Below are 72,089 nucleotides of genomic sequence, written 5' to 3'. Positions count from 1 at the left end.
AATGCGCCTATGGTTTTTGTGTAGTGAAGCAGTCTGTTAGAGAAGATGTGCAGTCTACGTGAAGCGCAGATATTGATAACTTGTCTTTCTGCAAATCTTGTTTTAGTACAACATGTATTTTATTGCAGGAAGAAGAGGCTTTATCACAACAAAACGGGCAAAGAAACAAAAAGATTTGGAAGAAACAGCACTTCTCTAATTCCTTCCAAAAGTTCAGAGACCCACCAAAACCTGGTGGATTACCTCCACCAGTCTTCCTAACTTGAGGTAGGTGAATTTTCTCTTTGCCAGTCTTTCTCTTCCTGTCACATATATATGGCTAGTCAACACAGTGATTTCAAATTTTAAAATTGTTTCTTCTGTTTTCTTTGATATGTCACAAAATAATGCTGGGCTTCCAGTAGGTTGGTGTTATAGGCAGTGTTGTTTAACGTGGTGGTAATGTAGTGTCACCACTAGAAATTAATGATGTCGTGTTCATTTTTAGTATTATGGAAGACAATGCACTTACTAAATACCATTTTGTGTGACTTTTCCACTTAACAAAATAAAAATAGCAACTATTGAAAATAAAATCAGACAAAATCAGACCAGATGCTTGTAAACAGGTCTCTCAACTTTTGCCATTTTTTTCTAGCATGGAGCCCATGGCTCTCATTTGGAATATACTCTTTTGGAGGAGTGTTTTTCAGTTATGCTACAGGGTAAATGGGAAGAGTAACCTGAGAAACAGCCAATAATCAAGTTGATTGGTTTAGAAGAAATAAATTTAAAACCTACCTGAAGAAAAAAGAGAACTGGCTGACTGCCATTCTCTTTCACTACTCATTTGTGACAGCACACAATTGAAAAGTTATTGAGTTTGTTTCTGTTACTGGAAGATAATTTTTTGGCATTTTTCATTTTTTCTTATGAAAACTGGAGTATCTTTAATTTTAGATGCATCAAATACCATAGTTGTAAGAATATTGTATGTATCTTAAGAGATTAGATGGGGACAGCATTTTTTTAATCTGTTAGCACAGACTTGTTATGTAAATAGAAAGCTCACAAAGCGAATGAGACAGCACATGCACTGAAAAAACAGATGTCTCTTCCCCAGAAATACATTCACCATTAGATTCCTGCAACTTGGTGAGAACTCATTGGGAAGTTTATTGTTATGGATATGTATGCAGTCGGAAAATAAACATATTGTAGTCACTGTGTAAGTCCTGTACTTATCTCTGAATGATAAAAATAAACTGGTCTTTTCACGCATGGTGCAGTGCTGTTCAATAACAGCTAGGACAGTCTGTGACAATCACCTTCTTACATTAAATAGCAGACTTCAGAAGTATATGTGCTTTTTTCAATGTCAAGTGTCCATTTTTTAATTGAAAAAAAATCCTTTGCCCTTTTTTTACAAACGCTTAGTTTTAATCCTTTATCACAAAAACTGGTAGTCCCTAATAGGGAAAGAAAGATAGGAAGGCTGGTTAAAAGGAGAATGAAAACAAGACTTTCAGGAGGGGAAAAGCAATGCAGAGCCTATTGAATTAGCCACAAAAATTCTCTTGGCTCGCCATATAGGAGCCTTTTGATTATCACCGGTAGTCTGTGCTCAGTATTTATAAAACTGTATTCTGTAGCTGGTCATTTGTCTCTGTGGTGCTAGTATTTTGATGCTAGTAAGTTTGTAAATGGCATATGCATAATTAAGGTAATGTCTGTTTTTTCAGCAGAAACTGTAATTACGTCTTTGCTTACATGTTTCCATTTCCGTATGTTCAGTATGGACAATTTGTATCATTAATTTATTGTTACTGTTTTATTTAGATATTATAAGTTAAAAATCAGGTTATTTATTTGAATTCATTTTAATAAAGCTTTTCTGTAGATTTCTTGAGGCTTTTATTAGAAGCTGCTTTTACTGATGCTACTTCAATCTTTAGTACTATCCACATGACCTAGTTATTTTAAGCCCTCATATGACTTTAGGTTTCATTCTTGGGCTATTTCATCCATCTATTGAAATTGTTTCCAGTAAATTAGTTTTACAGTGTTTGCTGTGATTAGCATTATATGCTCAAGGGAAGTTCTTCATAAAAAATGTCTCTTATCAATACCTTTCAATGTGTTTAAACATTAATAAATAATTTTATCTGAAGAATGTAATATCCATAGTGAACTTACGATCTAAAATACATTTGTATGCAAATTCTTTAATGGTAGGTTATATCATCTTTCTATTTGTTTTGTTACTGTAAAGATAAGCTATGTTGTGAAGCCATGGATTCTTATTTATCTATAATTTTATGAATAACTTACGTAAAAATGTTCATTCTTTGAAATATTTCATGCAGCTTCTATACAGCAGAAACAAGTTAAAATTTTCTGTCATTTCTACAATTGAAGAAGAAATTCTTATGTTTAAATGATGCCATTTATATGTTAGATTTTAAGATTTAGAATTTCTGGAGTAATTTAGAAAACATTGGCATTCAGTTTCTTGATAAGCTGAAGCTAGTAACTAAGGCCCATTGGTAAGAGCCCAACCTTGTGAGTCCTGTGGATGCTTCGCAGGAGAAAACTCAGTGTGTCTCGAACTCCATGAGATTTGTATCATTCTCCTTTCATAGAATGTCTGACTTTCTTGTTAGTAACCTTTACTGCAGCTCTGTCCATTGAATATCCTGATTCTTCACCTGCTAAAATGCAGGGCTTTTTTCAGTCATATATATTCAGTATTTAGAGCCCTGTGACTCCTTGCGTTTATAAACTCACAGCTTTGTTTGTTCAACGAAGTTGTTTAACCCTTTCAGCTAAGGGCAAGAGGCTTTATTTTACTAATAATATAGTAATATTAATTTTGTTGTTTTGCATGTTTTATTATTTTTTTATTTTAATCATTTTAATAATATCTATGGACTGGATGTATCTTGTTAGTATTCTAGATACATAAAATCATTCAGTATTAAGAACAGATAAGCCCTGTAATGTTCAAAAGCATTAAACGTATAGTGCTTAATCATGGAAACTGTCTAGTGCCTCAGTCTTTAAGAAAATCTAAACATACATTCATAATTTTATAGGGGCGTAATTTTCAAAGTGATATTGGCTGGGGAAGAACTTTAGCAAGTTAATCATTTTTCTTCTGAGTAGTTTGCATATGAAAAAAGTGTTCGCTGAAAGGCTCTACTGGGTTGGTAAATGCAGTCTGAAACAACCAAGACTCTTTGGTACCCATTTTTACAAAATGCTATGCCCCAATTTTGCCCTTAAATTGGGAAGATGCTGATCGACTGATAACTCAGTTAAATTAGTGGTACTAATAAAGTCAATAAAAGCCAAATAGTAGGTCATCACCAAGAAAGCAAAAAGGGTTTGCTTATAAGCTTCACAAAGATATTTTAATAATCATATTAAATACTGTATTTGGTAGTTGCAGCCAACGTACTTTATGTGACTTATGTGCTTATACCCTGTTTGTTTGGCTTATCTGAAATTTTTCCTTCACATTTTGTATCAATGGGTTTTCTGTTGGGGGAGAAGGCTTTAACAGCAACCAAGACCTTTACTGCGATGACAAATGGCTTTAAAAGAGATTCCAAGTACGTGATCTGTAAATCAGAACAGATTCATTAGACTTTGTGTAGGATTCAAAAAGCATTGATTGGCTGTGTTGCATCTACTTTAATCGCAGATTTATTTAAAAAAAAAAAAAAAAAGTAAAATCCCCAATAATTCTGAATTTGTTAAATGTGTGTTTCTAATCCCCAACTGTGCCCTTACTGAGTCCTCAGGCTTTCAGGTATAACATTTTAAAGGCCTACATTAACTCTTTTGGATCTGCCTTTAACCTAATGAGGTCCAATCCGTTTCACCTCTACAAGAACTAAGTCCTGCAAAGACTGTTAACTCCTTTCAGTGACAGAGAAATTGAAACTGGCACAATCAAAGCCTAACTAACTCTGAGCCCGTGGAGGACTGCAGGTACATTTGGGTGGTGATTCTGAAGGAAATGGCTCAATAACAGGCAGATGTTATGGAATAACTCAGGTCCTGTTTCAGTTGGGGGTTCACCAGTATCCGTGTACCTGTGGAAAGACGAATTTAATAGCTCATCAACAATACTGGTGGAACCTTTTACGTAACCAAGGCCATTTGCAGTATCGTAACTCTTTAAAGCCTAGACTTACTGCCTTTGTAGTTGAAGGTTTTTAGCAACTCACGTTGTCTGAAGAAGTGACCTTTTTTGTATGCATACTAGTTCCATCATAAAAATCTATATGCTCATTTTTATAGAAATCTACTCACTCTTCTGGAGAGTGAACCACCGTAATGTAGTAAAAGGTATCTTTTTTTTAATCAGTTCCAGTCAGAGCCATCCTACCCTTCTTTAAAAGCAAATATTATTACAGTTTATACTACAAAGTAATTGGATAAGGGCTTACAGAGCAATCAAGAAAAGTGAAATAAAAACATTTGCCTCATTCTTTAATTTAAATAATGCAACTGTCTCAACAGATGTAACGTGGGGTGCAAGAGTTCCTCAGATGAGGGGTGTAGTAAGACAAGGAGCCAGCCTCAATGGACATAGGCCATTATCGAGATCTAAACAGGAGACTATCTAAAACAAAGCTGAAAGTGCATCAAGAATTTTAGAAGCCTAAAGATCCCCAAGGTAACTAGAAGCAAGACCATGAGGAGTAATGTAGGTAAGTATTCAAAATCGAATCAATGCATTTATTAAGCTGAGAAACTTTGGATTTTATTTTGATAGTTTTATGCTGTGGTAGAGAAGTTTGTTACAAAATGAATTCCAAGTATATTTGAGCCAATGTTAAAAAAAAAAATTAAACAGAAGAACAGCAGACACCTTCAGCCATTTAATGGTGCTGAAGTAGAAAAGTAAACAATTTAGCAATTCGTATCTTTGTACAAGATAGACAGTGCACCCATACGTGGACCTTTTTGATAACAGAACAAAGAAGAAACAAGCATTTTGACCTAGTTATAACAGATTGTATTGAAACAGCATATGAAGCACAGTATTTTAATGGTAAGAAAATTACCGTTTTGTGACAACGTGATTCATATGGAGTACTAGTCATAATTGGGAGTAATATATTTTGACATAATTAAACAATAGAACTCCAGTTATCTGTATCAGAAAATATGCAGCACCATTCTTGCCCTAAAGTATATTATAGTAGCAAAGTTTAGCTGCCTTGCCCTGAGATGAAGCCAGAACTTTACAGTAAAATGTAAAACGAAATGCTCTTATTCTTATACATTTTCATAATCAAAATATAAGGTTATACCATGTCAACAACCAGCAGATGGAGAAAAAGAACGTCCTAGGAAGCTCAAAGAACACGCTAGGAAACTGAGCTATAAATACCAGGCTAATTCCATAGCTTTAAGATTTCTCCAAAGCTTTTTTAAATCCCTCCAGAAAAGACTGAAGAGATCCCTAATCTGAAGTGCCCCAGTTGAAGAAATGTGTACGTTTTTATTTTTAACTAAAATTATGTTAATCTACAATAGATTGTTTGGACATCTTCATGAGTCAATGTAGTGTCTGTACTATATTTGCTGCATCAAAATAAGGTTTTTAAACACGTTGGTACGTTTTTATTCTTATCAGTACTTTCTTCTTCAGAGAAAATACAGATTTCTGTCTGATCATCTCTGAACCGATATGAATAGTATTCCTACAGAATACTTGATGTTCACAACTCATTTTGAATTTCTGTTTTTGAGAGACCTGTCCCTTTCAGTAGAGAGAGCTAACAGAAGAACAGTCTTCTTAGGTAGGATTTTATGAAAATTTGGAAGATCTTTTGATTTTTTTTTTTTCCCCCGTTGTATTTGTAAATTGTACCTATGGAACCTAACATTGTGGCTATATTTAGAAATATTTGGTTTTCTGGCTTCCATACTTAATATTCTAAATTCTTGGAGGCAGGCTTTCAGATTTCATGGCATTCCAAGGAGGATGTTATTCTTGTGTTGTAATTGAATTTGGTGAATCTGCAATGTGTACAGGTTCTAAGACAAGTGTCTGCAGGAAAACCTGGATTGTGAGATAAGTGAATTGTTGAGTGTATAAGTGAAGGGATTCTTTTCTCCATAATGTTGGATGAAAAGATGTATACAGTTGTATTACTGAAGCACTGTGTAATGTCTCCTGTTGCAGTTCGTAAAAGCAGTAGCTGGGGATGTCATGAGACAGAATTATCATGTAACCATAGAGTGGTATCGATTGGAAGGGATATCTGGAGGTCACACAGAACAGCTGAGGTTGGAAGGGGCCATCTGGAGGTCATCTTGTCCAATCCCGCTGGTCAAACAAGGTCACCTAGAGCAGGTTGCCCAGGATCATGTCCAGACAGTTTTTGAATATGTTCTCGGATGGAGACTCCACTGCCTCTCCAGGCAACCTGTGCCAGTGCTCCGTCACCCTCACAGTAAAAAAAGTGCTTCCTGATGTTCGGATGGAACCTCCTGTGTTTCTGTCTGTGCTCATTACCTCTTGTCCCGTTACTGGACACCACTGAAAAGAGCCTGGCCCCATCTTCTTTGCACCCTTCTTTCAGGTGTTCATACGCACTGAGAAGATCCCCCCAGAGCCTTAGTTTTCCTAATATGTATTCAAAACTTCCCATGTTGCACATGTCTGCTGCTTGTCCTTTAACTGTGGACGTCAGAGGAGATTCTGGCTCTATCTTCTCCTTAACCACATGTTACTTGGCAGAGGAGACCAACACCCACCTCGCTACAACCTCCTTTCAGGTAGTTGTAGAGAGTGATATGGTCTCCCCTCAGCCTCCTCTTCTCCAGACTAAGCAACCCTAGTTCCCTCAGCCGCTCCTCATAAGACTTGTTCTCCAGACCCTTCACCAGCTTCGTTGCTCTTCTCTGGACACGCTCCAGCACCTCAATGTCTTTCTTGTAGCGAGGGGCCCAAAACTGAGCACAGTATTTGAGGTGCGGCCTCACCAGTGCCGAAAATGCATTAAAAATAATACCTTTTAATGGCAACTTCTGAGTTTCCATTGCATGTTCCTTCTATAAGAGGAAGAGGGAGAGCTTGGGAAAAAAAAAAATCACAAATCTTCATTCCTAGAGCACTGGAAATTTTTACAGTGTATAGTACCAGTGTCTGACACAAGACTCGGTATGTGTTCATTGTCAGCGAGACCTTAGGTGGAATGTATTTTGCAGTAATGGACACTGCCCTTTAAAGAAAATTTGTATTAGCCAGAAGAAGGCAAAGCAGAGCAACAAGCTATGACAGATTTAGACAGCAGGACTGTTAAAGAACAGCTGAAAGGATTGGATTTGTTTATTCTAGGAAAAAAGAGAACACTGTAGGATGGGCATAAAGCTTTAAAAAGATAAGAGGTTTTCATAAAAGCAATGGTGGCAGTTGCTTTCTAGATTTTTGGGGAAAAAAAAAAAAGGCAAGTTCAATTTGCACAAAGGGTAATTTAGGATAGATGTAAAGAGAAAACAGTCCAAGCTTTTTTGTTTTACCTCATACCTGACTGCAAATATGGATGAAAAACTGGGATATTTTACCTGTAACTGTCATAATGCATAAAGAAACAGCTTTCAGGGACAATCTTGGTAATTTTGACCTTCCGCCACTGGCAGTGGGGCTGAGCAGATTGCTCACCTGAGATGCCTCTTCAGATCCTCAGTTTCTGTAATTCTGTCAACTTTACTGTGGCATTAGCTTTGTTTTGTTTCCCTGCAAACTTTTTCTGTTACTGATAATATACTTCAATTTAAGGTAAGTGGTATTTAAAGTCTTTGTGTGTGGCAGTTTTCATTACAAAAAAATGAACCAAAGGACCTTTTTCTTAAATTAAATGCTTTGAAATGCTTTGAAAAGCTCTTATTTAAAATGGAGTGAAATTCAGGTTCAACAACCTTTGGAAGTTTGCCACTGATTTCCTTGAATTCAGATTTCCATTGAGATGGTAGGCTGAAGAGTAACGTAAGAAATAAATACATGCAAAAGAAATGTGGGAAGCTATTGTACCTGTCTGTAGCTTGAATTCATGTTTCTTAGATTTTTCTGCCAAGAGTTTATGGCATTTGTTCATGACACTAATGGCTTTGTTTATGGAGGCTTTTTTGTGACATAATATATTTGTGTTACTAAATGACTTTCTTTTGATCAAGCTTTAAATATGTTGTGATGAAGAGCTGACTAAATGATTCTTTGCCTACGTTTTTTCCAATAGCTCACTTTTTGGAGCATGGTGCCAGAACATGCTAAATATCTGTGTTATGTCCCTACCGTCTGCATTTCCAGAGACATTTTTCAAGCCTATTCAGAGAATAAAAGACTGTTTGAGTTTTAAGTTAGTATCTGGCACAACACATTGTCCTTTGATTGGGATGAAGTACTGCATTTTCTTGGTTCTCGTCTTTTTTGGAGCTTTGTTCTTAAACTCTTGGATGTACTGCATCCTTAAAGGGATACATGGTTTTAATTTCTGGGTGCCTGTGGTCCTTACTCTCATTTTTCTTCTCTCTGCTCTGACGAGCTGGTGGAATTCTCTTATGCTTGTCAAGCTTGACTGTGATTCACCCTTTTGTTTAGTTCCTTCTGAAGAGAATCAAACCTTTTTTGTCTAGCTTAGTGTATGTACAGTCTGTTGCACATGCAGTAAAATCGGGTTTTATAGTGCATCAAGTGAGCAAAGCCATGGATACCTGGCAGAACACAGTTGAGCATCATTACCAGGTACCATCTTGCTCTACGTTAAACCTAACAATGTCATGTTTGGATGACAAAACACCTCCAAGAAGAGTTTCACAACCCATGTACTGAAGTAGAAAATAGAATGCTTTTTATTATCATAAAAACAAATGTTTCATTTTCTAGGAGCTAGTCTGCAGTCTTCACAGTTTATTGGACAATGAAATTTATCGTTTTTAAGGTGTCAGTGTGAATACGTCTGATAATTGTCATATAAAAATTCAACCCAAAAATACACAGACACTAACATTTAGGTACTCATTTTGCTCATTTTAGTAGGCTAAAAATACCTTGGCTTGCTTAAAAGTAAATCTCTGAGTGAAGGGAATGGGACAGCCACACAGGAAAAAGGTTTTTCACTCATGAAGCACGAGATCTTGTTTGAAACGAGTGACGTGCGTACAGTCGAGAACTTTATCATCTTTGTTCCTGGAATACAGATTAAACTTTAGTAGAGTAGATTTTTTAAAAATAAGTTGTACATTAGCATTTTCTTAAATATTAGATTATTTTTTCTGTGCTCATGATGTTTTATGGAAATGAAGTGTGTACAAAATAAGAACTGGAAACAGGTATTTATTTCAGAGTTTCAAAGGCGAAATAATATTCTAAGAAACCTCTCTGATTAAGTGTTTATAAATATGAAGAAATAATTAAGAATCGATTAATATTGAAAACTTAACATCGTAAGTGGACTGTAATACTTACTATTGCTTATCTTCTGTTTCAACTGATTCTTTGTTTTTCAGCTTGGAATGAACAAGATGAACATATCCACCTTCAATCTAATGCTTAATGAGGAAAAAGGTCAGGCTTTTTTTTAATCCTGTGCCCTACTGTTAATTATATATTAAAAAGTACTTTACATTTGCATTACTTATTTCATATATCTTAAATAACAAACTAAATGTGAATTTTTAATATGAGGGTGTGGAAGATTATTTTTAAATTGAATGGTATATTCATAAAACAGCTGACTCAGACCAGTGTAAGTAGAAAAAGAAGCTATAGAAGGAAAGGTCATGTATACAAATCTTGATAGAGATTTATTTTAAAATTATTAAACTTACAGTTAATGGACCTCTTCTATATCAAGAAAGAAATATTTGTCATAATTTTCATGGAGTGAAAGCATTTAAAAGGATTAAAATCCCCCACTTTTTTTTTTAAATATCCTTGAAGTTCTGAGTGCTGTTTTAGAAAACAGGGTGAACTGTCTGTTTCTTAAATAAAACAGCAGGGCCAAATTCTCCAAATACTTATACATTCAATTAGTATATCACTGAAAGACAGTGAGTAATAATCTACTAATGCTAGAGATTCATCTATCATATTGTACAGATTTGTAGCATACCAGATTTCAAGAGGCAGCCGAAGCTCTCAAGCACTATTACATTTATGCCAGATAAGGCTGTAGAGTTTGCATTAAGGTATCTGAATAGCTGATTTTTATGTTATCATATTTTTTTAATATCTTAAGACTATTTTCATGAGAGAAATTGCTGAGTAGAGGTACATAATTCAGTAAACAATTTAAAAAATAGCACTTGGAGAAAAAATTCCCTGTGTCTAAAAATACTATAGTCATGTGACTTACTACTTTGGCATAAAAGCATAATTTACAGGTTTAATTTGCAAGCCTACTATGTTTCTGACATTCTCTTGCACAGAAACTGAATCTGAATTATTCAAATGATTTAAATATTGCTGTGTCCTGAAATCCAGGTGTCTAATACAAAGGAGGTTTATATACTTTATTGAGGCCTCTGCATTTAAGATGTGGGAGTGTGATTTTCATTTTTTACCATTTATTGCTTAATTTTTGATATCGCAGTGCACAGTTAATGAAAATCTGGGGCTAATCTGGTAATTGTTATGCCAGCAGCTTGGAGCCTTTCACCATATTTCCAGCAATCTGATTTTTTCCTTTTTTTAACTGCATATCTAAAATCTAATTGAGTTTTCATGTTCAGGTTTTGAAATAGTTACATTTAAATACTCTTTTCTTTTAAAATTAACTTTTTTGTTTTCACAAATTTATATTTCCCTAGTAACCAATAAGTCACTAATGTTGACAGCAAAGCTGTCAGCTAGAACTAAACACTTACAAATAGTTATTACCTATTTATTTTCTGCATCTATTTATTAGATACCTTAAGAACATTCTGTATCAGATATTCCTGAAATTCATATAATCTTCATTATAAAACTGTTACAAAAATATATTTAATAATTTCAGATTTTTGGAAGCCTGAAACATGAGAATTGAAAGTAGTAGTTTGTTATTTGTTTATTCACGTGCTTGGATCTCCTTTTGAAGTAATTTTAACTTTGGTCTGAAACTTTAAAATATTTATAGCTAAATCATTTCATAATAATCAGTGCGTTGCTATTAGAGTTTTAAGTTTATGTTAATTTTGACTTCCTTATCACTTTTTCTGACAAATGTGAATGTCTGCAGTGGTCATTTTCTAATAAATCTGTGTATTATGTTAGAGAGAGCGATACCACTGTGACAAAGCAGATTTTTCTATTTTAATATCCTCTTCTGTTGTGGCAGTTGGTCTTGGAAGGTCTGAATTCTCTCTTGTAGGCACAGATTGCTTTTTTTCTTCCACATTTTGCAGTCATATTTTTTTCTTGATGTGAAGTCATGGTAACTTTCCCTGATAGACTCTTTTAGAGCTTGAGAGTTTCTTATAGAGCTAACAGAATCTCAACTGGGTGTATAAAAGTTTCAGTGTTACAACCATGAAAGATACCTGAAACCACAAAGAATTAAGATCTGCTCGTGCTTATTCCAAAATACTAAATTCTGGAAAAGCATTACATCAACAAAATCAAAATACTTTAAGAATTGTGGCTTTCTTATAGCAAGATAGGTTTTGGAGGAGACAGAAATTCATATTCAAAGAAAGCCCCCAAAAAGTGGCCTTCCCAGTTGCAGAACTGATGATGTATCATCACTGCATGATGAAGAAACAAGAAAAAGAACTGTGGAAAAGCTGTTCAGAAAAAGAGTTCAAGTATAATTTCTTTGTATATTATAGGAAGCTTAGTCCTTTAAAATCCTCACCTAGGAACCTCACTATGCAACTCTGCTATGTAATACTTTTACTTGCTTTCTTGTTTCAGAAAAGAAAAAAATAACCAGTTTGTATAAGATTGTTTTAGCTTTATGTCTGCAGGTTGAAACAAGACCATTGAAAAGTAAATGTATGAATGGCTTTTGGCCATTAAAAAAAAAAAGGGGGAAAGTATCCAAGTCCAAGTCCAGGTTTGCTTTTCCTAGATTTGTAGGTTGCTGAAGATGGTCATCATGTATTATACAAGTTCTTCATTTCCTTATACGAGTTCCCCTAAAGTGACAAAGTGGATGTAATAACGTTTCTTCACCACTTATTAACATGTAGGTTAGTAATATTCTATTTCATAATACTCCCTAAGAAAAGTTTTGATAATGGTGACATGATTCTTATCTACAGAATAACTTGGTTGATTTAAATTGCATACCAAATATTAGTCTTAATTTTTAAAAAATCTGAGCGCTTACATTATTTTGACAGTAAAGTAGGCCTATCTCACATGCACACAGTTTTGACATCTTTCCCTGGTAAAGAAAAAAATTAATGTGGTGGAAGGCCTGAAATAGCATTATGACTCTCTTGTATTCTTGTAGGGACTCTATCGGGTGACCACTGTATTTATTAAATTCTTATTGAGTAGACAGAGCTGAGGTTTAAAAGGAAAATCCTTTTGTTTCCTGCCATCTTTTTTGATTGTCATGTAGCTCAGTTTTGCTTTTTTGTCAAAACCTTTTCAGAGATGCTATGTGTGTGCATAGGTGCACATGTGTACACAAAGGATATACTTTCTCCATTCTTTCATTGGAAATGAAAACCTCAATTGCTCCCAACTCTGGGAGGTACACAGATGTGTTACAAGGCAGTCATACTCTGAGAAAGGTTCAGGTTTGGGTACTATATGTACACTAAATAAAGGATGCTAAAAGAATCACACTCCTTCCCAGTTCAGCCATTGCCTTGGACAACTGTAATGAGACAGCTAAAGCTCCTAAACTGAGGATACATTGCAGCTCAAATCTCTACTTTTTACCTGCACTGTGAGCATTGGTAGGAAGGATATCGAATGTAAGGTTACAACTTCTGATTAGTTAACGGCATGCAGGTCCAAAATGCTCCAAGAGGAGACATTCGTATTATGTGCTTTTAATGATCAGCTAGAATCCGTGAGGATAAATCAGTCTTTCTCCGTGAGAATCTTTTCCTTATTGTTTTATTATTGTGTAGATTCCTAAACAGTGGGTCTGAAGTGACTGCTTTGATCTGGCAGCACAGGAAACCAAATAATATAGGGTTCTGTCCATTCACATGCAGGTAAGCAAGGCTGGCTGAGCTGGGGCACGGCCAGTGGGCGACTGGTAAAGATCTCTGGCTGTGGTTGTAGAGATAGGTACCGCAGCCTGGACTTTTGGAATTTTTGCTATTTATGAGTGAATTAATCCAAATAGTATCATTTTATAGAGTGGTTAAATTAGGGTCTTCGGATCCTAAAAAGTTCTACAGCATCAAAAGTTTAGAAACTAGGAATACGTAAGCCTTGTTATGGTACATAGTAAAACTGTCCTTTATACAGTTCAAAATAATTTAATACCAAAGGCACTTGGACTAGTACAAACTGATTCAACAACTAGGGCAATTTAAAATGTATTATTTTAATTAAGTCATTCAGTGCAGGTCAATTTTCTGGTTGTTGCAATGTATTCTTAATACTCTGTATTTACGAGTAAGATGAAGATGTCTTTCTCAAACGAAAGGCCAGAGTATATCATGTATACAGCTTTAGTATAGTCCTGGATACCAATACAATGAGATAATATTGAAAGAAGAAAGGTTTCCTTTATACTTCAGTACTTGTTTGTTGAATCACTTGCCTAAAAATAGGGTTTCGTAAAGTATTCAATACCAATCTAATTAGTCGAGAATGCTTCTTTTCAAAATGGAAAAGCATTCCCAAAAAGTGATGCAACATTTGTATCTAATTAGATGATACAGGAGAATCTTAACTAATTGCTTTGATAGACTTAAACAAATTAATAATGTGCAAGCGATAACTAAATGAAAACTCATTTTAACTCTGCGTGGTTTGAAAATAATGCTTTTTTAAGAAGCTAAAACTTCCTGTTAATTTTAAAACCCCAGACCGTGATTTGAGGGCATTTTTATTTCTGAACATATTTTGTAGGTTTTTCTGTGATAGAAAGGAAAGCCTGGGAGGTGAGATTGCAGTTTGTATCTATAAGCAGTGTTTTGTGTACGTTCTAAGTGTTTGCAAAACTTTATACCCAAAATCTGGTCATTCAATAATTAAGCACTGGGTTTTGTGCATCAGAGAGGCAGTCATTGATCATAGACCTCTGAGCAGCCTTTCTCTGTGATAGATGGAATTGTTAGGCACACTTAAAAGTTCATGTAAGAAAAAAGTAATGGAGCATCTTTGCAATATTAGACTACCAAAATTTGTCTTAACTGGCTTTATGATCGCTTATTAATAAAAGAAATGTTATATTGGTATTCGTATCATGTGATAGATCTGAATCCAGACTACTAGTATCTAATTTAAGTTTCTTTTTACTTTGTACCAAGTTTTCTATTTCACCACTTGACTAAAAATTTGTTAAAGTAAACATTAACAGCTGAGTGTGCAAAGAGGCTTCTTAAAATGCAACATTTCAAAAAGTGAGACAGTTGCATTAAAAATTGAAAACATACTTTCAGCATATGAAAATTAAGAAGAAATTTTCCGGGGGGGAGGGGTTGGGGGGGGCTAAAGGGGGGAAACAATTCAGTGTAGTTTTGCATAGTTCTCCAATGAAATATTTTTAAGCATATTGTAATGAAACTGGACTGCAAAACAAATCTAAACGGCATGTCTTGGCGCATAGAAAAAAGAAGTAATTGATTTAGATGTGGAAAGTTGTGTTACTCGTGGTGAGATAACATGAGTTGTCTGGAGTTGTTATGAGATTACAGAGAAGAGGTATTTATTACATGGGTTGATGGAAATCAGGCCTTTGGATAGAATCCAGTGTCCAAAATACTTTGGATTTGGCCCAAAATCCAAATACTTTCTAACCCAATCCAAAGTACTTCAGTTAGAATACTTTGATGGAGAAGGGGAAAATGGTACATCAAAAGGGACGGCATTTTTCTGCCATCGAGTTGGAAGATTCTGGACTGGTAAGAAATGTAAAGCTTCGAGTAGTCAAATGGATGCTCTGTATGTCAGAGCATTCACAGTCAGGCTGGTCCCTATTGGGATTCAAATGTCTTTTTTCGATCACAGAAGAGTTTGCCAGAACTAATAGTGCGGTGCCACTGTCCCCTCTGTTGCCCCTTTAAACTTGCAGTTTCTCGTCCAGGCTGCCTTTTTGTATAAAATGTATTATAAAACCAGCCTATGCCAGCGGTAGGGTGAAAAAGAGCCAGACCCAGCTTGGTTTAAGTGACTCTCGTCCTCTTTTTCTCTGCTGTCTTCCTTAGCAGAGAAAGGAATGGAATTCCTTCCATTTTCTTTGTTTGGCTGATATCCAGTTATTGGGAAAATGCAAAGGGTGTCCTTTGTGGAACCAGATTTGAGAAGTTTAACTCTTCTGGGAGAGACGTGTACTACGCTTAACTCTTCTATGGTGTTATGCAGTTAAATAAAATAACACGTCAACTCTGCACGTGCCGTTTAGTGAAGGATTTCTGTACCAAAGCATTGACGGCAACCTCTTACTTTTGCCATTCATGCCCAATAGAAATGTGCACTGGTTACAGTATGTACTGGGTATTTTATTACCTGCAGTTTGTGGAAATCTGCACAGAACTGTGCTGGGGTTTAGTGAAAAAATCTCACTTCTGTGAGCGTTTCCTATAAACACATAAAACGTGGCTAGTTACACACTGATTAGCTGTGCACTTCTACATGGCTAGTTACACACTGATTAGCTGTGTACTAAGAAGCTTCCAGGGAGCCTTAGCCCTCTTTTCTGTAATTCATTGCACACAGGCATGTCGGTGTGTCCTCACAGATCCCAACTTGCATATGAGCACAGTAAATTACAAGATAAAAGGTCAAACTTTGATGATGTGAATAGCATTGTTCACTGTTTTCTGCTTAGGGTGAGTGTGGTGGTTGAAGTATTTTTGTACCTGGGGAAGAATGGAAAATGGATCATCATTTTTATTTTTTACGACACTCAAATCCTTGTGTTAGTTTACAGTTCTTTAGCCTCTAGTACTTCTCAAGAAAAAGTCATACAAACAATAAACTTTGACTGAAGGTATATGATTGAAGCAGCCATTTTATTCCAATTCACTGTACTGAGTAAAAATATTTAAATATTTTCCACAGACGAAGTAGTTAAGTGAATTCTTTTGCCTCTTTTAGCACTATTTCAAGCTATGTGCGGTACAGAAAAATGATTTATCTGATTAGATGATGGTAAGTATTACGGTGGTGATGAAATGGGATGTTAGCTGAGGCAGAGCATTGCAGAACCAGTAGAAATATAAGGTTACTTCAAAGTGTCTCTTGCTGCTTATGCAAAAAAGAAATTGATGGCTATTATTTTCTCATAATGGATCCAGTGCAATTGCCCTAAATAGCAACATGAGCCACAGTAAGACTGGGCTAAGAGATGAGCAACCTTCTCTGCCCTATGTGTTTCCAGTATTTTAAATATGTATTTTCTGATTCTGATGTTACTGTATTACAGAAAGTTAATTCTCATTAAAAATAATAGGAGAATTATTTACCTATTTTAGCCTTACATGGGACCTGTAATAAAAACGCCAGTGCAGCATTCAGCAAGAATGCTGAAACTTGAAGGTAAATTCTGCCTTGGTTTTGATGAAACATCGTCTGCTACCTTCTTAATCAGAATAAAACCAGTCAAACACCAAAACTTCTAAACTGAAAACGTGAAAGAGTCTTGAACTGTTGCCAGGTGCTCTCCAAATCCTAATTCTATGTACCAGATTTAGAGATTAAAGGATAGATTGTTTTCATATGAGAGATGGCAAGGTGTTTGATGTGACATTGACTCTGATCTTCGCTAGCTGGTACTCGGTCACCTCTCCACTGTCAGTGAGCAGAACCTCATCACAGTCTCCTCATCCCTTCCCCAATTTTGGCCAGCCAAGGATTACATCCTATTGGAGTGCTCCAGAGTATAGGAAAGTTGAAACAGATCCCTGCAAAATAGTGCCAGGCTATTCTAGAAGGCTACGTCCTGCAGAAAAATCGCACCCTTTGTTCTTTAGACTTCTTAGTCAAGAAGGTATGTCCAGCTGGCTCCTTTCTAGTCCACATCCTTCTTGTAAATACCATGGCTATTTTTTTTCTTTATGTAGCATTTTGAACTTTACGTTTATAAGTAGCATGTCTAAAGAGAATGTACTGCATAAGTGTACTTAAGGGAATATTTTTGCCTCTGTAGTCTTCCTTTAGTGGTCTTGAAGGAAGGAGCTGTTATTAGTGTTAAATATAGATGTGACATGTTGGTACCGTTGTTGCAGAAATGTTGTAGGATCCTTATCTTTATGTTCCATTTCTATCTCAATAAACCTTTTCTTATTAAAATCAGTCAGGTCTATAGTAACATTTACTATGTTTTAAAATGTTAGCATAACATTAGTATTAGGAATAAGGCAGAATTGACATGCAATTCCAAATAAAACCTGTTAGTGTCATTACTACAATAGTCATCAGTGCCATCTTACATTTGAGTTCTAGGATTGTTGTTTTTTCTGACATACTTACTATTTTAATTGCATATATGGAATATATGTCTCACCTTAATAAAACGTCCAATCTCAAGAGTTAAGTCACCTGGTCAACTTAAAAAACTATTTTGGGGGAATAACACAGTTATTCTGAACTTCTTTCATGAAGATTTGCTCATACGGTATAATCATATGGGGGGAAATTATTCCTTATGATATTCAGATTTTTTCATAGGTATTCTGAGATCAGTGCATTGATGCTGGCTTTTCCCTTTTATTATACAATTTTCTTGTAAGAAATGATTATTTTAGTTTAGTCTCAATGCAGGGTTTATCCATTTTTATGGGTATTATCAACCCTAGAAGCAGCTTCCTTCACATTAAATTCATTCAGTTTTCTAAACAATTTTTAAAGGGCATTAATTGAGCTAGTCATCTGTTGATAATTCTGAATAGAAGCATATGTGAAACTACTCAGTTAAAGGATACATCCCTTAATTCACCCAAACTGTACATTAACTATTTAATAACAGTTGCACTCTCTTAGCTTTTAAGATGTAGCTCCGTTGCATCCACATATAAATAGAATATGCTAGCAGGATTATATTTACCCTAAGCCTTATTTTGATGGTTCCATTGACATTTAAAATTTTGATTCTAAGCTCTTTAAATGGATGCAGCTGTATACATCTTCATGAGTTACTGAACTGGGCTGAAAGACTTTAGAAAATGGCTCATGTGTTTTCTATATCTGTGTTTTTCAGGCTGTTTTATTGGAGCCAGGGAGTCATGAAAGAACCTCAAGAAGACAACTTGGATAACGAACGGAAGATAAAAAGAAAACAAAAAGAATGTGGCATATAAAGGGTATAATACCTGGAGGTATTAGATCTGACTCATATTTATAAAAATGAGACGAGCTTTCACAAAATACAAGTTATCTTAGACAGTCATCAAGCTTGGAGCCATGCTGTTGAACTAGAAATTCTCCTTTTCCCCATTCTCCTTTCTGACAGGTAACAAAGGATTGGTGAATTATGATTTTCCCAAGTTGGAAGCACTAATTTTTATCTATATAGTTCATCCTTATGAATATATAAGGAGTTAAACATTGCATATTTAATGTGGATTATAATGGGAAACTGACTCATTAACAAAAATGGCCACTTTTAAGGACTTGGTTTCAAACTGAGCTGGAGCCTCCCAATGCACTTTGTACAATTTGGGGAAAAGTGTACTGAATGGCCTTCTTTGGGAGGCCATGATGACATGTAGTAAAAGGATATCATCTTACTGTTGATATCTTTGAAGACTCATAAACAGAAACAGAAAAATGAATGGTGGAAAGGAGTGTGACGGAGGGGACACGGATGGAGGGCCACCAGCAGTGCAAGTTCCCGTTGGTTGGCAGCGACGGGTGGACCAAAGTGGAGTGCTCTATATCAGGTAAGGTTGTCTGAGGTGGTTACTGGTTTTGTTTTCATTGTAGTTTTGCTAGAACGTGTGGTAAATTAGTGCCTCAGCTAATCTTTTGTACTCAAAAACTTCAAGGGCTTGTTCTTTTGGAAGTGCAAGATCATTTTTTCCGCTTGTATTAGCGAAGTCCACTTATGTCAGTTGTGCTATTTGCATGCCCTTAACGTACTCTCAAATCTAATATTGCTTGGTCTTGAAAATTTGATAACCTTACTATACATTTTGCTTTAGGCATGAATAGTTCTTTATTACTTATTATTGTCATATGGATTTTAAAGCTGAGCAGTAGCAGATTTAACCTTACTTAATATCTTTATTATTCAAACCTTTTACAATGGAACTAACCAGAGGTTTAGTTATATGCCACACCTGAGATGATGAGAAATCTCTGCTGTCTTTTGCCTACTCCCAGATGCGCAGGCATTGCTTTTTCCTTGCGCCAGCATGGGCTTTTTATAAGAGCCTTTGCTGGCCGAGTTCAAAGCAGTGCTCAGGCATGCAAACAGTTCATGGGAGGGAGGTAAAGTAGAGTGGGACTTTATTCTTCTGTCAGCAACAAGTCTTCGGCTCAGTTCATGCAGTGCCATACAACTTTATCCTGACTTTCTGTAGCTTTTCTTCCCTAGGTCTTTTCTGGGCTTATGTTCCAGATCTCCGTTACACCTTTGTGTTCTACTTACTCGCTTTGAAAGGAAATTTAAGTGGTGTAACTGCTTAGTAACTGCAAAAAACATCAGTTTCTATATGCCGTGTGAAGGTTCTGTGTTCAGTATCACTGACATTCTCCAGCAAGATTTACTTCTATGGATTCCTCACATTTCTCATGTAGAAAAAACAGGAACACAAGCCTAAATCCAAAGTTTTAGGTATTTTATTTGTTTATTTTGTTAGTTTATTAGATTTTTTGGCTTCACCCTGGAACAGTCACAAAGAAACATATTGAAGTTACTGTTAAATGAATGTGTTCAGACAAACAGACTACAAATTAAATGTTATTGGAAAAAAGATCAAAGTTAGCTTTAACAAAATATGGGTGCATCAGGTTTACATCCCAGAAGTCTAAATGATTATCAGTCTTACTTGCTTAATCTTATTCCACTGCTCTGTGATTAAAATAACCACTTCTTCACAACATTTTATGTATTACCAGTACAAAATTCTTTAATGAGTCAAAGCATACTCCAATTTTGCACTAAACTACCATAAAAGATAAAATGCATTCCAGGATTTCTTGTTTGTATTCTCAATTAGCAGAATCAAACAAAATCCATGTCAGCGATACGCATGTAAAAGGTAAATCGCCTTCCCGTTGTATTTCCCATTACAGCTATAATTTACCAGGCCTCTGCCTTAGTTAAAAATCAATGAGAGAGAAAAAGTTGTGGGTTGGGTTTTTTCCCCTATCATCTCTATATCCAGGCATCAGAATATATAATGCTTTGGTATTTTTGTATACCTGATGATCTTACCTGCTTTGGAACTTCATTTTGTATGGCTGTAAGAAGCAGGCCATGAAGCTTGTGCTACTTCTTCAAGCGTGTATCTTTCATGTTTATTATCTAGTAAATGTTGGTATAATTCTGGCAGTCATTTGCTTTTCTATCTTCTTTTAATATATGTTCTCTTTGTTCAGGTGGACTTTCTTAATATTTCTGTTCTGAATTGCCTTATGCAAAACACTGTTTTTATTCTAGCTGACCCTATTAATCAAGTTTACCAGTTGCCTTTTTCAGCTTGGGGAGGCTTGTATTATTTCTGCCCTCTTCCCAAGTTTTGCCCATGTATTTTTTTCTCTCTTTAATCCAGTGGTTAATTTCCTGGTTGCCTTCCGCAAGCCATTCTGATTAAGGAAAGGTGCTTAGTATGGTCCAGAGCTCTTACATTCTTACTTGGTGAAAGGCACAGAGTACGTAGGACATGTTGGTTGGAAAGGATGGAAGTCAAATAATCCAACTCCTGCTTGATGTGGAGTGTCCGCAGCACTCGGTCAGGTCAGCCCTTGGTTTCGCCAGCTGTATCTCCAAGGATTGAGTTTCCACAACCTCTCTGGGTAACCTGCTCTAGTGCTGCACTGCCCTTCTGAAAGAACAACCACGCTGAAAATATGCACAGCATTTATTGAGAGAATGAAAGGTCAAACAATATTGACTCAAAAGCTATCCAAGGGAAAATTAGTGTATATATTAAGATCTGACATGATTTAACTAGAATAGATGATCCCAGCTGAATAAGGACTCATTCTATTTGTGCTTCCTTATAAAGCACGCACACTTTTCTGTCAACTGTCAACAGTTGCTCTGGATTAAATCCATTAATTAACTAGTTTTTATTACCTGGTAATAGCACTGAGTTGAGTCTTAGTGCTTTTCTTAGTAAAACAGTGCTGCTGCCTTAAAGTAGGATCTAAATCTCTTCTTCAGCTTACTGTTCATGAATATTCGTCAGCGGAATAAACTGAGAAAAGCTCTTTAATAACAGGAACAGATCCTAATATATTTTCTAATTTGCTCTTTCTTGTTTCTTTGGGAGGCCTAAAACTTCTGGATGACCTCAGTGCTGAAAAAAAACTGGTAGTTTCTTACAAAGGAAGCTGTGGATTATCCTTTGCAGTATAGAAGTGTGAGGAAATCTGTGCACACAAAAGATACTTTGCAATTACATAGGTCTGCCCAGGAACAACGCAGAAACTGAAAAATCGGGCCTTTTTTAAATTTTGTTGTTTCTTGTGGACAAATAACCATGCATATATGAGCAGTAGGGATGCTGAATCCCACATGCCACAGATTCATCGGACTGATCTGTGCACTCCTGGTAAGCGTGAGTATCCAGACCTTCCTTTACACCCACTGATTGTCGGTGCAGTACGTATGTGCCTTACAGGTCTGTTGTTTCCAGGCTCCAGTATCAACTTGTGCCTGAACTGGATATGTGTGCCCAGATTTCCCAGACAAACTGCATGCCAAGGAAGGTTATTGAAAATTGCTTTATTCTAGAAATAGGAAGAAAAAAAAAAAAACTCTGATGGTATAGCTTTACTCTTGCTGCTCAGTAGGCCTTTTTTACCAATGCAAATAAAATGGCATCCTGACTCCCGAGCATATTCCCAGGGATGCCATTTAACATGAGCTTTTTAAGCATCACAGAAAGTGTCCGCAGAGATTTTGCTTGTAGATGGGATAGCGTAGAGCAAATGGCAATCTGAGTTTCTCCCACGGGAAGCGTCTTCAAGCATGGACCTCGCCTGGGGTGAGCAGTCGCTCCTGTGTGCATAGTCAGGGCACGTTGGGAAAGTCCAAAGCGACCGGCCAGCGCTGGAGATGCGGAGCCGAAGTAGAGAACAAGTGATGCTCACTGAGTTAAAATGTGATAATGGTAGCATCATGGTTTAACCAGTCTATAGCTGAAATTTAAATAAATAAATTTTTAAAAATGAAGAGTAATTTCCCCCTGCTCCCCAAGTACTTAAATTTAAGACAGGGAAGGTTTGGCTTTCTGACGTATCTATCGCTTCATAGCTGTACCATTATTTTTAGATTGCTCTTTTATCTTGCTTACCCTCAGAACTGTCACTGTAACACATACTCGACCTGGGTAGGTCTCTCTAAAATAACTATTTCAGGGCAAGTCTGGCAAATAAATTACTTATTTAAACTGTCAGCATAACTTTAAATGCCACTTGCAGGTGTTGCTTTTTATATGACTTAGTTCTTGTGCAGAATTAGGTGTTTATACATTGAGTTTTAAGTACGAAAGTTTGTCATAGTTGGAATTTTGACTCTTGGCTGTTTTCATGATCCAAACTATTCCACTTAAGTTGTTTTTATTAAAATAAGGGCTATTTACAGCTGCCATTAAGAACCAGTGTTTTAGCCAGTCCTCATAAATTACTGTATTCTTTCCCTGATAAACAGTTTAGATGGCTAAGTAATAAAGAGCAAGCAATCTAGAAGTTAGAGTCTTGTGACATGAGAACTTTTTTCATCTTATGAATTAGTGATTTTGCCGTAACAGAATTTCCAATGTCCTATTTTTGGATATGGAGATAATGGTTTTCTGGTGGGAGTTAGCGAAATCCAAGTGCAGTTTATCAGAAACTCACTGCACTGGCTTCTTGGTGTAGTATTTCTCACTTCCAGTTAGAGGGTTGAAATTTTAGCTGAATGAAACCAAATTTTTTATGCAACTAAGAGACCCAGCCGCAAGAGTTCTGTTACTGTTCCCCCTTTTCTGTATGGGTTTTCTCGTGCTTCTTGAAACACACTTTTGTGGTTTTTCTTTTTAAATTAGGTCCCAGTCCTAAAAAGTACAGATGACTGTCATGCCTGCATGGGACTGCAGTGATGTGATGGAGGGGCAGGAGGTCCATGGGGACTGCACTCTGCCTGTGTTACACTTTATAGGAGAGACGAGGGAGAAAAATAATCTTAGTGTTGGTAGGCAGGAGCTAAGGCTTTCAAGCAGGACTGTAATATGAATAGTAAATATCAATAATTTCAGTTACTTTCTTTTCTCTGCACTTGCTGTGTTTGTTTTTCTATAGTAAAATCTTCCTTTAAAATTTTTTTTTTTTGCTATTTTTGATAAGTATCATCTCAGTTCTTGACTAAAAGCAAGAACTACCATGAAACAAAATATGAAATCTTAGCTGTGTTATTTTAAACACTCTCTATGTGAGCTGTTAGAACGGTAGATGGAAGTCATGACCTATCAAATAGCTTGTATTCATCATTTCTGTTCCTTTACAGTCCCAGTGGGTCTTTATTATCCTGCTTGGAGCAAGTGAAGACTTACTTGCTGACTGATGGAACGTGCAAGTGTGGCCTAGAATGTCCTCTTGTTCTTCCCAAGGTAAAAAAAAGCATCGTTTTGGATCTCTGTGCTATAACATTTTTCAGTTATGTCAGCTGATGCTATGACTTAATCTCTGTTCGGATCGTATATATAAAATGAGATAAGTGGCATACACCCGAAGATTTACCGTAAAATACAAAATGAATCTCCCTTCTGCCTTCTCCCCTCGTGGAAAAGATCTGACATGGTTTTTATGGTGTTTTAACATTTTCCTATTAAATTGGAAACGTACCATCAACAGCATCATGTTAACACATGAGAATCAGAAAGAAACACTGATTTACATGATAACTTCAGTATCAGCTTCACAATTTTATCATCTATACACAGATTGTAAATTTTTTTTCTTAATCACAGAGCAATCTCAAACACACATGGTCCTTTTTCTTTTTTTCCTCCCTACCCTTTATACTGAGGGGTGTTAAACTTCTTTTGCTAGATGACAACTTCCATGGCTGTTTACTTATTATAAATATATTCAGTATTTATAATTTCGAAGCATACTGTAAAGCTTATCTCTTGGGCAATGTAGGAGCAGTCAGATAGCTCTAAGGCACAGAGACAAATTTAATTTTACGTAAAATTTCTGGTTTGGGTGTATTTGGTGAGTTTGCTGCCTATAATCATTATTTTAAATGTTGGAATTTTTACTCTCAGGTCTTTAATTTTGATCCTGGAGCTGCTGTGAAGCAGAGAACTGCTGAAGACGTTAAAGCGGACGAAGATGTCACCAAACTATGCATACATAAAAGGAAAATTATTGCTGTGGCTACACTTCATAAAAGCATGGAAGCACCACATCCTTCACTAGTTCTAACTAGTCCTGGTGGTGGAACAAGTGAGTAAAATCATGCAGAATCATTTAATTACCTAATCTTAAATATATATCATTACTATACGAAAACACCCCCAAAAGTCTTATCTATCTATGAGTACAATAGTAAACAGATTCAAAGGAAAAATGGAGGTAGGAATTAGAGAGAGTAGGTGGATAGAAAATGAGTCTAAAAAAGCAGGTCATCCCAGACTAAGAGCATGATTTTCTTGGAAAAGATATCAGATTGTTCTAGACGAAGAAAATACATTAGCTCTCATCTTTTGGAACTGTAGTAATATGTCTGATATTCTGTCACATGGGAAATTAGAGAAGCAGAATAAAGTGATTATAAAGGGATTAGAATGTAGCTAAGGACTTGGCTAAATGGGAAATGGTATTGCAAGGCAGAATATACAGCAAGAGAAGATGTCCCCTGTAATTTCTCAAGGATTATTTTTGGGGACCAACCTGGATTAGTGTTTTAATTATCCATATCAACAAAAAATGAGGTAATTTGTTGATGGATGAAGTTCACAGGTATTATCAAAACAAGAGAAGATCAAAACATGTTGAAAAACTAGGGGATCATTGAGACCTGGAGTGAAAGAAAAGGTGTAGCAACAAATCCTGTTAATTGTAAGGTTATTCACCTGGGGACTAGTGAAAAAAGCTATTAGCTGTAAATTATTGAGAAAGAAGCCCTAGATATAGTAGCTGATCAAAGATGCCTGTGAGCAGTACCAGATGGCAGTATGGTGCAGATCAATGTGACTCTAAGTACAAATGCCGTTGTATGCTTACTGCCTTCCTGTGCCCCTGCTCTCGCTAGCGGCACTCAAGCTGAAATAGAGCAGAGGATCTTCTCGTAGCAAACTGCAAAGCCTGTTTTATGAAAGTCATCTAAAAGTGTTTAGCTTGTTCAACCCGGCAAAATGGTGGCTGAAAGGAGATACGATTGCTGTCAATAAAGGCATCAGGAGAATCAGCGCCAGAAAATAAAGCTACTTAAGCTAAAGGACAAAGTTAGCACTGAAAGAAACAGCTACAAAAACAGAATTGCATAGAAACTTAAACTGAAAATTAGGTACTTCCTAAGGATTACAAGAAAAAGTTCTGAAGTAGTCCTACAAATCCAAATGGTTAGGACAAAGGAGTGAAGGTTACTTTTAAGACAGAGCTTGGTAAGTTTATGGTTATATACTCTGATGCATGCAACTTCTGGGAAATGGCCCTTGATAATCTGCGAGATCTTTTGTACCCCTATGTTGCTGTAATAATAGCTGGCTAATTGCTAACCGCTCTATAGCTTGGCTTCAAAGTGGAGATTTTTAAGAGTATAAAAACAAATAATGAAGTTCAGATACGTAGACAATGCTGAGATACCAGTGCTGTTCATAGTACTGATGTGCTCTTGCATTTTCAAATTGCTATTTATGATTTTAAAGCGTTGTTTAAAATGGTTTTTGCAATGTATTTTTTTTGAAACAAACAGTGCAATTTCACAAATTACTATGCATTTTCCTTGTTAACTTTTTTGTATTCTTTATTAATAGTACTTAAATTACATTTCTGTTTTCAAAAAATAAGCAAAACAAAGGAGGTAAAATCAGCTAAATGTTAAAGACACAAGTCACATTTGTGTGGTCTTACTTTCTCTGTTGATCAGAATTTTGTGCACTAAGCAAAGAAGAAAATTTCCCAATAAATTGCCTTTTCATTTATGCACACTTACATTTGACCATTTGCTTAGGTCCAGCATTCAAGGTGAGGGTTCTCGTACATATTTCATTTTGCAGTTCAGTCTTGAGATTTGTCCCCTAAATGAGACTTTGGTTGTATTTTGGGAAAGGTAATATGTTTGTTTCTGTCATGATGTAGCTGGTTGAGCAAATAGGATGAAGGCAGGATTGTCAGTGCCATCTGTCTCCTATGGCCAGGCTGAAGGAAAGAAGGGAATTGGGTTCTTGTGAGTAGAGGAATTTAAAGGCACCTCTGAATTCATTTGAACGTGAAATCTTTAACTCATTACTCAAGTTTAAGTTTGCATATTCAGAGGCTGCATGCCAAGAATGCATTCATTTTCCTTTACTGAGCTCGCACTGCAAGCTGAATTACAAATTCCCAGAGCAGCAAAACTGGCAGAAAGTCCGCCAGACTTGGAGCTGCTTGGGATGCTATTCGTAAAGTAAAACATTGAAAAAAAAATTTTTTAAAATAAAACTGGTATTAGTGGGCAGAAAAGGAAAGTGGTCTTGTGTTTGTAGGAAAGTCTAGTCTCAAAACTGGGATTTACAGGAAATTTTTCCGTTGTAGAGGGGTTCACATGTCTGCATATGCAAATATCCCCAGGGCCTTTATCCTGAAACCAAGATATAAGGTAGAGCCCCTTAAATTTAGCATCTTCACCCCAAGCAAAGCTTGTTGCAGAAGCTGCAGGAAAAGCCTTAATTCAGTGAAGTAATACAGGACATGATATAATGTATGTCCTCACCTTTTTAGGAAAGCACTTCCCAGGAACAGATTAACTCAGAGGACTGGAACTCGGTGCCCGTGGTGCCAGCAAGTGATGCGGAGCAGCCAGAGAAGCTGCCTCCTGCCTTGCACAGCCATGGTCTCTTAAGTCTCTGCAATTAAGTGCTTGGCTGAATAGAAATCTGGGCCGAAGTCGTATGGCGCAGCTCCCCATTCATCCTCATCAGGGACAGCATTTGGGGCAGGACCCTTTTCTCTGTAGGGTGCGGAGAAATTAGTCTAAACCCTTGTTGGGCTTTGTTCCTCCTGTACTCAATAGATGGTGCCAGAGGCTCCTTTTCCCTGCAACAGTGATAGCCTGCTCCTCCTGCTAGCTCTCCTAGCAATAGCCAAAGTGGTAATGCTGGAGATTCAGAGGAGTAGGACACTGGAGATGATGGTTAGAGGGAAAAGACAAAAGGGGAAAGAAAAAAAAAACCTTTCAGTAATTGATGTTTCACAAGGACCGTGCTAAAATACATTCATGTAGGTAGCAAGTGTGTTTGAAGCCTAAGAAACACAAGACTTAAAGTTGTCTATGTTTATGCAGTCTTTATATGGGATATGGAGTTAAGGTCTATACAACTGCACTATGTAGTAGGGTAGCATGCACCATTGCAGCAACTGCTTGGTGATTTAGGTATTATTTCTGTTGAGGCAAAAGTTTAGCCAAAAGGCTTTCTAGCTTTTATGAATATTTTCACACACAGTAGTTTTGCACTGAAATGTGTGATACTGGATTTCAAAACAGTAACTGTTGTGTTTTTAATATCAGGTGCAACTCCAGTAGTTCCTACTCGAGCAGCAACTCCAAGATCAATGAGGAATAAATCACATGAAGGAATTACAAATTCTGTGATGCCAGAATGTAAGACTCCTTTCAAGTTGATGATAGGGGCATCTAATGCCATGGGTAGGCTTTATGTGCAAGAAATGGCTGGAAGCCAGCAACAAGAACTTCATTCTGTCTATCCTAGGCAGAGATTGGGTAGTAATGAACTTGGACAGAAGTCTCCGTATCGTGGCAGTCATGGTGGGATGCCCAGTCCAGCTTCATCAGGATCACAGATATACGGAGATGGCTCAATCTCTCCTAGGACTGACCCACTTGGAAGCCCTGATGTTTTCACAAGGAACAATCCCAATTTTCATGGAGCACCCAACTCTAGTCCTATTCACACGAACAGGACACCTCTGTCTCCACCATCAGTAATGCTACATGGTTCTCCCATACAGTCATCCTGTGCAATGGCTGGAAGGACTAATATACCTCTTTCCCCAACCTTGACCACAAAAAGCCCAGTAATGAAAAAACCCATGTGTAATTTTTCAACTGGTATGGAAATACCACGAGCAATGTTTCACCATAAACCACCCCAAGGTCCACCCCCACCTCCTCCACCGCCTTCTTGTGCTCTTCAGAAAAAGCCATTAACATCAGAAAAGGATCCGCTTGGCATACTTGACCCTATTCCTAGCAAACCAGTTAATCAGAATCCTGTTATCATTAACCCAACTACTTTCCATTCAAATGTCCACTCTCAGGTACCCGTGATGAATGTAAGCATGCCTCCTGCTGTCGTCCCTTTGCCAAGTAATCTTCCTTTGCCAACTGTAAAACCTGGTCACATGAACCATGGAAGTCATGTTCAAAGAGTTCAGCATTCTGCTTCAACCTCCCTCTCTCCTTCACCAGTGACATCCCCAGTTCATATGATGGGATCCGGGATTGGAAGGATTGAGGCTTCTCCCCAAAGATCACGTTCTTCTTCCACGTCATCAGATCATGGAAATTTCCTGCTGCCTCCAGTAGGACCACAGTCATCCTGTAGTGGTATTAAAGTTCCTCCCAGGTCCCCAAGGTCAACAATAGGGTCACCGAGACCATCTATGCCATCTAGCCCTTCCACCAAGCATGATGGACTTAATCAATACAAGGACATCCCTAACCCATTAATTGCTGGAATGAGTAATGTATTAAATCCTCCAAACAATGCAGTCTTTTCTACTGCATCGGCTGGAAGTGGTTCCTTGAAGAGTCAGCCTGGTTTGCTGGGAATGCCTTTAAATCAGATCTTGAACCAGCACAATGCTGCCTCTTTTCCAGCAAGTAGTTTACTCTCAGCAGCAGCCAAAGCACAGCTAGCAAATCAAAATAAACTTGCTGGTAACAACAATAACAGCAGTAGCAATTCTGGACCTGTTGCCAGCGTTGGCAACAATGAAGGACATAGCACTTTAAATACCATGTTCCCTCCTGCTGCCAATGTGCTTCTACCAACGACTGAAGGGCAAAGTGGCCGAGCAGCACTGAGAGATAAATTGATGTCTCAGCAAAAAGATCCTCTGAGAAAAAGAAAGCAGCCGACCACCACGGTGTTGAGTTTGCTGAGACAGTCTCAGTTGGACAGTTCTGGAGTTTCCAAAGCTGGATCTGATTTGATAAGAAAGCAAAGTCAGAGCTCCTTTCCCATCAGTTCTATGTCCCAGCTACTTCAGTCCATGAGTTGTCAAAGCTCTCACATGAGCAGCAATAGTACCACCAGTTGTGGGAGCTCAAATACTGCTTTACCTTGCTCTGGTAACCAGATGCATTTTGCAGACACCAGTATGAACTCTGGCAGTCTCCAGAACTCGCTGGCACAGAGTTTACCCCTGCGAGGGGACGGTGTGCACTGCCAGAACACAAACACTAACTTTGTCCACGGTACTAGCCCGGGCACAACCAACCATCTTGCAGGTTTAATAAATCAGATGCAGGCTAGCGGGAACTGTGGGATGCTCAGTCAGTCAGGAATGGCTTTAGGAAATTCATTACATCCGAACCCACCTCAGTCGAGAATCCAGGCATCCTCCACTCCAGTGATACCAAACAGCATTGTTAGCAGCTGTAATCAAACAAGTCCTGAAGCAGGTACGTTTCCTTCTAAAAGGATACCCCTATGTTTGACTGCTTGGAAATATATGATGACTATTTTTAAATGGGTTCCTTTTACGTATCTACTTTTTAAATTTGAGAATACCAATATGAAAAGTCTGCCTATTTCATGCTGATATCCAGAAACTCAAAAATAAAACAAATGAGAAAAAAACAGTGGTAGACTAAAATATATCTCCCTTTTCCTGAACAAAATCATCTTGGCCTCCTTCCTGTGACAATTCTTGCTTTTATTAACTTCCACACACTCTGCATAAATAAAATCCATGCACTTTTGTACATACCCAGAACTCAGCTTTTGTCACTTGCCCAAATAAATTGGGTTGTTGTTTTTTTTTTTGCAGCATGCCCTGCTACTTCAAGCCTAGAATGCAATGGTTAACATGGCAGCGTACGTCCAGGCTATACATGTGTTCTTTACTGCTTGCATTAAAGAGTTGGTGTTATCAGAGATTGGAGCAGATACTAGAAGTACTAAAGTTTACAAAATAACCCTTTTCAGGGACAGCACGGGGGAGTGCCAAGTCTGTGTTAGCCTTTATCATGATAATTTTACTAAGCTGGTAATTAAATGGTTGAATAAACTGTATATTCAGTTGGAAGAATGTAGAGAGATTTCCTGGTTTATTCATCAGTGAAGACTTGGAGAGGAAACAGGTATGCTGCTGTTACTATCTCCATGCTGTTAAAGATAAAAGGGAGACAGCTCAAAAATTTACATTTCATTTAGCTACTCCTAGTTGAACAAAGCATGCATTTTTGAAAGATGGTACTATGTTAATTTCTTAAGCAGAAAAAAACCCTTCCATTTGATATTTCAGTCTTTCAGCTTGGTTAATGTTCAAAGTATGTGTTTGATACAATCATAGCTAAACTATATCAGGTCAAACGAAAGTGACTGTAAGCATGCAAGTGGTCTCTCTCATTAACCCAAGAAAGAACCTGATATGTATTCCTGAGCTTCCTTCAAGAGAGCTGTTTATTCTTTGAAATACAGAACAGAATTATATAAAAACTGAATTATATAAAAATAATTTTCTAATATTATGCTGGTCACAGTTCCTGATGACTTTTAAGGGTTTCTCTCCGTTCCTGTGGAAAAAAGGGATTTTTTTTCCTTAGCTGTATTGGTGGTTTGTGTCACAAGCAAGCAGCTATTAATCCTTGCATGGCTGTTTTGCCTTGTCATGCTGACAAAGAGTATTTCCTGATATAGTCTATCTCTTCTGAGACTTTGTACTCTCTTCTGAACAGAACAAAGGTCCAGTTTTGCCTTAGGAGCTTGCTTTCTTGTCCCACTGAGCATACTACAAAATCTCTTTAGCAGGAATTCTTTGGGTTTCTGCCTCTGTTGGGTTCAGTGGGGACCAGTGGTATGTATGGGTTCTTCTGAACTGTCACTGTCCACACAGCTGAAGAAAGCTGTGAAGTTATTGCAGCTTTGGACTACGTTAACTTGCCCTCCAGAGAACAGAAAAGACTGAGTGTTATGTGAGATAAGAGCCTGTGCACCAGCGGTTGCCGTCAAGAAGCTGAGCAGTAGTAGTTCACCCTGTGTGGGGTAAGGGTTGAAAAGGTTCAAGATTCCTGCACAAAATTCAGACTGGAACCGATTAACAGAACTTTTATGACATGAAAGTTATCAATAAAATGTTGCTTAATGACTATTAAAATGGGCTTCTAAGAACGAGAATCCAAGTTCATCCCCGTGCGGGATCTTCTTGTTCCTGCTCCATCACTTTGACCCAGCCATGCCCTGCTTTGGCATGGTGGTACCTGGGATGACTCGGGAAGGCTGCCTTCGAGTTGATGGCACGGCTTGTCGTCATTCCTATGTTAGTTAATCAGAGCCTTTGCTTGTATTGCCAGTCCTTGTCTTCAGGCAAGCCGAATTTCCTCCCGAGAAGACAAATGCGACAGAACAAATCTGTGCATGTGTCAAAGCCCCATGAAGAAAGGTTTCAACACGAACAGCCAATTGAGTTGTCATCAATATGGGAATAGAAATATGTATATAACCCCACCTGGGAACTTCTGTTCTGCTCTGGTATTTCTACAGAATGGTATTTCTAATACCCTGGAGATAACGGATAGAATTATAGCAATATAATTATAGGGCCTTAAACTGACACTTTTTTCCTTATCTAAATGATAAATGGTAGTTCTGTGTAGGCAAAGACTAGAAAGATTCGAATATGTTCTGTTCCTCATTAGTGAAGGGGTTTGTTTCTTTAGTTTTGATGCTTGCAAAATACACACAACCTGCATTTAATTATTTTATTAAATATCCATGATGGCTAGAAGCCTAGAGACCTGTTTTCTTCTTTAAGATGAAATTTCAGATTCTGTTATCTTTGTGGTATTCCCAGGGGCAAGGCCTTAAAACAGCGCATAAACCTTCATCCAGCCTCCTGCCTGACTCATCACAGCAGCATGGGGCTCAGGCGTAAGGTTTAAATCTAATCCAGATAGGGACTTTTTGTTGTATTTGCAGGAGAATGGAAGTGTTCTTTCCGTGAAACAAGTGTGAAATGTTGAGTATTTTGCATTAATAATAACCTTTAAAAATAAAAGTTAGTTACCAGTCTGCATTCAGTTATGTAGACAAAACAGATAAGAGGTATATTGTGAATTATTCTGTGCAGAGGCATAGCAGGTTGATGGTTTTGGTGAAGGGAGCTGAGCAGTGTCAAATACGCTGCGTGAACTGCGCTTTCAAGTTTAGCTGAGTAAGATGTCTTCAGGAAACTCTTACGTTCGTATTTCAGTTTGTGGCTTTTTTTTTTTCGCTCTTTTTTTTTTTTTAAGTATTTTAATTGCTAAATCTGTTTTCCGTTTCTGTGCCAGCATTCAGAATAGTTACTAATCAGAAAATAGTTCCTGAGAGAAAAAATACTGAGAATCACCACAATTAGATAGCTGGTTATTGCCTAAGCTTTTAATTATATTTTAACCACATGGACCAACTTTTATTATTCTAGCGTTTGTTTTCTTCTTCCACAGATAATATCTTTAGTTTCCAGGTAATTTTCAGTATGAGTGTGATGGAATTAAAAATGAATAAATAGAAAAATAAAAATTTCTATTTACGCAATAGAAAGCTTTTGCAGTTTTCCAAGTTTGAGCCCTTGAAAACCAGTTATGCTCAATTAATTTTTATTAACAATTTCAATCTCTCAGTTCTATAGTATTTGGGTCACAAACACTGTTTAATAAGAGCTGTCTTACAGAAAGAGCTAGCAGCACATCTGTATAGATTATTTAGGGCTATTCCTTTGAAAAGAGTCCATTTTCTGCCAGCAGATTGGGTTCTAGACTCATTTTTTCTAATAAGTGGTGTTAATATTTCTGTTAACCTTTGATGCTGTATTCCTCATTAATCAAGCCCTCAGACTTCTGATACAAACTGAAGGTAGAATCCAGTTGGCCAATTTGGTAGCTTTAAGATTTATTCATTAAGCTACTTTGTCTCTCTTTGGATTTGTCTGTTCTTTTTGTAAAATGGGACTGTGTCACTGTGTGACTTATTTTATTGTAGAGTCTGGTTCATTTGTTTTTTCTTGCTGTTAGAATGTGCCATTAGCCCAGAAGTTCACAGTGTAGAAGATCTGTGTGTGAGTGTTGAACATTAAACCTGCAAATGTTGCTAAGAATGCAACATGCATAAATGATGGGATAGATGAAAACAAGCAAAAAATATTTGGGAGTAAAAGCTATATACAGCTGATAAGGGAAATCAAGGGAACTAATATAATAACCATAGTGAATAGAAATAAAGATGATAAGCTGTCTCAAATATCAGAACATGAGAAATATGAGAAACTCTAGGTCTAGAAGTGTAGCAGTGGCAAATAAAGGGCAGATTTGGCAAACAAAGGCTATATCCCTTCCATAGACTCAGAACAGTAATTTTTACTGGTGGAATTTACAGAATAGAAAATAGTAAAATATAATTAAATAGGGAGGCGCACACAGGACCAATACCGATCAGTGAGGAGCTTCTATCCCACTCAAACAGTGTTTATTTTAATACAGTAAGTACAGTGTAATATAATTGAGAATGGAACGTTGCCTTGGAAAACAGTGACTCAAAGAAGGGTTTTAGGAGGCTTTGATGTAATAGACATAATGCAAACTGTCAGATCAGTGATGTTGAGGAAGAAAAAACAACAAAAAAACCTAACCAAACAAACAAAAAAACACCTCCGGAAAACCCACAAAAAGAGAAGCTGGGTTGGTCTTTGGAAACATAAAAATGGGAATATGGGGGTGTATACTGGCTCTGTGTATGCTTGAGAAGACCAGAGTTAGGATGTGGCGTTCTGGCTAGTGGTCACTCCTCGTGAAAGGTGCAGAAATACTAGAGATATCCAAGAAGGGCCACAAAATTGTTATGGGTGGTTGTCGATCAGACCTCGGGGCGTACACCCTAGAGGCAGTGTCTGTACTCTTGTCTTACAGACGATCCTGAAATCAGGCTCACCTCCCACACTGTGAGCTTGTCAGCAGACCAGATGCCAGGGAGTTGAGCTGGATGCGAGGTATTCCAGCACTTGGGAATGCCCTAGAATCTGCTCTTTCAAAGAAGTAGCCAAGAAATAGTATCTCTTCCTATAAGTATATATACTTGGGCAGTATCTGAAAAGGTGGAGGGCTGAATTATTTTTACCTCGTTGGCAGACACTTGATGACAGCTTCCAGTGCCTGAAAGCTGGTAAATTCAGCATCAAAGAAACAAGTGGTTTCCTTTTTGTGAGAATACTAAACATTGAAGTACTCTAGCAGAGCACGTGTTGAGCATATGAACAGAAAGAGTCTTAAAGAAATGTCACAACCCAAGTGTGCATAGGATTGTTCTGAATGATGATGGTGGTCGCTTCTGACCTTAGCATCTGCTCAGCTCCGTTCCCCTCGTGCTGCCCTCCTGTACTGGTGGCACAGAGAACTGCACTGCTCTCACACTGACTGCTCAGAATACTTATATCTCTGTGTTAACTGTTATAATGTAACCTCATTAGCAGGATTTAAGCCCAATATAACCTAAAGGACTCATGAAAGATCTTTTTCTGCTAAACTGACAGTTGGCTAGAGCTAGTCAAAGTGGAGCGATCAGGGATTGCCTTCCCCCTGCGGAATCAGAAACTATCTTGTTGATAATATTACAGCTCAGAGAAAAAATTCCTTCAAATCAGACCGGCCTTTGTTTTTTTCTTCTTCAGCAGCATGAGGTATGATCTTCAGGGCATGTCCCACTTCTCTGCCATTTGTAAAGTTTTGTTTTCTCTTGCTTTTTGTCTGTAGCACAAAGCTATGTCTCCTGAGGAATGAGTTGCTTTAGTCTAACTAAAGGATTTGTCCTTAATCTAGGTGAAAAATACTGATCTGTGCTATGAACAGTATTGCTTCAGATTTTAATTTTTGTGAACATGGGGCTTTTTTTGGTAGTTTGGGGTAGGTATTCTCCCGTATCTTCTGGGAGAACAGTGGATGTAAATGCTTTAGATAGAAAGGAATGATGCTGCAGTCGCGTCCGTATTTTGATGATGTGAGGAACCTAAAGTATAAAGCGTTACGTGAATAAAAGGTTAAATGTACTATTGGATGTAGTGGTAGTTATCAAGATAATGTAGGCCCTTGCTTCTCTGAAAATGGTCTTCTCTATGCATCAAAGAAGATGGGGTATTTTACAATATGTCACATTAAATGTATACGAAGTGGCATATTCTAGCATGTAAGCCTCTGGATTTGCTCCCCAAAATTACTTTTATATATCATGGAATTACAGAATCAGTAGAACTTTTTGACTTTACATTCAGAAGATTACCTGGCTGGCATCCTTTATCGGGCTTGTTATATCAGAGAAAAGTTTCTTACTAAACTGAAATAACCCCTAGACAAGGTGCCAACCAGTTACTTTTCTAATTATAAAGCCAGTTGAAATGTTCTGTTGATTTTGGGTTTCGGTGTTTATATAAACGTAGAGAGGGACTTTTCTCCGGTGGGGGGTGTTGGGGTGTGATTATAAGGAATCACTATTATTTAAAATCTGGCACTACTTTTCAACATTCTACTCTATTTTCCTTTGTTATTATTTTGGGGAGACAAAAGTGATTATTTTCCTATTCAAATGAGAACTGTAAAGAATGGGGAAAATGGTCTACATGAAGAATAAGATTTCCAAGTATGAGACATGTACGGTAGGCCAAGTCTGCTCCCTACCCTGCCACTGAAATAAATGTTCTCATTTATTTGCTCTTTTTAACTCTTGATAGAAGATTTATGCACAAACCCACTCTCATTCTCTGAACATAAAGGAATTACTGACTTAGTAGGCATCAGCAATCATATCAGGTAAAACTTAATTGTTAACATGGTAGACTTTTATACAGTCGGTATAAACATACTTGCTACCATGAGGTTTACAATAGAGGAAAAATTTGGAAGTGGAATAGATTTTTGTTTTCAAATTACCTCTATTTACAAATGTTTATTGTTAGCAAGTGCTAGCAAATTGGAAAAACTTAGGAATCAGCTCAATCTCTACTTAATTAACTCGGTTGTTTAGTACAGGGAGCTGAAATGAATAAGCGTCTAATTTTGGTAGAAGTGGAAAAAAGAAATGTAGGAATAATTTATTTATAGCTATATCAGACATGTTATGCTGTTGAGTTTTGGTAAGTGAAGGTCAGAAATGGTAATATTAACTGAGTGCTGGCTTGTCAAGTGTTATGGTGGGATTACGCACCACTTCTCCCGCATCCTGGGGCATGTGCTCCAGGTGCAAGGTGTGCAGGTTACGTAGACCTCAACATTGCCACTACATCCTTCATCCTTGTCTTTGAACTTGATATGGTCAATGTATATTAGCTATACTCTGACCTCAGCTGCTGTTTGGGGCCCTTCAGGCACTGCCGTACCCAGTTTGTGAGTCGCAGTGGCGTTACCTCTGAGTAAATACCAAGATTAAAATTTCAGCTCTGCTGAGCTCTGCTTACCGAGCGCATCTCTTGCTTAGACACACAGCTTGGGTTTTTCTTGTGTTGTTTTGTTTCTTATAATTTGAATTTGCTGGTAACTCAGTCTTGTAGTTAACCAGACTCTTACCTGGTTAGTGTTTTAACTGCCATATATTTTTCTAGGAATTTATATTAATAAAAGTTAGAGGATTTGTTAAAAAAAAAAAAAAAAAAAGTAATGCAGAAAGATGAGTCTTATTTTATTAAAGATATGATTGTGAAGAAAAACTGAATTAATTATATGAGATTTCCCATACATATTTACCTCTCCACATCTGAAAATATTCTTAAGGAGAACCAGTAGGCAACACCAAAACTTGCTAGAGGGTGGAGTGGGGACTATTGAAAGAAGTAATGCTTTTTATTGAATTTTTAGTTTCCCAAATTTGCAATAAAATGTTTTACCTCATCTGCAATGCCTCTCTCACAACTGTGAATGGGGGAATGATACAGGATGAGATCAGACTAAGTGCCAACACTGAGTAAATACTGAAAGACTATTCCTTCATTTGTATGCTGTTGTCTTGACAGTTTTCTACTAGAAGACTGTTCTGCTTTCTGGTAACAGCTAAGCACATAAGAACAGTTTTCCCAAAGTAATTTTAAAAACAGCAGTGATGGTAAAATGCAGAAGTCAGAAAAGAGAGGGGCAAGGAGAAAAGCCAAGACTGAAATTCAGCGTAATTTTAAGGATTTCTGTTGTCGTAGAAACTGCTTTGGGCTTCTTGCCCTTCCCCCAAAATTCTGACAGACTCATTCTTGGCTAAGTCACTTTTCAGAAGATGCAGAGACTGCATTCTGTAGTCCTCAGTGATTTTCGTCCTTAAAATAATCTGTTAAAGCAAGAGTTTGAAAAACACTATTAAGAACGGGGCCAACATTACACCTGTTTTGTTGTAAGTAAAAAAACAAAATATGATCATACAGCATTATGCCATTGGTAGTCATAGTAATACGCTCAGCTGCTACAGTGATAAGCGTGATATTATGGATAAGCAGTTAAATCTGTTTCACAGAATAGCACACTCTGTGCGGACGGAGTATTGAATATGAGGGGAGTCCACGTTTTTTAACTGGTTCTGCTGGGCTGAGAAGGATGCGGTCCATTGTTCGTGATTTCTCTGTTGTCTCAAGGGAGCGCGCAATCTTGATAAGGAGAACGACTGACAGTAGTTTGTGGTTAACTGCTGAATTATGGTTTCTTCGGAATTGAAAGCACTATAATAAATGTGATACCAGATAAATATCTTAAATGTTTTCCGTTCCAAAAAGAAAACGGAGAATATAATTATAAAAACGTATAGGTCTTTGTTCTAAGTTTATAGGTAAGTGATGGAATATGTAGTTAAAGCAAGGACATGTTGTCCCAAATTTTTAAGGAATATGAGGTCATATTGCTTCCATCAGCGATTATACTTCTGTGAAAGTTAAGCCTCTTAAAATCACTAATTTAACAATATTGCCACTGATGCAAACTATGTGTTCGTATCTCTAAGTTGATATTAATTCTTATTTCATGTTAGTATTGCAGTAGCTTCTGGAGGCTTCGAGCATGGACTGGTGACCCTATGCGGTAGAAGTTGCACAAACCATTTGAGATATAGTAGTAATTACAATGCCTAAGTGATCTTTTGTACTTGCACACCTTCATCATCTCAGGGTAAGGTATGCAGTGAAACTTCCCTCTCTCCACTCTCGCTGGATCTTCTTGAAAGAATCTTGCAGATTTCTTCTGAAAAAGCTACTGAGTTTTACACTAGGAGAGGTTGGAAGTGGTGGAGGTTTTAGCAAGAAGCTCATTATATGACCAAGGAACTGAATGTGAGTTTCTGACAAGAGTTTCAAGAATTTGAAATGTTTAAAAAGCAATTTAAAAAGCAATAAAGGAAATATCAAATATAAAATAATGCTAGCTGCATTTTTATTGAATATGCATAAAAGTAAGAATTGAGAAAGTGGTATATATAACATTTATTTGTTTTCAACTCTTAAAATGTTTCAGATATTAATGCCTAATGAGCAAGTTCTGGACTTTTAATTTCCTAAGTACTTAATACACCTGTCCTATCTGTTATTTTTATTCTACAAATTCCAGCAATGTACTGTTGAGACTATTGAAATTTTAGAATACATAATGGATAGTTTCTTGTAGAGGAATGTGTTGTAAATTATTATTTCCATTGTAATTTTCTAATTGGTATATTTAACTGCAATTTTTTAGGAAAACACATATATAGTTAAAGTTCTTTAGTTTGGTAGAAGTACTTTTAGTATCTATGAAGACTACAATAGTTTGCTTTCGGTTTGAATTGTCTGGTTTATAAGGAAGCTGCGCATTATTCACAGTATGTGAAGTCACTGCTATTCCTACATGTTTTTATGCAGACATAATTCTTCCGCTGCAGAAATGTTATATGGTTATTGACTCTTTACTTTTGTTTAGTTTGAAATCAATAGCTCATACCCTGACTTCTCTTTCTGAGGACAGCCAGTGAAGCTTGCTGTACAAGTCTTCATATTGTTCAAATCTTCATAGTGTTTAAAAAACAGGACTCAAAACAAAATAGACCTCTGGCTATGTCCTACCATCCCAATAGCGTATGTGTACATATGTGTTCCTGTCTTTTCGTGGTAGGACAATGCTGAGATACGAATGATAAATATCTTCCACTCTAATTTCTTTATTTTAAGTGAGCAGGGAGAGTGAATCTTCTCAAACACAAACTGATTTCATCATGCCCATTATTTTATTGCATGTGCTTAAGAATACCTGTCAAGCAATACTTCAAAAAAAGGAACACAGGTAAAATCCACACAGGAAAATAAACCTGCTTTTAAAAGAAAACAAAATGAAAATGCTCATAAATAAAATACTATAGCCCACAAAGTAATAATTTTAAAAATGTGTACCCCATTCAATTTCCATTTATTTACACCCGAAACATTTATTTGACCTGCTAAGAAAACAATAGATCTACTTTTTCAGCATTCTGAATATTTATTCTTCTCACTGCATTACAAAGACGGTTCCTTTTTCTTAACAACTGGCAAAAGAACTTTTGGCAGACGTTTGCGTCTGCAGGAGCTGGAAGCCAGCGTTCATCTTAGGCTTTTATGGCTTTTAGTCTTACTCCTTCATCTTTTTTTCATTCTACTTTTACTCTTAAGAGCTTGTGATTATTAAGGACTGTTGTTTACTGAGCTAACATGTACGATGCTTTGGGTTTCCAGGATTCAAAATACCATGTTTTTATGAAACTTGGAATCAAACTTGTGATTTCCTTTTAGCGTTCAACTCCATTTGCATTTCTCATCAAAAGCCTCCTAACTGTCATCTTGGAGCCTGGATACAGTAATAATGAACCGTTTCATGGTGGAGTTTTGGGTGAGCTAACGCACTGTGGAAACTCTTTGGTGCTGCGGTGCATCTTTTCTTTTGGCCTGAAGGAAATGCAAGTGGTCAGAACTACAGTCCTGCTTTCCTTACAGCACTGCTTGGCCAAGACAGCTTGTTTGCTTAGGGATCTTTTTTCAGCTGATATCCACCATCTGGTTTCCACTGTCATCCTGCCCTCTGAAAATTCTAGTAAATACAATGTATGTGCCTAGGTATCACTTTGAATAAAAGATAGACCTCAAAGGACATCCAGAGTCACTTCCAGATCGCCACTGCTATGCTTTGGTGCTACTGCCTGATTTGAAAGGACAGGCATCTTATTAGGACCTTTCTTCTTTTATATTTGCAGTGTAGCTTATACCGTTGCTTTGATGAGGCATGTTACATTTTTCCGTGCTGTTTCAAAGAATTCTTCACATCTTCACGCTGCTGATGCTGGGCATCACATTCTTCTCATTGCACCTGGTCTCCTCTTGAGTCAAAAAGACAGGACTGCTCACGTTCGTCCTGGATCTTGGAGATTTCATTTTGAAACTGGGGAAGGACAGGTCTGAGGGCTCTCCGAGGGCTCTCATGGTCCTCCCAGAGGAAGATGAAATTCTGCAGTTTGTTGATGCAGTGCTATCAATCACAATTATGGCAATTATACATGATTTATAAAGGGGAAAAAATAATTCAGATTTTGTCTTTTGGATTGGGGCCAAACATTCAGAAAATGTCTAGCAGCACTATATTTTAATGAGAATGGGTGTGCATGCATTTCTTCATCTGGAATATTGACTTGTTGGAGATGGTATTTTGGAAGAAATCCAGAAGTCATATTCTGGCAATTCAGTCTGCTGCTGGAGATAGATTTGTCCCAGAATGCGGTTGTAAATATTGTATTAGCTACTACCCAATTCAGGACTTTTCTACACCAATTCCTACTGCGTCTTTCTGAGAGGCAGGTTTAAGAGAAGCTGGGGGAGAATATTTGCCTGGTTTTTCTTTTTTTTTTGAAGTGTGGCTGCTTATTGCCTCTTCAACTCCCAAAATTCTCAAGTCTGGGTTGAAATATGGACACATTTTCTTCCTCCTACTCAGAATCCATCAAGATTATATTTTTTTTTTCCCCCAGCAGCAATTAATTAATTGCCTAATTAATCTGGAGAAAGGGAAGTGTTGAATGTGCTCTAGACCTCAGAGGTGAGATCTCCAGAAGCAGGGTTTGATGGGGGATAGAAATCAGAGGAGTGTTTGACAAAAACCTAGCAACAATTTTACAAGTTTGAGATTTACTTCACACCAGATACTCTTCTGTGTGGTCATTTACCTGAGTGGAATGGAAAATAGAATCATAAATAAATTAGAAACAGAGATTAGGTCCACTTGAAAATACCAAAATTAGGTTTTATATTCATGAGAGCTCTCTATATAGAATAGTTGCCTCATGTCTGAATTAAAAATCTATCCATGTGCTGCTTAACACATTGAAGGTGATTTCTACTAGTGAGGGAAGCCTTTCTTAGCTACCAAGGAAAAAGCTTGTATATCTGTCTTTCCCTTATTGCAGGAGTAAAGAGTTTCAAAAAAAAATATTGCCTGAAATGAACTCATGCTTAGAAAGGCCAGTATTTCAGACTATTCCTGCAGGTCAGGCTAAGCTGATGGTAGCCTGCTTTCATCTATATGACAGTCAGATTTTGTGTGGAAGGTCATTTACAAGTGGGAGAAATAGCCATCTGAAGATGTTCGGGTATTACCTGGTCCATCTTACACTAGATTATGACTAGAGAGACTAACGTTAAGTGTGTCTCGAAGTGCAGTGACAGAGTTTTGCTTCAGTGAGCAATTTTTCAACCAACATTATTTAAGAGGCCCTATGTATTTTTAAGTACGGTAGGCATCTATCTTGTGTCATTTGAGTGGTACAGCTGATTCTTCTGTTAAAACCATATAGGAATGACTTTGTAATGGTATTTCTTAAATCTGTAGTTTGGTCTTTGGGACCTTTCTTAATATTTAAATCCTTGGAGTGTCAGTTCTGGATACTGATTTGAACAAAACAAAACAATTTGAAAATTTCCTTTTTTGTGAGCAAACAGGTACCTGATAGCTAGTAATGTGTATCGCTGTGGGCTCTGTAACATACTGATCCATTACAAGCCTGGCATGAGAGCTTGAAACTATTATAAGTGGGTATGTTTTCTCCAGTGAAACAAAAAGAATTTGCTTTTAGCCACAAAGATTGTAAAGACTTTTCTATTACTTTTCTAAAAATGCAGTTTAAAATATTTCAGAGATTAGTACAAAAAGGAAGACGTGCAGTTATATTTTAGTTAGGTTCTCTGGGATTTGTGTAATTGAATTTGAGTAGCCAGAGTTTACGGTTGTGTGTTAAAAATAAATAGTAAACATAGACGTTGAATTTAATTTTATGTTATGCTGCTCATTTGTATGAACTATGTTTTACTATTGGATTATTTACAAAAATAGCAAAATACTAAAAGGAAAAAAAAAGTGCACGCACATGAAAAATCTTTTCAACGTGTCATCTCAGTAGGTCATGTATGCCTTGATGTGTAAACACGTACTTGAGAGAATCTTTCTTTTTTCTGTTCTGTTCCATTTTGGAGGCTTTACTAGAGGTGGCTTCTCTCCAGAATTAGGTAACCAGTAGTAGGACAGATACACTGGCAGAAAACAAACTTACTTGCCATAGCTGTGCTTTTCATTCATCTCTACCAATAGGTTTGCCGTTACTAGCTTCATCTTAGTTTTGAATAATTTCTGAGCAACTTGTCTGATTAGCAGCTTTTCATTGACTTATTGGGAAGGTGTCTATAATTTGGAAGTGTGTATTTCTGAGCTAGAAAGCCTGAGAGGGCATGGGTGCCAGTTTCTCAGATATATATGAGGCATTTGCCAGGCCTGGGGGTGTCATGATACAGAGCATTTACTGTTCCTGCCTAATCTGAAATGTTAAACACAAAACTGTAAGTGGAAATCCAATGGGACATATATTTTCAGTGCATGGTTCGGTTTTTGTTCCTCAAGTGCATATCTGTTTTTTTGTTCCAAACTGCTGCCTAGAGAGATGTACTTGTCATGAAACTGCTTTTATTGTTTTGTTAACATATTTCTCATCACAGCAGAATAGGATATCCTCTGCTTTATGATTACAGTTTGTTCTTACTTTACTTTTGTTAATTATTTGTTAAATTAACTTTTGTTAATTTATTATTTAATTTCCGTACTGAAATGTGATAATGGTACCTGGTGATCTTTCTTCTCATTAATTCAATGCAGTGCCTCATGTACTGTGTTAATTTTGTACCTTTTTGAGTTGTCATAATGTTACAGTACTTTAAAAATGGTATTTTAAGTTACAAATGATGTAAAGATTTGATTCTGTTCTTACCAGTTATCAGCATAGTTGCACCTCCCTTTTCAAATAGTGTTTGTTTAGAAAAATGATAATTGATACTTTCTGATAATCGATACATTCTGATGTCTGTCATGTGAGCTATATTTGCAGGGCAGTTGAGAATGGAAAATGATTTTATTGCATCAAAACCATAGTCAAATATATTTGTAACTATACAGTTTTATATACGTGCAATGTATAATTTTAATACGTATTTTTAATGTTTGTTCTCCAATGAATCACAATGAATAAAGTAGAAGGGCGTAGTTCAAGGCAATTTCACTTGCTTTAATTCTCCTAGTCTCCTCTCATATGTTTTTTGTCAATTCAAGACTCTGCCTTAAGTGAAGGACAATGAATAATTTATTTTATACTTCAACTTTAGTAAAGGGATATAAAGATAGCCAAATAAACTTTTTTCCGTGTAACCCCATCACAGTAAATCTGCCCAGCTGGTCTGTCTTTTCATGCCAAGTGATGGATATGACTAGACCACCCCAATTTACTTTTTTTTCTTTATAACTTGTTGGGGGGTTTTGTCTGCTAACCTACCTAATACCTAAATGTATTTTGCTCATTAGATTTTGTCGTAGACATCATCATGACATGTAATCATCGTCATTGTATTTTTTCTTCAGGAGTCCAAAATAATGCTTTAAATAATAATTCTCCAAAACCCCATTAGTGGAATAGAGCTGGAAATAGAAGAGCATGAGGTTCACATCTACATTTAGATCATGTACTCACAGTCTTTCACACAACATCATTCATGTCTCCCATTGATCCTTCTTCCTAGTAGTTAATTTCATACTGGTCCACATCTAACTATATTAAGTTATGGTTGCTTCTAGGTTTATGCTAATCAAAATATGTAATGAATGAAGTCCTCGTATATCCCCCCTTAAAGAAATTCAAGGGAAATACGTGTGTATACTTAAATAATTTCTGATGACATGTGGCACAGCATGTAGTGTCTGAAGTAGCTGATGGCAGAATCATTCATATTTAAAAAATACTCAAGTCTGGATGCTCAAAACATTTTCTTTCCTGTGCATGGGTATCAAACATTACTAGGTTTTGAATTAACCTAGTTACTTTATAACTTCAATGATTGTCTCCCAACAGGCAGTATTCTATTAATAGTTTTGTTCTTTTGCGTTGCAGGGGGTTCAGGACCATCATCATCAATAGCCATAGCTGGCACCAGCCAACCTGCCATCACAAAGACAACATCTGTGCTTCAAGATGGTGTTATAGTCACTACTGCAGCTGGAAACCCACTTCAGAGCCAGCTGCCCATTGGGAACGATTTCCCTTTTGCTGGCCACGAACACTCGCTTCATTTTCCGCAGAACAGCTCTTCAAACAACAATCTTCCACATTCTTTGAATCAAAACCTCCTCAATTCTCTGCCTATCTCTTTGCCAGTGAATCAGCAACATCTCCTAAACCAGAATCTATTAAATATACTACATAGGAGAAGGCAAGTCTGAGGTCAACCTCAACCCTTTAGGTTTTCTCAACCCGAATGTAAATGCTGCTTTAGCTTTTCTCTCCAGTGACGTGGATGGGCAGGTATTACAACCTGTTCATTTTCAGCTTCTAGCAACCCTCCTTCAGAACCAAGCCCAAGCAGCTGCCATGCTTCCCCTACCATCTTTCAATCTGACCATCTCAGATTTGTTGCAACAGCAAAATAACCCTTTACCCTCAGTAACACAGATGACAGCCCCACCTGACCATTTGCCAAGCAATCAGTCAGAAAGCAACAGGGTGGAGACCCTTTTAACCAACCCCCTGGGCAACCCTATACCAAGCTTTTCAGGCACTGACACTACTTCTAACCCCCTGCTCCTCCCAGCTGTCTCTGGGGCCTCAGCATTAATGGCCTTGAATCCCCAGCTGGTGGGAGGTGTCCTGAACTCTGCATCGGGCAACACCGCTAATCATCCAGAGGTTTCCATAGCCACCTCCTCCCAAGCAACCACTACCACAACCACTACATCATCAGCAGTGGCAGCACTGTCTGTCTCAACCCTGGGTGGTGGGACCGCAGTGGTGTCAATGGCAGAAACATTGCTGAACATATCTAATAATGCTGGGAATACATCTGGTCCAGCTAAACTCAACAATAGCTCTGTGGTGCCACAGCTACTTAACCCTCTACTGGGGACAGGTCTGCTTGGTAAGTTCAATTTCTTCACAGATATAAAAGGAAAAAAAAAAAAGGAAGAGGGTTGGGGAGGGGGAATTTTGGATTCTAGTTTCTATTTTTAAAGACTCCACTTTATCATACTTTTTTTTGTAAGGCTTTTGTATGTTACAGCTTGTTTATTTCTATTGAGAAAAATATAATTGTTATTGTAAGAAATTTAAAATACATTCTAATTTAATTCAGTAGCATTTTATACTGGTTTTGGAAATTATTTTATATTCCATTCTTAATTCTGATGCCACCTAGACCTACTATACATACCTTAAAATTCTGTAAGCAATTGGACTTGTTTCATTTTTCAAGTAGTAAAAGCACAGGTGCATCTCTGGGATGCAGTGTTTCATTTCAAGTGCATGTGGCATCACAGGGTTAGTACGAGTAGCTGTGCAGTAGATGAAAAATGGCCAAGTGCTTTTTTCCAAATGAATCAAAAGTGCCAAAGCCGTAAGCACACTCCCCGTAAAGTAATCCATAAAGCATTCGAAGTAGGTCCTTGCACAAGTTCAAAGAGGAAGGTTGCCCTTCGAGCCCTTTATTGTGTATTTATATTTTCTCATTTCTCTGTGTTTTTTTTTTTTACTTTAGCTTGTAGTTTAGAAACCCAGGGTATCTCACTTGACAAACACCTACATCCCAAAACAAGTGATTAAAAAGCCCTTAAATACAAGGTTTTTCTCCTGGGTCTTTTGATGATATTTACCAAGAATATCTAATATAGTTAGTACTCCTCTGTTGTTCGGTCTACGTAATCTAATAAATAGACTAGTAGGAGGAATTAAATAGTGGCAAAGAGCTGATAAGTATTTTAACTTAATACCTCATACTTACCTACTAAATGGCTATCGTGAACTCAACTCTACATTTTCCATGTAAAATACAACTAACTAATGATTCTGCAAATGGCAATTTTAAGAAAAACATGATCTTTTAATTAAAAAACAAAAAAAAACCCCTAGGAAATGGATACATTTTTAAGCTTTATTATTTCATAAAGTCAGGTTCAACAGCGTATTTATTTTACTAGAACTATAATTTTCATGTAAAGTGAAATTTTCGTGTAATACAAAATGTTAAAACAGTTGTTTCTCTAGAATGTAAAAAAAAAAAAAAAAAAAAGGTTTAGCGTGTTGGCTGACATATCTGTGAGCCAAAAAGCTTTTGCTGATTTGCAGTTAGCTCACGTTATTTTGTCATAGTTAATGAAAAACTAGTTTTGTTGGGGTTTTTAAATTATTTTCTCTTTTTTTCTCTCTCTCTCTCCTCCTCTTCCTCCCCCTCACCACCCCAGTACTGTTTGAAGCAGTTACTCTTTGGAAACTAAGAGTAAGATTCCGAGACACCGAATATCATAGAAGCTCATTCTGCCATACTTGGCTGTGTACCGTTCCAAAGGCAAAGACAGTCATGTCAGAAACCTTTAGAAAGAGTCCAGATAGATGTGACATGCAAAAGAAGCAATACTGAAGAAATAAAGGAATAAAGAGTAGGAGACACATGCCTTGAGGACCATTCCATAGAAGATTGAAGGGGAAAAGTGTTGTTTTACAGAGGCATTTGCATAGCAGTCAGTTAAAATTTGAGTCAAGGAAATTCTTCCTGACTGTTGAAAACCATACTGACTTACGTTTCCCTGTGTTTGAATTACAGGTGACATGTCATCTATAAACACTACTTTGAATAACCATCAGCTGAGTCATCTCCAGTCGCTATTAAACAACAATCAGATGTTTCCTTCAAATCAGCAGCAACAGCACCTTCTCCAGGGGTATCAGAACATGCAGGGCTTTCAAGGCCAGCCCCCAATTCCTGGCCCAGCTAACAACCCAAACCCCATGGCATGTCTGTTCCAAAATTTCCAGGTAGAAAGCAAAATGAAATCAATATTCAAACAAATGTGCAACTCTCAGTAGGTAAAATAATATCCTCCATAGTTTGATTTTTTTGCTGAGTGATTAAGACAATATGATATATACAATTGCTTGCCTCTTTCAGTAGTTTTTGGATTTTGCAAATCAGTAACATTTGTTACTGAAATCTTATACCTTCTTCCTTAGAAATTGAGTATAGTTTCTTTGGAAAGAATTATGCTGCATGTATTGAAAAAAATATGCTGTGTATGTTCTGACAGTTACTCTACATTTTTAGCAAAACTGTTTTCCATTCCGCAGAAATGATCATAAATTCCCATTTAGACCACTCTAACAATTCAGTTGTGAGAAATAAATATTGATACCACTTTACAGTAATTAGAAACTTAATAAATGATTATAGGTGACCATGTGTACCAGTCCTCTTATATTCCCACTGAAATTGAGTGGAAGAGCTAGCTGTGATGTGGATTGTATAGACTGAAGAAAACAGGCATTAGAATGAATATACAGTGACAAACTGTGCAAAAATGATACTTCCCTGCTGTCCAGCTAAATAGACAATTCTTGATAATGCAAGTTGAACTATCAAACTAAGATACTGACAGGAAGCACAGCAACCAAAATAGGTAATAAAACCAGAGTTAAAATACGTATTTGTTATTATTCAGTATTACCATGGTTGCTGCAGAACTCAAGACGTGAAGATGGAAGCATGCAGATAGTGCCAGAAAGTGCTTTTACCTTTTAAGAAGGAGGAAGAAGATGTGTCATTTTCTCAGTGTAGATGTTTCACTGCTGTTGCAAAATCACAGTCCTCTAACTGCCTATTACCTCTCTTTGGTTTTGTATGAATTTTGGTAGTTTTATCTCAGTGGGTTTTTTGCTTCAGATTCTCAGTTATATAAATAGTAATGGTAAGTATTTAAAGGAGCTGTTGGAAATATTTTACCCTTGTTTTTTACAGTTTTTTATTATAGCACTATTATTGACATCATCTTCACTGCCTACGTATGTGACAAGAAATATAAAAAGCACAGTTACTTTAATCTGGAGGTTACAGTTTACTGTGGCAGTGCCTAACATTACAGCTGCAATGCAAAGGGATGCGGGCATGGTTTACAAGGGACTGAAGTAAAAAGAGGTCCCACAAGAGAAGCACATAACCGAAAGGGAAAAAATAGAAATGTTACCCAATTCCAAAAGGACAGTGATGCTACATTCCAGAAATTGAATGAGGAGCATACAAGGATCCCAGAAGAACGGTTGATAAGGAGGAATGAAGCAAAATTAGGGTCTGGGAAGGAACGAAAGAGAATAGTTGGGAACAGAAATACTGAACCTGGTGGAGTTGTTTAGGACTTGAGAGAAAAAAGGAGGGTGCTGTGCTTCAATCAGAAGAGGAAATCCATGAAAAGACTCTGAAAGAGACGATAATGTAGTCTCTGCAGTGCGTGGTAGGTTGTATCATTTCATGCAAGGCGTCTGTTTTGATCCATGAGGCAAAGTCTAAGAGCCGGTGTTTTTGTTTTCCTCTAAATTATGCTTTTTTTGTTTGTTTTGTATCTAGCTTGTTCAGCATTAAACTTCATAGCTGATGTATAACCAAACTAAAATTATGTACTGTAACAAATAGTCACCCTGGCCACCATCCTGATTTTTTAATTAAAATGAAACAACGTTTGTCTATTTAAATGGAACTCTAGGCAGAATAGCAATGCCCATCTTTTCCTCTACTTTTTCCAGGTGAGAATGCAGGAAGATGCTGCTGTCCTAAACAAAAGAATGATCACTCAAATGGGAATGGCGCCAGTTCCCGAGAGCTCCAACACTATGCTTCCTCCTTTCCAAGAAACATCTTGTGATTTGCAGCAAAGAACTGAACCATCTCTTGGACAACAGGCAAAGGATAACCTCAATGTCGCTGCTCAGGGTGATACATCGGTGGACGCTATCTACAAAGCGGTTGTAGATGCTGCAAGCAAAGGAATGCAAGTAGTAATCACCACTGCCGTTAGCAGTACAACGCAAATGAGTCCCATTCCAGCTTTGAGTGCCATGAGTGCCTTCACAGCCTCAATTGGTGACCCATTAAATCTTTCTAGTGCTGTCAGTGCAGTAATCCATGGAAGAAACATTGCCGTTTCTGATCATGAAGGTAGGATAAGAAACACTAGAGGAACACGAATACTGAAGAATTCAGAGCATGGTAAAAATTCGAGTGAAGGGGATGGGTATGAGTATTACAAATCAACAAGTTGTAACACACCCAAAAAACAGTGGGAAGGGGAGCAAAGTCCTGTCAGTGAGATAAACAGATGGAAATGTGATGAGTTTCTAGACCACTCTACCCATATCCATAGTAGTCCTTGTCACGAAAGGCCCAATAACATCTCCACGCTGCCATTATTACAAGGCGAGCAGCATCAGATACTGTTATCACAGCGAAACTGTCAAAGTGATAAAATGTTGGAGGAGAATTTCAGGTATAACAATTACAAAAGAACTATGATGAGTTTTAAGGAAAGACTGGAGAACACTGTGGAACGATGTGCACACATAAACGGAAATAGGCCTCAGCAGAACAGAGGATTTGGGGAGTTGCTGAACACTTCTAAACAAGACCTGATTCTGGAAGAGCAATCTCCAAGTTCCTCAAATAGCTTGGAAAGTTCGTTAGTTAAAGACTATATCCATTACAATGGAGATTTTAATGCCAAAAGCATTAATGGGTGTGTGCCTAGCCCTTCAGATGCTAAAAGCATCAGTAGTGAAGATGACCTAAGGAACCCAGACTCCCCTTCTTCAAATGAGCTGATACATTACAGGCCGAGGACGTTTAATGTTGGCGACTTGGTCTGGGGCCAAATCAAAGGACTGACTTCATGGCCTGGAAAACTAGTAAGAGAAGAAGAAGTTCACAATTCATGTCAACAAAACGCTGAGGAGGGGAAGGTATATTTATATATATATGCACATATCTGTCTATCTATATACACATGTACCTGTGCCCATACAAATGTTTATCAAAACTATCTTGGTCCATTCTTTATTTTTTTCTCTGTCTCTTATTTTAGTAGGACAAATTGCTTTTTTTCGTAACTATAGCTTGCAGAACTGAATTTTTCCCGTAGTTATCTAATGAGAAACTTCTACCAATGCCATGAAAACAGATCATATTTGGGCCCGATTATGCTTTACTAATTTGTGCACAAAAGACTTGCTACACAAAAAGTGTTGTTAACAAAAAATTGTTTAACTTACATTGTGTATTTAGTTGAACTTCTGGCTGTGTCCAAAGAAACTGATACGGAGCTATCTAAAAGTGTTGAAAACTGCAAAAAGGAAAACTAATCTAATCAGATTGAGGAGTCTGCAATAAGTAAAAGCTTGCTGATTGACATATACACTCTTTAAGAGGAAATGCATGTGCATTTTCACCTTCAGAGGAGGTTTTGACCATCTTTAATTGTGAGGAAAGCATTCCAATTTGCTCTTTCGTACTAAAATCCATTTTCTTTGGTTGACAAATCATATGCTTGTTGGGGAATATACAGAAAATACAGTTATCAAGGAGTTATTGGTTATTTTATTATGATAAATATTTCAAATTCTGGTCTCCACTACTTTTATAACATTATATTTTTGTAGTTCTTATAAAATATTTCACATTTCCATATGTAAATATTTTTAAGTGCAATTTTATAAAATGCAAATTTTAAAAATATGTAAGCAGAAAGCAAAGATCTAATGAAATAACGTTTTCCCTCTGACACAAAGAAATCAAACCACTTTAAAATTATGTCGTTTTTCCCCATATACCTGCCTAGTACATTGCATGACAACAGTCATAAGAAAATAAGTTGTAAGAACGGTGATAGTGGGTTGGACCAAAGTATTCCTTTCCCCAAAATTTGGCCAGCAGCGGATATCCAGAGGAGAGAGAGTACAAGGACATGTTGAGGAGTGCCTCTTCACCAACAGCCTCCGACTCCCACCAGTGTATAGCTCAGGAACTTCTTGAGCTGGAACTGGTGTATCTATAGTGTAACCACTGCTGGTCTTACTGTAGTTCATAATCGTAGAGTTATCTGAGGTTGATGGGCAAATGTTATTTCCCCAAACAGTCCAACAGGTCTCTGATGAATTGGTGCTATAAATAACTAGGGTGATGTTTGGCCAGAGTGGTTTCAACCCTAGTTCAAGAGAACTTTAGTCTCTCTTTACAGGTGGCTTCGCTGTCGATCTCCTTAGCCACAAAGGTTTCAAAGAGCTCCCGTCCAAGTACACTGAACGAAAGTATTTACTTTATAGAGAAATAACATGCTTTAGTAACAATATTTGAATCCTTAAGAGCTCATTCCTTATGAAGACTAGATCCCCAAGTTAAAGTCAGTTTATAAAGTGTAGGCAAATGAGACAGACCACAAACTATAAAAGATTAAACAAAACTGGAAAAATTAGGTGGTGTACAATATCACTGTCCCATATGAATTACAAATACAGTAATTACACTGCACGTATGTTCTAAGTATGCATTTATGTATTAACTTCAAAAAATTGTGTATCCGTATCTATATGACTGTTCTGATATATTTGAAGAGCTTATTTTTAGAACCTTTGTAAAGAGGTGAAATTTTTTTCATTTGCATTCCTTAGCAATTTTACATGTTTACTCCCCAATTTGTGGATACCAGAATGTATAGTTGCTTTTCTGCAAACCTGCCTTCTTTAATTTTGTGTCTCTTATGTACATTATATAAGCATTGTGTAATATTATATTCAGTGGCACAGATTTTATTGTATACTGAAGCACAAACAACAGGGTAGCAAACTGTGGAAATGCATACATTGCTGCTCATGCAGTACTGTCAAGGTACTTGTGGAGGCAGCAAGAGAGACTGTTTCAAGTTCTTCATCAGGAAGTCCCGCGTAATGGATCACCTCTCGCATCAGAAGGCCTTTAATTTAATAATAATAATTTTAAATTTAAACAAAAACAAAAGTATGTCTAATTTTCTCCGACAAGAAGTACAAAGTGAATGACCATTCCAAAGGTCAGGAGTTGAGGTTGAAAGATGGGATACAGGGGAATATGAAAAAGGTGAAAATGTGCATGTGCTGTATAATAGTTCTGGTTTTAGTTCAAAATAGGCAGGAACGCCCATGCACAGTGGCAGTCTGTAAACATGTTCAAACACTCCTATGACACGTTGTACAGCTACATTCTTCAGATGTTTGGGCAGCCTGATCTGAAGGAAAAAAAAGAAAAAAATAAAAAAACTAACGAACTACACCAAACCAAAAAAAAAAACCAACCTTGAAAACCAAAAAGAAATAACCTTGAAAATCAAATGGTCTTCAGAAATTCTGCGCTTCAAAAAATCCTGGAAGGTTACAATTCATGGTGGGAGTCACTAGCAGCAGTTCTGAAAATTGTATTTTCTGCAGAGCTTTCTTAAAACATCTTTTAAAATATTTGTGTAATCAAATGTTAACCTCCTCTATTGTAACATTAGTTTTGCTATGCTGTTGGGATTTCATGGTACTTTGTATATCCTCTGTTCTTTATCTCATACATAATTTGGTTTTTGTTTCCATTTAAAAGACTTTGGGTATTAAATGTCATAATGCTTCTGTTTGAAGAGCAGCTAGAATGGTGTTTCCCTAACAGGAGAAGGGAGGAATATTGCACCTTTGTCTCCTAATGAACACTTGCTTTTTGGCCACTGGAAAATTAAAGAGGAACCCAAGGGAAGTGCAGCAGTAGCAGCAGAAATTTCTGAAAAGGAAAGAAGCAAGCCTGAAGCTACATGCATCCTAAACCAGAGGATGTGTATTTCATTATGTAATTAATTTTATTATTATCCAAATGAAATCACCTAAACAGGAACAAGGCTTTGAGAGCAACAATGTGAAAGTCAAAGGGTTTGTGTGAGCAGTAGTTGCCTGTTGTTAGTGCATTTCGTAGTGATTCTTACGGGGCAAGTATTGTTCTCAATAGGACTTCCCATCAGTTCAACTGGGTTTTTTAAACTGAGCTTTTACAGTTCTACAGATAATAATAGGTATGATTTATCAGTGTCCTGAAAATCCCATTTGTATGTATTATTTAGTGTTGTAATGGCTTATTGTAAATGAAGGCATATGATATTATTAATTCAAATATATCTGTTATAGTTGCTTCCAATACCATGTTATGTTAACAATTTGATCCTACTTCTAAAAAAAAAAAACGCTAGCAGGTTTTTTACTGTTCTACCATCACAAAATTCCAATAATGAACATATTGATTTCTTTTTGTTACTTAAGTCCCTTGTAACCCGAACGTGATATTAGCTCTTCATAAAAATATTCACCATTGAACTTTCTTATATATCTAATGGCAGACATATACAACCCTTTGCAGAGTTTGTCCCTTATATACAAATATATATCATGGATAAGGATAAAGTACAATTTAGCATTCGTGACAACTCTGTCACATAGTAAAGCGTCCAAGGTAAAGGATCAAGATGATTATGTTACTGCCCTTTAATTCTGTTCAATTTGAAAAATGTAAGTTTCTTCTTTAGCTGTTTTTCAAATACTCTATAAAATGAAGGCTTGAGCTGTAGTGTATTGCAGACAGAGTAATATTGCCTCCGACAATACCATTTTGATGTAGGATATGTAATGTATAAGCTTCTGAAGCCGGTTTGCTCGTTCTGTGAGTGTTGTGTGCCTTTTCTTCTCATGTTCATCCTTAGAAAAGCTTCGCAGGTTTTAAATAGAGAGCATTTCTTATGTATGCATTTGTATTTTTCCAAAGTCTCATTAGGAGAGGAATTACTGGAAGTATTTGCAGTCTTACATTAAAAGTAAGCAGAGTTTTAAGGGAAAAGTGCTACAATCTGTGGCGTAATTGAATCTATTTCATGAAAATAGAAATCTTGCCTCCCCATGTGCAGATTTCACCAATAATGGCTCTTGTAAGTTCCTAAAACAGCAGTATTCCTCAATTTCATTACCAGAGCCGTAAGTTCAAGACACATGAAATTTGGTCTAAACATGTATTATATTGGGCCTTATTTCTAGAGATTTTGACAACTTGTTCACTCATTAACTTCACATTGTCACGTCTAAAATTCAGTTTCATTGCAAAAATAAATTATTTAGTAGTTGAAAGGCTGGGTTTAGAGGGAATTTGCATTAATATTTATTTTTCAGATTGTATATAGGCATGCTTAATAAATTTGTATTTATAGAATTCATTTTGCTTTTGTCAGAATACAAGCTGTACTTTTTAATGAAACAAATGCTATATAAGGTTCTTGTTAAGTTATGCAAAGACTGAAAAATAAGTCAAGCAAAATGTAGCAATACTGACAAAGAAAAAGGAATTTATCCATTCATTTTCTTTAAATTGATGTGCTTAAATACCTTTTTTTGTTTTTACAAGCAGAAATGTCTGAGCCAAATCAAAATAATATGCAGAGTTAAGTGGACTAATGTTTTGAAAGTGCAAATGATAAAATCATATAGTTGATATAATTAGTTTTCGTTCATGTTTGTATTGTTCATACTAGTGCTAACTGGTACCTACCCAGTGGTGCCAGTGATTATACACAGCGGTTTATATAGTTAAGTGGACTAATGTTTTGAAAGTGCAAATGATAAAATCATATAGTTGATATAATTAGTTTTCGTTCATGTTTGTATTGTTCATACTAGTGCTAACTGGTACCTACCCAGTGATTATACACAGTGGTTTATATACAGATTGCTTAAAAGAGTATAATTCTGGTTGAGTTCAAGAGAGCTTAAATTTCCAATCAAAGTACCTTGAATACCAGCTCAGCAACCCTGTTGAGCACGTGCTCAAATTCATTCCTGACTCGGCAGATCGCTAAAGTATGTGCTTAAGTAAAAAAATTTTAAAAGACCTTTCTCAGGACCAATAAATTAGCTGGCTAAAGCGAGCTCTAGTTAAGACTCATAGATTCATAATGCATAAATAAAGCTTGTCACCCTGCCCGCCCCCCTTTTAAGGCCTTAAGCCTTTTAACTTAAGCTCGTACTGTGGCTCTTTTGAAATAGGAATGAATTTGGCTGTGCCATTAGCAGCATTGTTGAGCTGAGGCCTTAAATGTTTTATCCAGAAACTTGAGGTGATGTGAAATGTGAAATGTGTTGATGGCATCTGTAAAAATTGTATCGTGTACTAGGCAACTTGGTATTTTAATGCATTCCAGGTGGTCTCAAAGGTGTAAAATACATTTGTAAAATGTGAGTACAGAATATGAGACTTCAACAACGGTGTTCATATTAATAATATAAAGACAAACAAGGTTTTAAAAATATTATTTTCCTTCTTAGTTTTGTTTTCTTAAGTGTCGTGGTTTTGTTTTTTGTATTTCTATTGCTAGTAGTGTGGACATCTAGAGAAATTATAATATATACATATATGTATGAGGGGCTGTATATAGCCGTACATTAATTTATTCTTTGCTGGGAAGGTTAGTGTCTTATGGATGCAGTGAAAATTAGGCTCCATAATAATGCATGTCTAGCAGTAAAGTAAAAGCAGTGTTTAATAATTGCAGGTCTGGGTAATGTGGTTTGGTGTTCATACCTTCACTCAGGTGGAGCCAGAGAAGTTGAAGACACTAACAGAAGGTCTAGAAGCTTACAACCGAGCCAGAAAAAGGAACAGAAAGTAAGTAAATGCCCATTTATTTACTAGTGAAATGGAATAATTAAATTCTTTTCCTTCCTAAGACTCTCCTTTTGGGGAGCTTAGCAGATTGGCCAAACTGAAGAGTTAATTTTCTGAATTCCTTGTGTTGGTTATGATAATCATTCGAGATCTTTGTTATCTGCATTTTTATTGCATCTTCTGATATTTACAGTAGCCTTTGTAAAATGTCAGCCCACTTGTTTGAGCTTTCATGTGTAGGATTTCTAATTTACAGCGAAAAAGTTATTACATCAAAACTATTCTGACCAAGTACACTTTTTAACAAGATCTGCCCTTCTTATCTCTTCCCTCTCCCTCTGGCAGCTGCTGCTGCAGGCAAAGCACAGGTTTATTCAGATAAATTCTGTTTATTTCCCATTGCTGAGAAGTGTTTCAGAATATGTGAAGTCTGGCTGTATTTAACCAGACAAGGGGCTCAGTGCAGAGCTTTGTGTCAGGCATGTGAACTGTTTGGTTTTATCTTGCCTTTTAGCTTTTATTTACAAATATACAAGGATAGAAGGACCGTGAAACAGTATGTATTAGGACACGAAGCATCAGCATAGACAAAAAGAGGACAATGGTTGACTTTAGGAGGGGAAAAAAAAAATCTGGACAGCTATAAAAGGATAGAAAAGTAGAAATTGTACTGATTGGATTTGTTCTAGGATGCTGTCGCTTATTTACTGTTGCAGTGAAAATATATTACTTTGTGTGAGAATTTAAAGCCAGCTTGAAATACTTGTCTTTAGCACAATAAACATAGGCTTAAATGAATTAAATAATTATTTGTCTTCAACTCCTTTTAAGGTGTAAGCTTTTCTTCTATTTATATGTCACGCGGCGCTTAAGAGAAATATTTTTTATGCCAGTGAGAAAGTGTCGGTGGTTTTGTTTTTCCAAGACCATCCTCAAAATATCTTACTGGAGTTTAAGGGTGTGTGGTGAGAACATAGAAGGGCTTTTGGCAGCTCCCGAGTTACTTGCTCGTGTCCCTGAAGCGAAATACGTGACTCAAGTAAGGTGACACCAAGAGCAAATTTAAAGAGGTGTTAAAGTTGAGATAAACAGTACAATTTAAGAAAAACTCACATCTTCTGATTTGCATTTGTATATTTAGCAGACTGCAGGGATTGTCTGCAATTCCACTGAATTGAATGGTCTTTTTTTGTGGCATGTCTGGTTCTGCCCCATTGCTTGCCCATAAGGAAACATCAAGTATCCCAGCCAGTCTGGGGCACCTGGTTGCCCCTTTTGTAGGGTTGCTTTACAACCCTTACAGGTTTTCTCTCCGTATTTCAACTTGTGCTTATTTCATAGTTCAAATCTTTTGGTATTTCTTCATGGACCCTTCTTCTTTCCTGCGTACTGTTGTAAATTCATCTGAAAAAGTTACAAATCTCCTTACGGTCTTCTTTCTGGTATATGTCTCTCTAGTACCTTGTTACACCCAGGTCCAGATTTTTTAAAACGTATAGCATTAGCTATAATTGCTACATGTAGAATAATACTATTTCTGTTTCCTACCTCTGTAAATACTCAGCACTTATGCATATCATGTACTGGCATCAAGTTGAACACTTCTATAGTAAAGAAAACATGGGTAAAGAAACCCAGAATAAATTTATGTTGAGAGAGCATGGACATAGGTGAGAGAGCATCACATAGGTCCAGTGTCTTTAGCAGAGCAGGATTAGCATCCAGGTCCTCAAAATGACGTTCGGATACCTTAACCCCATAAATTATTCTTCGTGTTCCTACAGTTCGTGTCTCAGCCCTAGTATATTGTACCATTTTGGCAACAAATGTTACTTATGGGACTACTGCAGTAGTCTCCTTCACTGCACAGTCTTGACTCAATCTCCAATAATATATATTAATATTACATACTAAATATAAAATTATTAAAACTAAATTGAAGATGAAAAATGTTTGCAAAGCTAAAAACTGTATTATAAAAGGGATGTAATAGGATGCAATTCAAGTTGCACCCTAAATCCAGTATTTTTGAATTGTAAATCTTAATCTAACCTTAAGTATTAGTTTTCAAAATGGGAATGTTTTGTGCATTCAGTTTCTTATGTTTCTAAACAAGACACCAGAAAAAAATGTCATTGTGGCACATTTGATCAGCATAGTCAGATGTGTTAGCTCTGTTGCACAGAGCTTTGTAACTTCAACTGATAGTATGATCTAAAGCATTTTGTGTAGCACTTTACTAGAAAATGGTAAGGTGTTTTGCTTGGGGATATCTCAGAGGCATGGTGTGACTCCTAAACCATCGTATTTATTCTGGGCCTTGTAGGAAGATGCACTCTAGTCCGAACTGCTGAGCCTTCCCAACCTTTCTCAGTTCCATCTTGTCTCAGCCGTTCTGTTCTTTTCCGAGCCATGTCTCTTCTTGCTTCCAGCAGGTCATGAGGTAGCAGCTTTCCCACCTGTCCAGTTGTAGTCTCTAGAAGACTCTGCTGGAGGCCTAGTCTTCCCTTATCAAAGCCTCATCTGATGCAATCTTTGTTCTTCCCAAGCTTCGTAGTTATCTGCATTCCTCTGTCCACCAGTGTTCTCCTGTCCCACCGCGTGCAAAGCATCTTCCGTGGGTCATACCCAATACCAGTGTCTCCTTCTCCTGTGGTTTCCTGTTCCTCTTTGTGTTATTCCCCACACCAGGCTTCTCTTTTGTCAGGGGTGTGCCATTTACCATCCCTACCATTCCCATCTCTACCATCCATCCTAAGTTATTTCCAAACGAAGTTTGAGCGGTGCCTTCTCAGAGTTGAACAGTTACGTCTCTGATGTCCCTCCTGTTGGACACGTACCGTGTTCAAAGTTGAACAGGACTCCAGTAAGGGAAGAACCAATGCATCTCTTCCACCACCTTTCCAACTTCCAGCTCCAATCAGTCTCCATCCTGACACAGTCTAAGTCTCTCTGTCTTCTCTAGGTGTGAGTCTAGTAGTGGCTTGCCCCATACTGTTAGAGTCAAGCAAGGTGGGTGCACTCAAACGTCCCTGTTATCACTGCAAGAGCTGCCCAGGGGCAGCAATTGCAGGTGAAGTCTGGAATATGTCCACTATGGGAGGGAACTTCAACTCAAAACATGCTTAGACTTCATTTTGAAGATACAATTTGGTAAAAATTTAGTGGGCCCTAGTAGGGAGGAGGAGGATTAAAAGAACGCTTTTGACAAAAAGGTTATCCTTCCTTTCCGAGGGAAGGAATTTAAATCCTTCTCCAAAGCTTGTTGGCCACGAGAGGTTCTCTAAGAGATGTTGTGCTGCTTTTTAATGAGAGAAACAAATTGTTGGTAGAATCTTCTAAATGCAATTTGACAAAATTTGGGACATTTGTAGGTTGGTTTGGATCACTGGAGACCTGATGCATATGTTTATCTGATGTCAAATTCTCAGGTTTTTAGCTGCAGTGTTTTGTCTGCACTAAATGGTTATTTGAGTGATGAGCACTTCTGAAATTTTGATTTGCTCAAGGGCACGTCATCATCTTCACAGTAAAATGAGCATAGCAACAGTGTCTTAAGACTACAATTCAAATGATCATTTGTATTTTAAATACTTTCAAATGGCTGTTTTGACTAATAGCAATAATTTCATAGATACCATAAGGGTGGGTTGCTGATAGAGTATAATGTTGATCAAATAACTTTACATCACATATAGGTAACTTGACATCTGAAATCTGCTTCTAAATGACATGCAAGTCAGCGATGTTATCAGTTATTAATACAGCTGCATTATAAATAGAGTCATATTACCTTTCTAGGAAGTTATGCTGCCACTAAACAGTATTCTGTTTGTCATTTATAATATCTAAGGGTGCCTTCACTTCTCCAAGTTGCATAGCTTAAACTTGTTTTTGCAAGCAGTCTAGCTCAAGCAGTTCAAAAACCCAGGTGGACATGTCAGGCTTTGTATGAGAATCTTTATTTCAGTTTATCTTATAATTTCTCCGGTTGATTTAAACTACAACAGCATACATAAAGTTGCACAAAACTCCTTTTCCACTGTTCTAACTAATTCATTCAAAGCCTTAGTTAAACTTGTGCAGCTTTATGAGTGGATGAAGTCCCATTATACTTCACTTTTGCACGATCAGGTCAGTAAGGCTTCTAGCTTTTTTAATTTTTTGTGCAATTCATGCCCTGGTATAGCTCAGATGACCAATGCAAAATGGTGTTAAGGAATATCTTGTTTGAATAACGAATAACAGACCCTCTGATCTCCTGTCTTCGATCTCGCAGCTGCGCTGATGGTTATGAAAATCATTTTGCTGAACTAGGGGGATGGAATTACTGTAGAGCAACACTGTTGAATAGTTCGTCTGTGCTACTTCCTTGTCAGTCTTGCCAGTGCTTTTGGTTGCTATAAATCTTTAAGTCCCAGGGAAGGATGTCCCAGCTGACATGATGATCTTTATTAAAAGGGAAGGGTTTTTTTAGAAAGCACCTCCTTCTGTAAAGGACAGTCCTAGTGACCCGACCATCCGTGCCAGTTTGGACAAGCCGTTCTCTTACCTGTCTCTGCCATTATCTTCCCTCATGATGCAGACAGCTCTCTTCCTCCTCCCCTCATTCCTCATTTCTGCATCTCCAAATCGGGGAGAACAGTACTTTCTTACTCTTATTCCTGAGGATATTGTGATGGATGCTCACAACGCTGTCTCTCATCTCCAGGATGATCTCTCTCTCATCTCTTACTCAGCCATTTGTCTTCACGTTCATTACTCTTCTAAATGTACCTATTCAGTTGAAATCATGAATGAACCAGCCTATCTAAATATATATATATGCCTGCTTTTAAGCACAGATCCTCAAGCTGTCAACAAATGATAGTAACTTGTGCTCAAGTGCTGTTTGCTAGCTTGAAACTCTGAGGTGTGAACACGGAGCCACAGAAGCATGACCTGTCATGCACAGCATGGTGTTCAAGTGGGAAACTTCTTTAAGAAAGAAATATACATAAAGCAAAAATGTCACTGTAAAATTAACTGCATATGGAGCTGCCCAATGACTCGGGTAACGTTTGATTTGGAAGAAGGAAGTCTTCACCCTACCTTTACCGTAGCCCTTGGTGTGCTGTCATTCCGGGGTAAAACTAGCAATGTTTTAAAGAACTAATACAACTTACTTTCCTCTTGCTATTTATAGTTAGAAGGGGTATTTAACGTCGAGCTTTGTGCTTTGGGTAAGAGGAAAACTTTGCAACTCACGCACTGATTTTTCAAGAAGATGGCAGTGTACATTATTTAGTCCTTCACAAAAGTGTTGCTGAACCACATTTACAACGTAAATGCAGCATGTAACATGGAGTGGGAAGCAGGCAGAGGCAAGCTGGCAGCAGAGGTTTAGTAACACGTGAAGTCTTTAAGAAAGTCCAGAGTAGCTGGAGTACTCCTCTGCTCCTGATCAAAACCCGTGAGAGGCGGGCCCTTTGCTAATGATTTTAAAAAAAGATTGCAGAAAACGCTGTGTTACCGTGAAGTATTCTTGCTTTTTGTTCATGGGTGTAATCTGTCTTGTGGATGTTGTAACTAACCATACAACTGATATGTGCTGGCTTTAATTTTTCTTCTGTAATTATAACACAAGCCTTTAATTTGCGTAATATTGTATATAGGGCTGATCTTGCTATTTGTGCTATAACAACCTGGGAAGCTCTACAGCTAGTAGAATATATCCAATGAGTTAATGTGTTTATTATTAATTTTTTAAAAGTTTTTTTTCTGCTCTTAAGAATTACTGATGACATTATTTTTTTCCTCCTAGAAGTGGAAAGCTAAATAACCATTTAGAAGCTGCTATACACGAGGCCATGAGTGAACTAGACAAAATGTCTGGGAATGTAAGTTTCTTTTTGCGTTAGCAATAATATTCTCTTTTTTCTATGTTTCTGCATGTGTGTCAGTTGAAGACTGGGAGTGTTGGTTTGGGTTGCTTTCTGACATAAATTTTGTTTCTATTTTCTTAAATACTGTGAAATTTTTAGTATTTCTCCTGCGTTAAAAGACATTTGCAAATGTCTAATCGTTCTGAAAGATGGGAAAAAATGTAGAATTTTAGTTACATTGCCGATTATATTATTTTTTACAAAGTTAGATTCCTGGATATACTTTTACTCATCCAGCCTGATAATATTTGGATCAGTTCCAGTCCTGCTCATATTCCATGGGTTTTCACTGACTAGTGACACAAAATCAGGCTCGTTTGTTTTTCAGTTTGAGTAGCAAGATATTGAAACCACATTTAAAAACATTGTTCTTTTGAATGTAAAACTCTGAGTAAATCTTTCCTTGTTGAAATGAAAGATACTGTCATGAAAGGTAAGAGTATTCCTAATATCAAATCTAACAGTGCTCTTTCTAAAATATTTACACTGTTATTACGTAAGTCCAGTATCTTTCTAATGTAAAATTTGGTTTATATAATGTACTCATCTTCATACTTAGAACATGTCTGTAATTTCATTGAAACACACCTAGAAAAGCAAAAAAGTATATCACACTTAGAAATGCAAACCTTTCATATTTTATCATTGGTAGTTATTCAAATTATGAATTATAAAACATTTGAATACATAAAAAAGTCTTTTTCCTGATGTTCCATGCTCAGTACTGAAGATGCTTGTACACGTGCATATTTAGAAGTAGTAAAACTTCAGGGGAGCTACTGGAGTACATAAAAGGAAATGTATACAGAACTGCAGACTTAGAGCTGGTTTCAGAACCACCAAGCAATATTAAATAAGTTATTCAGTAGCTTTTAATGGCTGCCACAAGTAATAACAAAATCAAGTCTTTTGTTTAAACTCGTGAATTTTACAAAACGAGGTTGAGTTTTGATCTAAAACGACGTGTGTTTTCCTCTTGTCTTTGGAAGGAAAAGGAAAGCACGATCTGATTGTAGGTCTGTTGCAAATAAATATGGGATATGTGTTTGGCAAGCACATCTTCTGTGTCGGTTACACCACCACTTAAATGTTTGGACTGGACCATTCTGCTGATACCTTTTTTTTCATCTATAAACCCAGTAATACTAAAAACTGTATGCTATGTGCATTTTAACTATGATATAAACTGGCTCAGGGGAAACTGCTGTAATTGGATTTGCTGATCTGGTTGTTTCGTAATGCAGACAAGCTGACGTACCAGCCTGCATGTCATTACAGAGTCTTGATTTATATTTTAATTATCTGGTCACAAAATTTGTGGTCAGGATTTATATCCATAAAGGTCATGATTCCTAGAAACACTCATAGGGAATCAATGGTTCTCTTTTTAGTGACTTGCATTTTTTTTCAGCTACTACTGTTCAGACACCAGTTACATTTTGAATGAAAAGCATGTGCAAACAAGATAATTAGCTCAAAAGAATTATTTCTACTGGTAAGAGCCAATAAATACGTAGTAAATGTTAGCGGTCTGAAGGAATTCAGGTCGGACCCAAGGAAATAATTTAGCACATTGCTGAAGGATTTGTTACTGTCGCCTGACTGCTGTCTGGAAGCTGCAAATTCCTCTTCCCCGAACAGCAGCTCGCTCCCACCGACAGATGGTGGTGGTATTCCACGCTAGGCACGAGCACCTTCCTCCACGTCTTTTCTTCCAATTATGTTGTGGTTTTTACTGAGCAGTCAGTGATGAAAAACTGTTTCACGCTCAAATTAATCTCACATTTAGCTCGAAATTGAATATTTCCTTTTAATAATCAGATGAAGACAGTTTGCTAAACATAGCTTGTTCCTTAATAGTGCTACCGCAGACCTGAATTTGACTTCTCTTATTTTTCCCTGATAGCAATATTTTCTCACCACCTACTTCCTACTTTATTGTTCTTGTCACAATGACATATAAAGATTTGTCTCTGAGAATCTGACATAATTGCAGTTTTGGGTTCGGTTCCCGATTATGCAGTTTCACAATTACTGTAGCTGGTGCCTTCCTCCAGGGTAGGAGAGGTTTGAGATGCAAAGACTGTGGCATCCAGCATCAACCTTTTTCTCCCCAGTGCCTTAAAGTTCTTGAAGTTCCTTTTAATTCGGGCTTCCATGTAGTCATGAAATAATAAGAACCGTTTCATAACAGCACCTCAAGCAATCCTGTAACTCATTTATTACTGGCTGGTTACTTTGACCAATATTCTTTGCTAACTTCTAAATATACTTATTTTTAGGTCCACCAAATCCCACAGGGAGACAGACAAGTGAAGCCTCCAAAACCCAAGAGGAGGAAGATCTCTAGATAACATTGAATGTCTTTGTTACTGGTCCAGTACTTATCAAAGTGAACGTGCACATAAGTCTATATGTAGGTATTGATATAGACGTGGTTATATCAATATTTATATGAAGACAGATAGATACCATCACAGGGTGCTACGCGGATTAGTGGTACAATATTTTTGATGATTAGGAGGGATAGCGGTCGCTGGATAAGCCAATCAGAAATCTTGAAAGGTTGCAGTAACAATGTCAGATGATTACTGAAATTTTTTTCTATAATACTAAAATTGTGATTATAAGAAATAGTCCAAATGTTTCTGAGAAATTTTCATTGTGTATATAGATAATACAGAATTTCATGGTGATATCTGAAATGTAAATATTGTACAATATTGTCATGTACAAGCGTACCTAATGCACACTTTATCTTTTATTGTACAAAAAATAGTGTACAAAATTCTTTGGTTTCTATTGAGTACACATACAAGAGACTACCAGTGTAAAGTGATAAATAAAAATACAGCCTAAATGCTTTTATATGATAATGTAAAAGATGCTGTTTTTGTATTTAACAGCAGAGAGAAGGCATGATTATGTAATACCTTAATTATGACATACACTTCACGCCACTGAGTGTTCATTGATACTGTCTGTTTGGAATGAACCTTGCCTGGAAGTACTGTACTCCATTTCAGGTCTCTGTAGGAGAGTGCAACCTTGCAGATTCCTAACGGGATGTGGGATCACAGCTCTAATTAATAATTCAAAGGCTGCAACTACCGGTTGCGTTTTTATTTACTTAACTTTTAAAGTAGAATGCTGTAGATTTTATTAAAAAGAAAAAAAAGTAGATGGACTATTTTAGTCAACCATTTCTGTAGTTAAAGTTTCATAGCCACCTGATAAACTAAACAGTTTATATCCCCCATAACGTTGACCCCTCAAAACCCCTAGATTTATTAGCTTAAATTACCTAATGTCATTAACCATCGTGTTTACTTTTAGGGGGGCAGAAGCCCTGCTTTAATAATGTGATCAGTATTGATTACGGTTTGGTTTTGCAGTAGAATGAAAGGGCATGCTCCGCAGCGTTCGTAAAAGTAATTCCAGTATCCATCTCGCAGTATTAAAACAAAAAAATTAAGGGTGGCTTACAAAACTATTAGCAACAGTAATTTTTATCAGTATTATGTAACATATCAGATTTATTTTATTTAAAAAAAATTATTTATACCATTAACAGATTCTTATATATATTAATGTGGCTGAAATGTGCAGGTTAAATCTATTAACCAAATTATTTATGTTATATTAAGTGAGAAATGTGAAACATATGTAGAAAAAATTAATACACTACAGATTTAAAAGTCTAAAGCTATGAGCCATTATAAAATTAACGAACGGAAGTGTAGCACAACATTATTTCCATTTTATTTCATTTTTCTTTTTAACACGGATGGTGGTGATGGTGATGGAAGCAATGATGTCCTCTGTCTTCAAGGCTTCCCGAAATAACTCTCAGTTCACCATTCCCGGTCCCGGGGTGGAGTCCGTAACCCCTGCCTCTTCGTCCGGGACCACCACTTACCTCAGATTTCCCTTTTTCCCCCCTGAATTCCCAAATCTCACTCTCTAGCTAAGGACTGGCAGTGATCAGCATCCTGGGAAGCTGGCGGTATCGCCGCTCTCCAGATACCCGGCACTCGGCGCCAGGATCACAAGTCATTGCTCCTCTTCCCATCCGCCTTGCCCAAGTCCCAAACTCCTCTCTCTGAAGGACCTGACCGAGACCAGCCGTCCCCGAGGACGACGGGACCCGGCGGCTTTCCCAGCCTCGGCTCTCGCGTGCCAGAGCACGCAGCACTACCTCCGGGCTCGCCCCTGGGCTTTCTCATGTCTGGCAAACCGGCGCTCGCTCCTCCTTCCCCCCAGCCCGAGGGATCGCAATAGCTGCACTGGCTACAGGGGCCTGGAGGCAGGAGCCCTTCCTTCCGCGGGGTAGGTTCATTTGTCTTTTCTGTAACGCCACCGTCCTCCATGCAAGCTCATGTGAAGGGATTGCTCTCATTAGTTTTGTTTTTTTTTTTTTTGGGGGTGTAGTTTAGCTCGCATTTTTCTGTTCCGAGTCGATGTGTTCGTTCAAAGAGTCGATGTTGTCCGTTTTCCACGCCAGCCCGCTTTCCTGCTGTCTGTCCACACCCGCGTGGGTTTTAATTCATCACGACGTGCGTGCGTGTGTATGTGTGCGTGTGCGAGCGCCTGTCTCGATTTAGTTTCTTCCCCCCTTTGCTTTCTGTCCTAGAACCGAGTTTGTATTGACCGACCCTTCTTTTGGCATTTTAACTAATTAGGTTTGTACTTTCTCACCAATGTATACTTTACATCAGTAGACTATGTAAAGTATTTTTGTGCACTTGATTTCATTGGTTAATAATGGCATTGATGTGGGTGCTAGGAGTAGTTTGTTTCAGTCCATACCAATTTTTTTCTCTTTTAGAGTTTTTATGGTTTCATGTAAGCAGTTAATGTAAATATTGTGAGCATTACAGGTCATGCGGTGTTGTAACATTTTAAAAAATGTTGCACCTACTTTACGATTAAAAAACTGGTCACTCATACTTGAATTTTGCCCATAGAGCCATTTCTTTCTCTTTGCATTAAAGCATAATATACTTTTTTGATGGAGGCCCAACCCTTCTTTCTACCTTATTATTTTTTGTTTAATAAATCTATATTTTTTCTAATAGAAGACTTAAAAATGAAAATTTAAAAAATACTTTTTGCCTACTTTCTAATTTAAGAGAGAATTCCTATATTTAAAAGGTGAAAAAAAAAAAATACTCCATTGTGGAAAGTGGAACAACACTTTACTTGTCATTAATATGGCACAATCACACGAAACTGAACTGGCTGAGTAAAGCGAGCCCACAACGTCAATCAGTATCTCGGTAGATTAGGGAACTACGTGATTCTTTGAGGATGTAAAGTGTTACATATTCTTGTCTATTTATTTATTTATTTATTATGCTTTCTTTTGCTAAGTGGGTGACAATGTGGTTGAGTCATTCAGATGACATTCAAATTAAAGGAAATATTCCTCTTTCTATTATGGTGCATTTTGTGAACACCATAAAAAAAAATATTTTCATTTATTTCAATGGATTTTCTTCATATTTTCACTTCTGACAGAAATCGTTTGGCTGGTATCAGCTGCAAAAATAATATCCACGTAGTTTAAAAACAACCAGAACCAAACAAAAACAAAAATAAAAAAAACCCCACCTCTGATGTCCCAGGCCTATTATCCTCACAGTCTAAGGTTTTAGGGGATAAAAAGAACTTAAAATTTAAAGGTATTTCCTAAATCAGCTTTGCAGAAGGTTTATAAGTAATGTGATATCCTTTTGGAGTCCCTGAGTTTGATGGTATAGAGATATTAGAGGGCTCGCGGTGGACTGAATTACCTTAGGACTGCTACCTTTCTTAGCTACAGTTTGTATTTTGCTATGTAGGGTTGTAATGTGAGAATTCCAGAAGAGCAGTAGCATAAAAGTGCTTTTCTATTTTTTAAAAAAACCCATTCTAGTCTTACTAAGAATTAGAGATTTTTTTAATATCAGTTTTGTAATTTTTGATAAAGTTGTCAATATTATGATTAAATCACCAGAAAAAAAAGTTACTGTGATGTTCTCTTCGGGGCAGGGACTATGTCTTCCTATGTATTTGTAAGATGCCACGATGGGATGCCCAGTCTTAAATGGGGCCACGGGCACCGCTATCAAATTAAATAGCAACCAACAACGTTGAGGTTGATTTAAATGCATAAAAGCCAAGAGAATTCACAGTTAAGACTGCAAATCTGATTACCTGGCCTTAGTTTGCCTGCTGTGTCCTCCGTGGAGGTAACGTCATCGGGTGCGACGTCCGATGGGTAAGTTGAGGAAGCCGATGGCTCACGCAACCCAGGACCTTCTCATCCAAGTCAAAACAGATCCACGCCGCTAACACAGCCCTCAGTCCCCTCCCTCTCTCTGCTGCTTTTACCAGCACTAACAGAGCAACTCAACGTTCATGTTTCAGATTCCCCCAAAAATACCATCAACCCAGTGGTTTAAGCACGTTAGTGATTTACAAAATCCCGAACACACAAACAGGTCATTTAATTAAAAATTCACTGCAAGCACAGTTCACGCTGGTGTCAAATCAACTCCAGAAAAACACTTTGAACACTTTGAGCCTTCCAAAAAAAAAAAAAAAAAAAGATCCCACCCAAAAAACAATTTGTCGATCCCCAGGACAGGAGGCTGGAGCCTTCCTGAGGATCCCCCGAGCTCTGGCAGCGCGTGGCCCACCGTGCCAAGCATGTCCGCCCCGTGCCAAGCATGTCCGCCCCGCTGCTGGCGCCTCTGGACCTGGTTATCGTGCACTTGCGCTACCGAGGACTAGAGGCTAACTGTAAAAGAGCGAGCCTGCGCTCCCGTATTTCAGAGAATATTGCTCAAACGCAGAGGTTACATCAGGGGCTGGGTTTGGATTGCTGTAATAAATGCTGCCCAAGCATACGTACCCCAAAAAGTCCCACCAGCCTCTTGCGACCCTGCGTTGCAGGCTGCTGATTAAACTAGCGTGCAAAATGGAGTAAGCCACTATGAACTGGAACAGTTAATACATTGTATTTGCTTTGCATTTGAAAGCTAAGCAGTGGGAAGTCAGGCCCCTGTACATCATTTCTCTCTACCAGGTTTTACAATTTATTTATTGGCTGTGAAGACTTAAAAGCAATTTTTGTTGTTGCTTTAAAAAAAAAATTCCAAGGTTCGATTTGAAATATCCCCCGCGAAAGCACGTTCTGGAGAGATTTCATTTCACGTTTTTACCTGCTGCAAGATAAGTATTTGTCTGTAATTGAGTGCCATCCCAACAGAAGATAACGGGTTAGGATTTAGAACAGAAAAAAAAAAAAAAAACCAAACACAAAAACCATATATATATGTAATAGTTCTTTCTAGAAATTCCTGTTTTAGAAAAGATACGGGAAATGGGAAGGGTTTTGACGTACTTACCCTGGACGAAGCGGAGTGGAGAAGGCAGAGTGAGAGCATCCCCACGTACCCCTGTGTACAAACCCCAAGAAAGCATTAGCAGAGGTTGCCGCAAGTCCGAGAGAACAACCGTGCGCAGGCAGTATCAGCTGGTGTTTTAAAATTACAGGCAGAAATTGATACCAATGAGTGAGCGAGCTGGGTCTGAGCCGCAGTCTGAGTCTGGTTTTGAGCGGTGCTAAACCAGTTACAATATGGGATGGGAGAACAAAGTCTGTTACAGCCACGTCCACATCCAGTCCGGCGGTGCAAAACACTTGCAGGTAAGTCCTCCTGCGGGCGTTAATGATTTCACTTAGCTAATGACGTTAATACCTATTAACTGTTACTTAAAACCGTGAGAGACTGTACAGATAAGGAAAAATAAGCATTCTCGCCCTGAGGAAATATCAAAGTACCAAAATTAAGGCTGCAATGCAAAGAAACCAAAAGAACAGTATCCTAAAAATATGGAAGAATAAATGCTTTTGGTTTAAAAAACATATGTAATTTCTACTCAGCTGATTTCTGCTTTACCTATAGCATGTGAACATAGGCGGGGGGGGGTCGCAGGGTCTGTGCTGTAGGGAACCACCACGGCTAACTGAAGGGTTTTTCAGATGCCCCAGTCAAAGAAACAGGTTTGTAGGAAAGACAGGTTTTAAACCTGCTTCAGAAGTTTCCATCTCATCAAATCACCATCATTTTAGGCCTTTTTGAAAGAGAAGCAATTCTTAACTCCCGGTAGAAATACCGCTTGTTTTCCGATCCAGGAAAATAATTTGTTGCTCCTCTTGCTGATTTTTCTCTAGGAAGAGAAAAAGTCAGAAAAATAACAAAAAGTATTGGGGTTTGCCATTATCTGATCTCAATCGTGGGAGCTGCTCTCTGCTGCTGAGGAAAAAAGTGAAGGTTTACCCCTGAAAAATAAGGGAAAACTCTCTTCCCTCTTCCCTCTTCCCTCTTCCCTCTTCCCTCTTCCCTCTTCCCTCTTCCCTCTTCCCTCTTCCCTCTTCCCTTTTCCCTTTTTTTTCCCTTTTCCCTTTTCCTTCTCCTATTCTATTCTACTCTGTTCTGTTCTGTTCTAACCAAAAGGAGAACCTGCAGTTCCCTGTCTTGGTCTCGTACATCTTAGGAGTTTCATCAAACAAAGTAACAAAACAGGAGAACTTGTAATTCTTCCTCCCAATATCGCTACAGAAATACATCTGAAAAGCCACAAAAAGCCAACCTGATAGAGCAAAATTTTTTTGCTGGCCACAAAGGTGTCATCACAGTATTCAAAAATAGATATCCCAGTGGCACGCCTGCTCTGTTGCCCAATTAATTAACTCTGTGCCAGTTGTCTCAAGCCTGCTCTTCATTCTTCAGCTATTCAAAAATTTATTTTACAAAAAAATGAAGTTAATATAAATTACGAAATTTGAGGCTTTTGGCATTTCAGGTAATGTCACGACAGCCTTTCTGTTCATTTGCTTTTTAAGTTATGAGGAAAGTTATTGGCCCTTATGAGCCAGGTATTGACATCCTTCTCTCTTGATCGCTAGGAACCTCCAAAATTAGTGATACAGCAGCAAGGAGCATCGCTGACGTCCTCCCCCGCTCCAGTATTAAACATCAGGTTTTTACGTTTCCATCCCACAGTCCCAAGGCTGCATTGGCATGCTCTGTAAGAACGTTTTTTGCCTAGTTAAAGCCTGATCATATATGTGTTATTTTAAGTGGAATTTGATCTAAAAGCGATATGAACTCTGCAGAATAGAAAAGAGACATTTGAAAAAAAAAAAAACACAAAAAAACAAACACCACACAACAAAACCCCCTAAATCCTGTTGAAAGGCGTATGGGGTACCCATGCTTTGAGTTTGTGGATATTGGTTCATCAACTGAAGGCTTCAGGGTACGATGCAGAACAGTGCTCTGTCTCCAGGTGAGGGAAGCAAGCTTGTCCACTGGTGAGGAAAAAGATTAAATTAATTAAAAAAGAAATATTTTAAATTAAAATTT

At 37.4% G+C, this 72,089-nt stretch overlaps 1 protein-coding gene across 1 annotated transcript; it reads left to right on the top strand.

Moving 5' to 3' along the window:
- The first annotated feature begins 18,886 nt into the window (after positions 1-18,886).
- LOC104078745 (methyl-CpG-binding domain protein 5-like) lies at positions 18,887-65,538 on the top strand. The gene is given in 11 exon segments (XM_009580505.1): positions 18,887-18,999; positions 23,775-23,877; positions 24,538-24,718; positions 27,984-30,122; positions 45,130-45,439; positions 45,441-46,150; positions 47,828-48,039; positions 49,795-51,003; positions 56,634-56,746; positions 62,550-62,625; positions 64,953-65,538. Coding segments are annotated over 11 exon segments (5,238 nt in total). The 3' UTR covers positions 65,025-65,538.
- The last annotated feature ends 6,551 nt before the right edge of the window (positions 65,539-72,089 follow it).

This window comes from Fulmarus glacialis, unplaced genomic scaffold (genome assembly GCF_000690835.1).
Source record: "Fulmarus glacialis isolate BGI_N327 unplaced genomic scaffold, ASM69083v1 scaffold2396, whole genome shotgun sequence".
Classification (NCBI taxonomy): Eukaryota; Metazoa; Chordata; class Aves; order Procellariiformes; family Procellariidae; genus Fulmarus; species Fulmarus glacialis.
This window is presented reverse-complemented; position numbering and strand designations above follow the sequence as displayed.